The 72,089-nt window shown below is 42.6% G+C and overlaps 2 protein-coding genes across 3 annotated transcripts; one reads left to right on the top strand and one right to left on the bottom strand.

Annotated features, from left to right (window-relative positions):
• Positions 1-23,731: 23,731 nt before the first annotated feature.
• On the top strand, positions 23,732-29,221 carry LOC106565226 (keratin, type II cytoskeletal 8). Its single transcript, XM_014132105.2, has 9 exons — positions 23,732-24,316; positions 26,088-26,296; positions 26,432-26,492; positions 26,591-26,686; positions 26,841-27,005; positions 27,140-27,265; positions 27,464-27,684; positions 27,807-27,862; positions 28,025-29,221. The coding sequence occupies exons 1-9, from the start codon at positions 23,876-23,878 to the stop codon at positions 28,195-28,197; spliced, it is 1,548 nt and encodes a 515-aa protein (XP_013987580.1). The 5' UTR covers positions 23,732-23,875; the 3' UTR covers positions 28,198-29,221.
• A 237-nt stretch (positions 29,222-29,458) lies between these two features.
• si:dkey-195m11.11 (uncharacterized) lies at positions 29,459-46,319 on the bottom strand. 2 transcript variants are annotated; one of them, XM_014132106.2, is made up of 8 exons: positions 46,219-46,319; positions 44,774-44,824; positions 41,248-41,550; positions 37,287-37,607; positions 36,462-36,782; positions 35,914-36,038; positions 31,206-31,386; positions 29,459-30,997 (listed from the first exon to the last, which is right to left on the bottom strand). In XM_014132106.2, the coding sequence occupies exons 1-8, from the start codon at positions 46,271-46,273 to the stop codon at positions 30,816-30,818; spliced, it is 1,539 nt and encodes a 512-aa protein (XP_013987581.2). In that variant the 5' UTR covers positions 46,274-46,319; the 3' UTR covers positions 29,459-30,815. The 2 variants fall into 2 exon arrangements, with proteins under 2 accessions (XP_013987581.2, XP_045547391.1); XM_045691435.1 differs by lacking the exon at positions 46,219-46,319 and adding an exon at positions 45,572-45,684.
• Between the last annotated feature and the right edge of the window lie 25,770 nt (positions 46,320-72,089).

Raw genomic sequence — 72,089 nt, forward strand, 5'->3', positions numbered from 1 at the left:
GGTTTAAACACTGTTTCCCATGCGTGTCCAATGAACCATAAACAATTAATGAACATGCACCCGAGGAACAGTCATTAAGACACTAACAGCTTACAGACGGTAGGCAATTAAGGTGACAGTTATGAAAACTTAGGACACTAAAGAGGCCTTTCTACTGACTCTGAAAACACCAAAAGAAAGATGCCCAGGGTCCCTGCTCATCTGCGTGAATGTGCCTTAGGCATGGTGCAAGGAGGCATGAGGACTGCAGATGTGGCCAGGGCAATAAATTGCAATGTCCGTACTGTGAGACGCCTAAGACAGCGCTACAGGGAGACAGGACGGACAGTTGATTGTCCTCGTAGTGGCAGACCACGTGTAACAACACCTGCACAGGATCGGTACATCCGAACATCACTCCTGTGGGACAGGTACAGGATGGCAACAACAACTGCCCGAGTTACACCAGGAACGCACAATTCCTCCATCAGGGCTCAGACTGTCCGCAATAGGCTGAGAGAGGCTGGACTGAGGGCTTGTAGGCCTGTTGTAAGGCAGGTCCTCACCAGACATCACTGGCAACAACGTTGCCTACGGGCACAAACCCACCGTCGCTGGACCAGACAGGACTGGCAAAAAGTGCTCTTCACCGACGAGTCGCGGTTTCGTCTCACCAGGGGTGATGGCTGGATTCACGTTTATTGTCGAAGGAATGAGCGTTACACTGAGGCCTGTACTCTGGAGCGGGATCGATTTGGAGGTGGAGGGTCTGTCGTGGTCTGGGGCGGTGTGTCACAGCATCATCGGACTGAGCTTCCTGTCATTGCATGCAATCTCAACGCTGTGCGTTACAGGGAAGACATCCTCCTCCCTCATGTGGTACCCTTCCTACAGGCTCATCCTGACATGACCCTCCAGCATGACAATGCCACCAGCCATACTGCTCGTTCTGTGTGTGATTTCCTGCAAGACAGGAATGTCAGTGTTCTGCCATGGCCAGCAAAGAGCCCGGATCTCAATCCCATTGAGCATGTCTGGGATCTGTTGGATCGGAGGGTGAGGGCTAGGGCCATTCCCTCCAGAAATGTCCGGGAACTTGCAGGTGCCTTGGTGGAAGAGTGGGGTAACATCTCACAGCAAGAACTGGCAAATCTGGTGTAGTCCATGAGGAGGAGATGCACTGCAGTACTTAATGCAGCTGGTGGCCACACCAGATACTGACTGTTACTTTTATTCAATTTCTGTAGTCACATTCAGTTTATGTCTCAGTTGTTGAATCTTGTTATGTTCATACAAGTTTTTATGCATATTTGTCTCTGTTTCAGCACCAATTGGTAGAAAAATACTCTGATCTTGTAGATTATTTAGGGTTAGGAAAGTATTTATGAATCATAAAAAACTTGTTTGGAGATCCTTTACGCACAAAAGAAAGAAAATGGTGGTTTGAATCATTCTAGAAAATTGACACATTCAGTTCTTCAACCCATGGTAATGTTGGAAGATTAGTGTACATATAATTATAATAGGGAAAATAGTGTACAATAGTAGGCTATACCCTCATCTATTGCCTGCACTAACCTTGGAACTGTGTGATGACATGGCCAAGCATTGCGTTCAAACCGTTTTGAATGTTCTGCACTCCTCTCCATAACAATTTAATTAGCCTACATGTTTTTTTTTTATATGATCAACTGTTCCTAATAATCCTCAGAAACAACCACACGGCTGTGACGGTGTTTAAAGAGGAAGTAAATTAAGGTAAACAAAAAAATGGAATTAAATGGAATGATAATGGAGGCCACAGGTGTCAAACTCATTTCACGGAGGGCCGAGTTGCTGCAGGTTACTGCTCCTCTACACTACGACTCCTTGTGCATCCATTAGTATGGTGACTCTTGCTGCCACAAACTGTAATTTACTTGTCGACTGGCTTGTTATATGTGTGTGCTGTGAATTTCTTTAACATGCTGCGTACTGCGCCGTAAGTGCGGGTTCTCTGCTAATTACCCAGCAGGTTTTTTCTTGTTCTTTCCCTTGCAGAGAGCAAGAGTATCGTGGTGGGCTTTCCACTACGTTGAGACATTAACTTTGGAGTTCCTTAACAGAGTTACTCCATCATATGATGCTGTTTTTACTGCTTGGATATTAAACCGGCTAGGTAATATCGCAGTTGGCATAAAAGAAAAAGAGGAAAACAAATAAATCAAAACCATTTCCTGGTTGCTGTTTTTTTGTCTGCCTGCTTTTCCCACACGGGTCTTCCCTGTTTTTTTGCAGAGGTACTGGGTAATTTATCCCTCACCGGGTTCCTATTCCTCCAAGCGAGTCACGACATAAGCTCTTCCGGGGCGTCGGACCCTGCTCCATGGCCTTGTTGGCTTGGCTGAGCTTATGGCTTCCCTTTGACAGGTGTGATGGTGGCATCCCCCTTGGGGATCCGCATACCTCGTGTCTGCACTGCCTGGGTTTGAGTCATGCGGAGATGATGGTGGAGTGCCCTACTGGATGTCTGTTTTGTGTGGGTCGGCCAGGCTCGGGCTCAGGCTGGGGACGAGCTCCCTCCCTCAGGAGTGGTGCACCAGTGAGCTGTTAGTCCCTCTACTGGGCCCAGTACGCTTCCCAGGAAGCATGGCCGGCGCCACCGGAGGCAGAGTTGATCTGCTGCCAATTGGACCGCCGGGACCACCTTGAATGGAGGGTGCATGCCCTGCGTCAAGAGTTTGATAGCTTCGATGGCGACGAGAGCTGTTCCCTGTTGGCCAGTGATATGCTGTTCCAGGGGGACAATGCTGGCACTGTTCACCACCGTGAGTGGGGCTACCAGGCTGACAGGCCATCAGAAGCCGGCAACGGGGCTCCATCGCCTCCAGTGGCTCGAGAGGCTATGAGGAGCCTACTCACTCGAGTAGCCACTGCACTGGACATCAAACTGGTGGACAGTGATGACTCTCCAGTTGTCCCCATCTCTGCTGAGTTCTGCGAGGCCTTGCAGGAGAGCTGGGCCTCTGCCAGGGGGCGCTTCCGACTCACAGCAGAGACTGGACCATGGAGTTATGTTGCGGGCGCAGAGTCACTCGGCCTCCAGGAGTACCCGGCCATGGACACCATGATAGCTGCCATGGTCCTCCCGGACCGGGAGATTATAGGGTGGAACCCGCGACTGAAGCCGGGACCTCCCAGAGTCTTTGATGCAGACTTGAAAGCCACATATGGGTCCCTCTGCTCTCTTGGCCGCCTTACCAACGCGGCCATGCTGCCTCAGGCCAACGTGCAGACTCTGTTGCCCCGGCTGCAGGAGTGATGTGGCCTGTGCCAACGGAAGTGCCATGGCGCAGGTGGATACCTCCCGGCGCCATCTCTGGCTGGCCCAATCCCGTCTGCCAGCTGCTCTCCAGAGCACCTTTGCCACTCTCTGACGTTTGGCCCAGGGGTTGATGACATTCTGGAGCAGAACGATAAGGTTCGTAGGGACCGGGAGACCCTGACACAGTTCATACCACCTCCTCAGGCCCCGGGTCCAAGGCAGACAGACCATCGCCACCAACCTGCACCCGAACGATGGTGGGGTCCCTCTCCTGCCCCATCGCCTCGTGCTGAAGGACGACAGCGGGGAGGGGCACAGCGTGCGATGGAGCAACAACCTGTCAACCGTCACTGCCATAGAGCCTTCCCTGTAGCTCAGTTGGTAGAGCATGGTGTTTGCAACGCCAGGGTTGTGGGTTCGATTCCCACGGGGGGCCAGCACAGAAAAAACAAAATGTATGAAATGAAATGTATGCATTCACTACTGTAAGTCGCTCTGGATAAGAGCGTCTGCTAAATGACTAAAATGTAAATGTAAATAGAGACCCAGGCACTCGGGGTGCCAGAGGAGAGGCGGACCCCTGACACACCCTTCCCCGGCCGCTTCTCCCGGTCTCAAAGGGCAAAGTAGGAGGAGGGTGTGGTGTCCCCCTGGGTGTTGTCCACAATGTCCATTCCAATTCCGGTGCCAGCCCCCATCCTTCAGGGGCCTTTGTGTCACCACGGTGGCCGACCCCCTGAAGAAAACCCTGCGGCTGGAGATCACTCAAGACATTTACATTTTAGTCATTTAGCAGACGCTCTTATCCAGAGCGATTTACAGTAGTGAATGCATACATTTCATTTCATGCCTATTTTATTATTTTTTTGTACTGGCCCCCCGTGGGAATCGAACCCGTTGCACACACCATGCTGGCGTTGCAAACACCATGCTCTGCCAACTGAGCCACAGGGAAGACTACAGAACGGGAGACATCAGAACGGCTAGGTGGGTTCTACTCCACTTATTTTGTGGTCCCAAAAAGAGACGGAAAGTTTCGACCGATTCTGGACCTCTGCAACCTCAATGGGTACTTGAAGGTACTGAGGTTCCACATGCTGTCCCCAGCCCATGTGCTGCAGGCCATGTCCACGGGCCAGTGGTTTGTGACAGATGGCCTGAGGGATGTGTACTTCCATGTTCCTGTTCACCCAGCTCATTGGCAATATCTCCGATTTGCTTTCGAAGGGACTGCTTATGATTTCATGGTTCTTCCCTTCGGCCTCTCCTTGGCACCCCTCACTTTCACAAAGTGCATGGACGCACCTCTCATGTCCCGAGGATTGTTGATTCTCAATTACCTGGACGATTGGCTCATTTGTGCCTCGACCATGACCCAGGTCCTGTCAGACAGAGACATGCTCCTGACCCACACCGGCGGGCTGAGCATTACTGTAAACGACAAGAAGAGTCATCTGATGCCCACCCAGAGGGTGGCTTTCATTGGCATGGAACTGGACTCAGGCCTCATGAGAGCACGCCTGCCCACCAGAAGGGTTTAGGCAATTTTATCTTGCCTCTATTACTTTCGGCCGTCGTGGGTGGTATCCGCCCTGGCCTGCCAACGCCTGTTGGGCTTGCTGATGGCGGCCTCATTGCTGATTCCCCTGGGCCTGCTCCATCTCCGGCCTCTTCAAAGGTGGTTCAACTCCCACCGGCTGTACCCGAAGCGCCACCGTCACCGCCAGTGACCGCACAGTGCCTCAGGGCATTGTTGAGGTGGTGCTTTCGCTCCTTTCTCTCAGGTGGGGTGGAGATGCTGAGGATGTGCCGCCGAGAGCTGGTCAGCACAGACGCCTCCCAGATTAGCTGGGGGGGTGTGACCAAGGGCAGGTCGGCCAGCGGCTGTTGGCTACCTCCTTGGAGCGGCAGGCACATCAATCCACTAGAGCTCCGAGCTGTACTGCTGGCCCTGCGGTCTTTCCTTCCACATCTGAAGGAAGACATGTCCTGGTGAGAATGGACAACACCACAGTGGTGGCTTACATCACCCATCAGGGTGGACTGAGGTCCCACCACCTCCATCTTATGGCATGGGAGCTCCTCCTCTGGGCTCAGGGATGTCTAGCGTCGCTACACGCAGCGCACGTATCTAGCATCCTGAATGTGGCAGCGAATAGCCTCTTGAGGGAGGGCCCGCCACCTTGGGACTGGAGCCTACATCCCCAGGTGGTGCAGCACCTGTGGGACAAGTTCGGGAGGGCGCAGGTGGCCCTGTTTGCCTCTCTGGACAATGCACACTGCCCCTTGTGGTACTCCATGTCGGAGCCACTACGGTCTCTGGGCTCATGATTGGCCAGGGCTGGAGCTTTCCGCAGTCCCCCCGTTCCCCCTGATCCAGGCTGTGCTGGACAGGACCAGGATGGCGGAGCATCGTCTGCTGCTGGTGGCCCCATAGTGGCCCAGACGACCCTGGTTCAGCCTTCTCCTGTCCCTGTTGTCTGGGACACCTTGGCAACTGCCAAGGGCACTGGCTACAACTATACTGGCTCAATTAGCACTTATCCTAGAGATATCCCTTATTGGGACAGTGGTTATGGTGTTTGTCATTGATGCTGGTGGCCTCATTTTGAGACCCGCCAGGGGAGTCACCCTGGTCTCACATTCTTAGCAATATATGTTAATGTCATTATTTTGTCAACAGTTACAACACACCTATCTTATTAATGAAGCCCTTAACTATCCAGATGAAACCCTAATGCCTCCTCCCTAACCACTTACGTAGACAAAACAACTTGATAGGTGGGAAAGAGAGAGAGCTCTCCTTTTCAAAATGTTGCATTGATCAGTTTCAGAGAAACACTGCTTTCTAGGAAACAACTCAGATGAAAACGATGCATAATCTGGGTTCTAACGATATTATGAAGATAACGAAGATGTTATGATGCTATGAAGGCTCTGGTAAACGACAAGAACCTGGAAAGGGAGTACCTATACACACTTTGTCCAAATCTGAGTTGGTAAATAAATATTATGTAATCATCTCAATTCCTCAGATACTGTGTCCCCTTTGACATGTGATAAACAACCACTGTCACATATCTATGTACATGTCGTTTCATGTCTGTAGCCAGTTGTCCTGACTCCACTCCCCTCTGACTGAGAGATACAGCAAACAGGTTTTAAAAGCCCAGCATGCTTTCATGTAATCGAGGGGATCATCAATGCAATTGCAAAAGTATGGCAAAGGATCTAGTCTTCCTTATGTCCCTGTTATTTCTACTGTATGTACATTTAGTGCAGTGTCTACCAATCCTGGCCCTAGTAACCCAAAGGGGTGCACATTTTTGGTATATCCCTGCACTAACACACCTGATTCAACTAATCAAAGGCCTAATTATTTTATTTATTAGCATCCCCATTAGTCGGCGCCAATGGCAACAGCTAGTCTTACTGGGGTCCAACACATAACGGAAAAGACATTACAGACCAAAACAAATCTTTACATTTGATATACATTTAAAAACATTAACATGTCGTTTGTGTGTGCATCCATCAGTTACACATTCATGTCAGTACATACACACAACACGTAGGTCACATGGGAGAGAGGCGTTGTGCCGTGAGGTGTTGCTTTATTTGTTTTTTGAAACCAGGTTTGCTGTTAACTTGCGCTATATAATATGGAAGGGAGTTCCATTCAGTCATGGCTTTGTATATTACTGTACGTTTCCTTGAATTTGTTCTGGACCTGGGGACTGTGAAAAGACCCCTGGTGCCATGTCTGGTGGGGTAAGAGTGTGTGTCAGTGCTTTGTGTAAGTTGACTATGTAAACGGTTAGGAATTTCCAAAACATTCATGTTTCTTATAAAAACAGAAGTGACGCAGTCAGTCTTTCCTCAACTCTCAGCCAAGGGAGACTGGCATGCATAGTATTAATATTAGCCCTCTGATTACAATGAAGAGCAAGATGTGCCGCTCTGTTCTGGGCCAGCTGCAGCTGAACTAGGTCTTTCTTTGCAGCACCTTACAATATGACTGGACAATAATCAAGATAAGATAAAACTGGAGCCTGCAGGACTTTGTGGAGTGTGGTGTCAAAAAAGCAGAGCATCTCTTTATTACGGACAAACCCCTTCCCATCTTTACAACCACTGAATCTATACGTTTTGACCATGACAGTTTACAATCTAAGGTAACACCAAGTCTAGAACTTAGGGAATAATTTGTACCAAATACAATGCTCTTAGTTTTAGAGATGTTCAGGACCAGTTTTACTGGCCAACCATTCCAAAACAGACTGCAACTCATTGTAAGGTTTTCAGTGACTTCATTAACTGTGGTTGCTGATGTGTATATGATTGAATCATCAGCATACATGGACACACATTCTTTGTTTAATGACAGTGGCATGTCATTGGTAAAGATATAAAAGAGTAGAGGGCCTAGAGAGCTGCCCTGTGGTACACCACACATGTTTGCCATTGGAGAAGCTTCCATTAAATAAAACCCCCTGAGTTCTATTAGATAGATAGCTCTGAATCCACGATATGACAGAGGTTGTTATAGTCAATAATTTCGAAGGCTGCACTGAAATCTAACAGTATAGCTCCCAAAATCTTATTATCAATTTCAGTCATTTGTGTCAGTGCAGTACATGTTGAGTGCTCTTCTCTATAAGCATGCTGAAAGTCTGTTGTTAATTTGTTTACAGAGAAATAGCATTCTATTTGGTGAGGCACCATTTTTTCCAACAGTTTGCTAAGAGCTAACAGTTAGCTGATAGCTCTGCTGTTAGAAACAGTAATGGCTGCTTTATCAATCTTGGGTAGAAGAATGACTTTGGCTTCCCTCCAGGCCTGAGGACAAAAACTTTCCTCTAGCCTCAGATTTAAGATATGAGAGATAGTAGTGGCTATAGAGTCAGCTACCATCCTAAGTAGCTTTCCATCTAAGTTATCAGTGCCAGGAGGTTTGTAATTATTGATCGATAACAAAACATTTTCCACCTCTCCCACACCAACTTTACAAAATTCAAACTTACAATGCTTTTCTTTCATTATTTGTTTTTTATGCATGAGTACAATGGCTCACTGTTCGTTGTTGGCATTTCCTGCATAAGTTTGCCCACTTAGTCAATTAAATAATCGGCAACATCAAATGGTTTTGTGATGAATAAGCCATCTGATTCGATGAAAGATGGAGTTGAATTTGTCTTTCTTCCCATAATTTCATTTAAAGTACACAATTATTTTTCCATCATTCTTTATATCATTGATCTTGGCTTCATAATGCTGTTTCTTCTTATTTTTGTTGAGTTTAGTCACATATTTTCTCAATTTGCAGTAAGTCAGCCAGACTTATTAGCCACTCCTTTTGGCCCATCTTTTTCAGCCATACAGTTTTTAAATTCCTCATCAATCCATAAAGCCTTAACAGTTCTAATAGTCAGTTTCTTCACAGGTGCATGTTTATCAATAATTGGAAGAATCAATCTCATAAATTCCTCAAGTGCAGTGTCTGGATGTTCCTTATTAATCACATCAGACCAACACATATTTGTAACATCATCCATGTAAGAGTCACAGCTAAAAAAAATGTTGGATCTTTTATTTTATTTTATTTTAGGCCTAGCTTTTGGTACTTTGGCTTTCCTGGATATATCCACTATATTGTGACCACTGCATCCAATGGGTACAGATACAGCTTAGAACAAAGTTCTATTATTTTAGTAAAAACGTGATCAATACATATGGTGTTTGTAAACACCCTGGTAGGTTGATTAATAACCTGAATCAGATAACAGGCACTGGTTGCAGTGAGAAGCTTCCTCTTGAGTGGACAGCTTGACAAAAACCAGTCAAAATGCAGGTCCCCAAGAAAGTAGATGTCTCTGGTTACATCATATACACTATCAAGCATTTCACACATATTATTTAAATACTGACTGTTAGCACACCCCAAAAGAAAAGGCTTTAAATGTGAACCTGAAACCACAACACTTCCATAACACTTGACATAAGATATTCTCTAGGCATTACAGGGATATGGCTCTGAATATATACAGCAATCCCTGCCCATAAGCATTTGTATCTTCTGTAGATGTTATATCCTTGTATTGCTACTGCTGTATCATCAAATGATTTACTAAAACAAGGCACAGCAATGGCTACTATATGAATGTTATCTGATGTTAGCAAGTTGTATTCTTTATTTATTCTTTATCCTGGGTAGCTTATCAGCGATAGACATAATATGGAAAAGAGCAACCAAAGCAAGAGAAAAAAAATGCATCCAGCAGTCCATTTATCTGGGGTCCAGAACACATAGCCATACATATGCAAGTGTAAAAACACACTTCCAGAAGGCACTTAAATATGTGAGTCTCTGATCCACCTCTACGCAGACCACACCATTTTGTATACTTCTGGCCCTTCTTTGGACACTGTGTTAACAACCCTCCAGACGAGCTTCAATGCCATACAACTCTCCTTCCGTGGCCTCCAACTGCTCTTAAATACAAGTAAAACTAAATGCATGCTCTTCAACCGATCGCTGCCTGCACCTGCCCGCCCGTCCAGCATCACTACTCTGGACGGTTCTGACTTAGAATATGTGGACAACTACAAATACCTAGGTGTCTGGTTAGACTGTAAACTCTCCTTCCAGACTCACATCAAACATCTCCAATCCAAAGTTAAATCTAGAATTGGCTTCCTATTTCGCAACAAAGCATCCTTCATTCATGCTGCCAAACATACCCTTGTAAAACTGACCATCCTAACGATCCTCGACTTCGGTGATGTCATTTACAAAATAGCCTCCAATACCCTACTCATTAAATTGGATGCAGTCTATCCCAGTGCCATCCGTTTTGTCACCAAAGCCCCATATACTACCCACCACTGCGACCTGTATGCTCTCGTTGGCTGGCCCTCGCTTCATACTCGTCACCAAACCCACTGGCTCCAGGTCATCTACAAGACCCTGCTAGGTAAAGTCCCCCCTTATCTCAGCTCGCTGGTCACCATAGCAGCACCCACCTGTAGCACGCGCTCCAGCAGGTATATCTCTCTGGTCACCCCCAAAGCCAATTCCTCCTTCGGCCGCCTCTCCTTCCAGTTCTCTGCTGCCAATGACTGGAACGAACTACAAAAATCTCGGAAACTGGAAACACTTATCTCCCTCACTAGCCTTAAGCACCAGCTGTCAGAGCAGCTCACAGATTACTGCACCTGTACATAGCCCATCTATAATTTAGCCCAAACAACTATCTCTTCCCCTACTGTATTTATTTATTTATTTATTTTGCTCCTTTGCACCCCATTATTTCTATTTCTACTTTGCACTTTCTTCCACTGCAAATCTACCATTCCAGTGTTTTACTTGCTATATTGTATTTACTTCGCCACCATGGCCTTTTTTTTGCCTTTACCTCCCTTATTTCACCTCATTTGCTCACATTGTATATAGACTTATTTTTCTACTGTATTGTTGTCTGTATGTTTGTTTTACTCCATGTGTAACTCTGTGTTGTTGTATGTGTCGAACTGCTTTGCTTTATCTTGGCTAGGTCGCAATTGTAAATGAGAACTTGTTCTCAACTTGCCTACCTGGCTAAATAAAGGTTAAATATATATATTTTTTAAAACAATGTATACACCGCAACTAAACACCTTACCTGACGCTCTCACAGTGTCACATTAGGGGTGAGTCACACAATAACACCACAGTGATAAGGTGTGTGAGCACACAAAGCCATGCCTAATTTATTCCAACCACAAAGATACCAGACGTAGCATGGCATTGGAGGGCACTAATGTTCACATGCACATGCGCGCACACACATGCGCGCGCACACATACACACACACACACACACACACACACACACACACACACACACACAGTTGTTGTTTTTACATATTGTCACACCAAACCTTTCCATAGAACTGCACTTGCAATGGAATTTGCAATTGTTCTAGGTATTGTAGATTGCTTGCCAAAACCAATTTCAAGTTTCCACCTTCTGCTGCATATTGCCAAGTTTATACTCAGGATAGCCATAGATTGGAGTGTAGTTCAACAGCATTCCCTCTGTCTATCATAGCTTGTGCTATCATGGTGCTGAGTGAAACATTTGACTTGCAACTGGTGAAGTGCGAGGGTGTGTACCTTTACAGGTGGTGTCAGTATGACTCCCACAGTGCAGCCAGTTCACAAAACGCCCCCGCAGATACACACCCACAAACATAAGGGAAATGCCAAAGCAAGCACAGAGGGGTGTGTTGAAAGTACAAGGGTTCAAACACTCTTTGTTGGCTTTGTTGGCTTTGTTGGCTTTTAATACCCATTGTCAATGAACGGTGTGATTTATTTTCATTCAGATCAAGTACGTTGGGTGGAAGTTGACTTTATTGTACTATGTTGTTGGTTAAGTTGAGGTTTGCAGGCTGAGGACAACCCACTACTCACAATGGGTCTGGCACTACCCCAAGATGCAGCCATTGTAATTGTGAAATTCGTTTTTGCTAAATCAGTTTTGCTAAACAGGAAAGGAGTCTTATTCGGTACATTTGGTAATACATACGGGTATTGCAAATTGCAGTTGGTGTGGCCTTTTCCTGTAAATTAGAGGACTCTAAATCAATGTGTCAACCTTGCCTTCTGACGATGCTGCTGATTATTATAATTTTTCTGATCCAATTGCCAATTAGTTAGGGAGTTGTTTCAGCACAGGGCAAGAGTAAATGGAGCGTTTTGGGCCACTATGTATTTGTTCATCTTGGTCTTGGTTGACCCACAGGGTGTGTTCCAGTGAGGTACTAACACATTTGATTCCACTAATCAAACCCTTAATCAGTGATCATTATTGGATGTTGACAATGGTAAAAGTTACACTGAGAATGAAAAGCTGCTAGCTACAGCATATTTAGTAACTTGCCCTGGCTCTTGGAAAGAATGAGCGGTTTTGTTATTAGCTTGGCCCTCCCAGACTGTCTCAGGCCAACTTAAGTGAAAAACCTAATACATGTATGGCCTCACGCCTAAAGTAACATACTGTATTAACACCTCCAAAGTGGCAAATGTGTTCTACTCTATCTAATGAATTTTGACTGAAGGCAGTACAGTAGGAATGCCAAATACTACGGTACTTCCACAAGTACCTTAATGGTACAATTTCAAATGTACACTATATATACAAAAGTATGTGGATACCCCTTGCTGACAGGTATATACAATCGACCACACAGCCATGCAATCTCCATAGACAAACATTGCAAGTAGACTGGACCGTACTGAAGAACTCAGTGACTTTCAATGTGGCACCGTCATAGGATGCCAACTTTCCAACAAGTCAGTTCGTCAAATTTCTGCCCTACTAAAGCTGCCCCGGTCAACTGTAAGTGGTGTTACTGTGAAGTGGAAACATCTAGCAGTAACATCTGCTCAGCTGCGAAGTGATAGGCCACACAAGCTCACAGAACGGGACCACCGAGTGCTGAAGCGTGTAGCGCGTAAAAATCGGTACTTTTTGGGGGGGTTGTAACACTCACTACCGAGTTCCTAACTGCCTCTGGAAGCAACGTCAGCACAAGAACTGTTCGTCGCGAGCTTCGTGAAATGGGTTTCCATGGCTGAGTAGCCACACACAAGCCTAAGATCATCATGCGCAAAGCCAAGCGTCGGCTGGAGTGGTGTAAAGCTCACCACCATTGGACTCTGGAGCTCTTGAACAACTTTCCGTTACAAATATTTATGGAAAAAGCAACCAATTATTCTGTAAATTCCACCAGTTTAACCACTTCAGAACAAATACACTGCATGGACAGTTCATTATACAATATAGCCATTCATTTAGGCATTGACCAATTTAAGTAGTATTTAAAAGGCACAATAAGTGTACTTCACTATATTTTCTGGAGCCTAACTGAAGTAGAGGTAATGTCCCGTGTTGCTCAGTTGGTAGAGCATGGTGTTTGCAATGCCAGGGTTGTAGGCCCAAGTCACACAGGGAACCAGCATGAAAAAAGTAACAAATATACGCACTCACTACTGTAAGTCACTCTTAATAAGAGCCTATGCTAAATTATTAAAATGTGATGTTTGAACATGACTTAAAATGAATGCTATCATCCCAGGGCTGTGCAACATTTGGAGTATTCATAGGCCTGCTTGTGTGTAACTTCTTGTCTGCTCACTTCACAAACAATAATGTTACTGGTGAGAAGGGTTGGACTCCCGAGTGGCACAGTGGTCCAAGGCACTGCATCTCAGTGCTATAGTGCATCACTACAGAACCTGGTTCAATTCCAGGCTCTATCACAATCAGCTATGATAGGGTGGTGCAAAATTTGGACAGTGTTGTTAGGGTTTGGCCGGGGTATGCAGTCATTGTAAATAATCATTTGTTCTGAACTGACTTGCCTAGTCAAATAAAAGTAAGGTTGTGCAATATTGGTGTTGCTACACATGTCAATGTTAAAACATGCCCGACCAGACTGATAGGAATGTCCACACTCAGCATTGGGCATTAAAGATGCTCCCACCAAACTTAATTACAGGCAGGTACTGTCACGACTCCTCCCGAGGGTGACTCCTCTCCCTGTTCGGGTGGCGCTCGGTGGTCGTTGTCACCGGCCTACTAGCTGCCACCGATCCCTTTTTCCCTTTCTGTTTGTTTTGTCAAATTAGTTTCACCTGTTTTCATTTAGGCTTGTTAGTTGGGCTATTTAAGCCAGTAGGCCCGCCTGTTCTTTGTGCGGGCTTAATGATCCTTCCACTGTGTTCTGTGTGGTGGATAGTGTATTTTGGGCGTTTGTATTTTGGTGCGCCCGGCATTTTGGGCGAATTACTTTTGTGCGTAATAAAGCGCTACATTGAACTTTCTGTCTCCTGCGCCTGACTCTGCACCCACTATGCCCAGACCGTTACAGAAGCCCGCACCTTCAGCATGGAGTCAGCAGGAGCAGCCACCACCCCTCTTCCATCGATGGAGGAACATGTCCTCCATCACACCACCGTCCTCCATCGGATTGGGTCGGCGATGGACCAGATGATGGAGAGAATGGACCGATGGGAGAGGAGTGGTCTCCTCACTTCACCTCTGGCTCCCCCTACGAGTCCACCTACTCCTCCCCCTACACGCCTAACAGGTGTGCCTTGTTAAAAGTTAATTTCTGGAATTTCTTTCCTTCTTAATGCGTTTGAGCCAATCAGTTGTGTTGTGACAAGGTAGGGGTGGTATACAGAAGATAGCCCTATTTGATAAGAGACCATGCCCATATTATGGCAAGAACAGCTCAAATAAGCAAAGAGAAATGACAGTCCATCAATACTTTAAGACATGACGGTCAGCCAATCCGGAAAATTTCAATTTCACGTTTCTTCAAGTGCAGTGGCAAAAATCAAATTAAATCAACGTTTACTTGTCACATGCGCCGAATACAACAGGTGTAGACCATACAGTGAAATGTCTACTTACAGGCCCTAACCAATGGTGCAATGTTGAAGTAAAAAATAAATAAATCAGGCACTATGATGAAACTTGCTCTCATGAGGACTGCCACAGGAAAGGAAGACCCAGAGTTACCTCTGCTGCAGACGATAAGATCAATAGAGTTACAAGCCTCAGAAATTGCTGCCCAAATAAATGCTTTACAGAGTTCAAGTAAAAAGACACATCTCAACATCAACTGTTCAGAGGAGACTGTGTGAATCAGGCTGTCATGGTCGAATTGCTGCAAAGAAACCACTACTAAAGGACACCAATAAGAAGAGACTTGCTTGGGCCAAGAAACATGAGCAATGAACATTAGACCGGTGGAAATCTGTCCTTTGGTCTGATGAGTCCAAATTTGAGATTTTTGGTTTCAACCGCCATATCTTTGTGAGATGCAGAGTAGGTGAACAGATGATCTCCGCATGTGTGATTCCCACCGTGAAGCATGGAGGAGGAGGTTTGATGGTGTGGGGGTACTTTGCTGGTGAGACGGGCTGTGAATTATTTAGAATTTAAGGCACACTTAACTAGCATGGCTACCACAGCATTCTGCAGAAATTCGCCATCCCATCTGGTTTGCGCTTAGTGGGACTACCATTTGTTTTTCAACAGGACAATGAACCAAAACACACCTCCAGGCTGTGTAAGGGCTATTTGACCAAGAAATATGGTGCCGGAGAGGATGGCTGCAATTTTATGGGCCCCTAACCAACCGTGCTATTTTGTTTTGTAACTTATTTTGTACATAATGTTGCTGCTACCGTCTTTTATGACCGAAAAGAGCTACTGGACATCAGAACAGCGACTACCCCTCCTTGAACTGGACAAATAATTTTTATTTTACGAGTCGGACCAGAGGGATTTACTCCAGACACCCGAGAAGGCCCTCATTCCCGTCATTCACAGGAGAAAGAAATGCAGGTATGGCGGAAGGAGGTCGGGGTGCCTTGTGAGGATATTGTGGCGAGCGGCTAATCTTCCTTTACCATCGGTATTATTGGACAAACGAATAATCATTGGACAATAAAGTGGACAAACTACAAGCACGTATATCCTACCAACGGGACATATTTTATGTTTCACCAAGTCGTGGCTGAACAACGACATGAATAACATACAGCCGGCGCGTTATACACTGTATCGGCAGGATAGAACAGCAGCCTCTGGTAAGACAAGGGGTGGCGGTCTATGTATATTTGTAAACAACAGCTGGTGCTGAGGTTTTGCTCCCCTGAGGTAGACTATCTCATGACAAGCTGTAGACCACACTATCTACCAAGAGAGATTTCATCTATTATCTTCGTAGCCGTCTATTTACCACCACAAACCGATGCTGTCACTAAGACCACACTCAATGAGCTGTATACGGCCATAAGCAAACAGGAAAACGCTCATCCAGAGGTGGCGCTCCTAGTGGCCGGGGACTTTAATGCAGGGAAACTTGAATCTGTTACACCTAATTTCTACCAGCAAGTTAGATGTGCAACCAGAGGGAAAAAAACTCAAAGACCACCTTTACCTGTTCAAAGCTCTCCCTCGCCCTCCATTTGGCAAATCTGACCATTATTCTATCCTCCTTTATTCCAGCTTACAAGCAAAAACTAAAGCAGGAAGCACCAGTGACTCGGTCAATAAAAAAGTGGTCAGATGAAGCAGCTACAGGACTGTTTTGCTAGCACAGACTGGAATATGTTCCGGGATTCTTCTGATGGCATTGAGGAGTACACCACATCAGTCACTGGCTTCATCAATAAGTGCATCAATGACGCTGTTCCCACAGTGACAGTCCGTACATACCCTAACCAGAAGCCATGGATTACAGGAAACTTCCGCACTGAGCTAAAGGGCAGAGCTGCCGCATTCAAGGAGCAGGACTCTAACCCGGAAGCTTATAAGAAATCCCGCTATGCCCTCCAACCAACCATCAAACAGGCAAAGCAATACAGGACTAAGATTGAATCGTACTACTCCGACGCTCGTCGGATGTGGCAGGGCTTGCAATCTATTACAGACTACAAAGGGAAGCACAGCCGCGAGCTGACCAGTGACACGAGCATACCAGATGAGCTAAATAACTTCTATGCTCGCTTCGAAGCAAGTAACACTGAAGCATGCATGAGAGCATCAGCTGTTCCGGACGACTGTGATCACGCTCTCCGTAGCCGATGTGAGTAAGACCTTTAAACAGGTCAACATTCACAAGGCCGCAGGGCCAGACGGATTACCAGGACTTGAACTCCGGGCATGCGCTGACCAACTGGCAAGTGTCTTCACTGACATTTTCAACCTCTCCCTGTCTGAGTCTGTAATACCAACATTTTTCAAGCAGACCACCATAGTCCCTGTACCCAAGAACAGTAAAATAAACTGCCTAAATGACTACCGACCTGTAGCACTCACATCTGTAGCTATGAAGTGCTTTGAAAGGCTGGTCATGGCTCACATCAACACCATTATCCCAGAAACCCTAGACCCACTCCAATTTGCATACCTCTCAAACAGATCCACAGATGATGCAATATATATTGCACTCCACACTTCCCTTTCGCACCTGTACAAAAGGAACAACTTTTTGAGAATGCTATTCATTGACTACAGCTCAGCGTTCAACACCATAGTGCCCTCAAAGCTCACCACTAAGCTAAGGACCCTGGGACTAAACACCTCCCTCTGCAACTGGATCCTGGACTTCCTGACGGGCTGCCTTCAGGTGGTAAGGGTAGGTAACAACACATCTGCCACACTGATCCTCAACACGAGGGACCTCAGGGGTGCGTGATCAGTCCCCTTTCTGTACTTCCTGTTCACTCATGACTGCATGACCAGCATGACTCCAACACCATCATTAAGTTTGCTGATGACACAACAGTAGTAGGCCTGCTCACCGACAACAACGAGACAGCCTATAGGGAGGAGGTGAGAGACCTGGTTGTGTGGTGCCAGGACAACAACCTCACCCTCAATGTGATCAAGACAAAGGAGATGATTGTGGACTACAGGAATAGGAGGACTGAGCACGCCCCCATTCTCATCGACGAGGCTGTAGTGGAGCAGGTTGAGCACTTCAAGTTTCTTGGTGTCCACATCACCAACAAACTAACATGGTCCAAGTACACCAAGACAGTTGTGAAGAGGGCACGACAAAACCTATTCCCCCTCAGGAGACTGAAAAGGCTCTCAATGGGTCCTCAGATCCTCAGAAAGTTATATTGCTGCAACATTCAGAGCATCCTGACTAGTTGCATCACTGCCTGGTATGGATACTGTTTTACCTCCGACCACAAGGCACTACAGAGGGTAGTGCGTACGGCCCAGTACATCATTGGGGTTAAGCTTCCTGCCATCGAGGACCTCTTTACCAGGCGGTGTCAGCGGAAGGCCCTAAAAATTGTCCAAGACACCAGCCATCCTAGTCAGACTGTTCTCTCTGCTACCCCATTGCAAGCGGTACCAGAGCGCCAAGTCTAGGTCCAAGAGGCTTCTAAACAGCTTCTACCGCCTTAGACATAAGACTCCTGAACACCTTATCAAATGGCTACCCAAACTATCTGCATTGCCCCCCCCTTTTACCCTGCTGCTCTTCTCTGTTTATTATCTATGCATAGTCACTTTAAACAATTGTTTGAAAAATTACTTGTGTCATGCACAAAGTAGATGTCCTAACCGAATTGCCAAAACTATAGTTTGTTAATTAACAAAAAAATTTGTGGAGTGGTTGAAAAACGAGTTTTAATGACTCCAACCTAAGTGTATGTAAACTTCCGACTTCAACTGTATATCCATTTTTTAGCTGGATTGGAATGCTTGTATCCTGTATATTTGACTGTGATATGTGGTTGTCTCACCTAGCTATCTTAAGATGAATGCACTAACTGTAAGTCTCTCTGGATAAGAGCATCTGATAAATTACTAAAATGTCAAATGTAAGTATTTTACAAACAGATATCATATTACTATAATTATTCATTTTTTAAAACATATATTTGTATCTTGATGTCACAAATGTGTCATTTGACTGTGTAAAATCTAGCAGTATTACTTATTTCTCTGAGAGTGAGGGGGATATATAGCGTTTTTCAACAAAGCATGATTTTTTGTCTCTGAAATGAAACCATCAAGTGATAGATTTTAAACAAATACATTGTCTGCCATTGAACAACCCCATGCACCAATGCATTGTTGTTACATTGTCTAGATTGAAGGAACCTGCAAGCAAGCATTTCGTTGGACGCTACATACAATGCGTATTCCGTACATACGACTAATGGCTTTCATAAGTTCTTTAAACAATAAAAGCTCAAATGGATATATAGCGTCTTGGAATGAAACCCTTCATGCTCTATTTATTATCTATCCTGATTGCCTAGTCACTTTTACCCTGACCAACATGTCACTGGAGGTTGGTGGCACATTAATTGGGGAGAACAGGGTTGTGGTAATGACTGGAGCGGAATCAGTGGAATGGTATCAAATTTATCAAACACATGGTTTCCTGGTGTTTGATGCCATTTCATCCGCTCCATTCTGGTCATTATCAGCAACTTGTGGTGCATGTACATATTACCTCAATTACCTCAACTATCTCGTACCACTGCACATTGACTCAGTACCGATACTCCTTGTATGTAGTCTCGTTATTGTTATTTTATTGTGTTACTATTTCCTTTTACATTTTTTGCAAATTTTTCTTACTTTTTAACTCCGCATTGTTGGGAAAGGGCTCGTAAGTAAGCATTTCACAGTAAAGTCTACACTTGTTGTATTCGGCGCATGTGACAAACAATTTATTTATTTATTTGATTTGACATAGCTTTTAGTTTGCCATGTAGCATTAGCATTTAAACCAAGAGTGTCGCTGGAAATCAATCATTCAATACTGTCACACCAAAGAGCGACACCTGCAAAGGCAATAGTCATCGCAAAGATTGATAATGGAAACTAGGATTTGTAATTTCTTAATTAGTGCCAAAGAATGAGCAAGCTAGTGAGAAGTGCAGAGAAGAAGAAGAGGTCGGTTGAGGAGGATAACATTTCAAAACGAAGGAGGGTAGAGAAAAGGAGATTATTGTAAAAATGAATGGCTAAACGAGTGCTTTTCTCCCTTAAGGGACTCAATCACTCATTCACTCTCACTGTTCCAAAGGAAGGCTTATGTGTACTCGTGTTTTTGGCAAGCGTACCTGTTCTCATTCTATCTTCTTTTTGGCAGGCATCTTTTCTCTTTATTAAGCTCTCATGGTTTTCAAAATATGTATTGTTTTCTTGTTGCATTTTACTTCTGTTTGGGAAGGGAGAGCCAAGATTCACTAATGATAGGTCTATGTATCCAACACACCAAAGCAAAACTAAAGCAAGTCAGGACACGGACACTACTTTTCTTTTGTCTTCTTATTGGTGCATGATGGCCTAAGATGCTTTGTGCTCCACAATAATTCATACACAATTCACACATATCTATTATAGGCCTACATGCAGGCACACATACAGTATACCCATACAAACAGTAGACACACCCACCCATTGTAAAACACACACACAGACATTTACTCTTGTATATGGCTTTATTACAGTATAACACACTGCTCTTAGGCACAACACTTGAATTCCATTCTTAGATTTCCTGAAAGGCCAAGCCCATCTCTGACTTAACCTGCCGAAACTCACCCTCACACCCTCTCCTCTGTGTGTGTCATTGGGCTAGAAAATCCCAGACTCCAGAGCATAGCTCTGACTGACTGCAATCACAGGATCACCACAACAGACAGAAACCACACATAGGTCGATTTATGAGCATGACTTAATCTTTTTCTCTTCATTTTGTTCTTACCTCCCATATCTCTTACTCTCTTTCTTTCTTTCTTTCCATATCTTACTGTCTTTCTCTCTCTTTTCTACCTCCTTTTTGCTTCCTTTCTATACTTATTTTCTCTGTGTCACTCAGGCTTTAATTATTTCCCTTTTTCTATAAGCATTTCCCTTCCCTTACTGCATGTAGCCCTGGAGGTGAATACTTCTACCCACAGGGCTTGTCAGACCGTTACGATAGATATACAGTGTGATATACAGTACATCCATTACAACACTCCACCTTTGTTTTCTCTATACTATAGCTCTGATTCCTTCATACATTCTTTAGTATTGACCTAATTGAGAAATAAATTAGCATGAGTTTGTGTGTATGTGTGTGTAATGTACATTTCTGTTTTTACCATTGCATTGTTGAATACTTGTTTTGGATTGTCTTGAAGCGCATTCTAGAGCGTGCATTATTTAATTGATAATGCTGGAGAAACCAGTGTTTGGAGGATATGTTGGCGTGGTGTAGTTAGGGCGTTATATTTGCAAGGTCCAATTCAATGGCTATAGTTCATTCTTCCATGTTCTATGTTTGAGCTGCTTCTCAAATCAAATCAAATTTATTTATAAAGCCCTTCTTACAGTGGGGGAAAAAAGTATTTGATCCCCTGCTGATTTTGTACGTTTGCCCACTTACAAAGAAATGATCAGTCTATAATTTTAATAGTAGGTTTATTTGAACAGTGAGAGACAGAATAACAACAAAAAAATCCAGAAAAACACTGATTGCATTTTAATGAGGGAAATAAGTATTTGACCCCTCTGCAAAACATTACTTAGTACTTGGTGGCAAAACCCTTGTTGGCAATCACAGAGGTCAGACGTTTCTTGTAGTTGGCCACCAGGTTTGCACACATCTCAGGAGGGATTTTGTCCCACTCCTCTTTGCAGATCTTCTCCAAGTCATTAAGGTTTCGAGGCTGACGTTTGGCAACTCGAACCTTCAGCTCCCTCCACAGATTTTCTATGGGATTAAGGTCTGGAGACTGGCTAGGCCACTCCAGGACCTTAATGTGCTTCTTCTTGAGCCACTGCTTTGTTGCCTTGGCCGTGTGTTTTGGGTCATTGTCATGCTGGAATACCCATCCACGACCCATTTTCAATGCCCTGGCTGAGGGAAGGAGGTTCTCACCCAAGATTTGACGCTACATGGATGTTGAACACATTTCAACCGGTTAAATGAACGCATTGCTAGTGACAAATGTGTTAAATTATAGCCATGGTATGAAGGGGATAATCAACTAGGGCCTCTATGCGTTCTCTAGAAAATAATGCAACTCTTGTGGAAGGTCAATTCCACTCCGCTAGCACGTCATGAACACACCTTCCACGTCGTTCATTATTTTCCATGAAATGCATAGCCCCTCGTTGACTATCCCTTACGGAATGCATGAATGCTTTTTGTATGGTGAAGTTGTATGAGATATGTGCTGTATCGTTGTGATTCATTCATGCATACACTAGTTTGAATATTTCTATAAACCTATGTCATGCTATCAGAGAGGCATGAATACATATGTGTTTAGGTGTGTGAAAGAGAGATTTATAACTCGAAATGGAGCGAGTCAGCGAGAGAAAGTGGAGGAGAGATTGATAGACAGATAAAGTGCGAGACCGCATACGACCGTGTTGGGACAGGTTGATGAGTCAGAGCTCACTCACACACTCGCTCACTGTCAGTAAATGATGTGACTTTTACTATAAGAGGTCCTACAGACCGTAAAGAGTCAGGAACGTAGCATACATCACTGGCCCTGTTGTACTGTTTCTATCATATGTTTTCAATGCACTTGAAATAAAGTTTGGTTTGATTTGAATATGTCTTGATTTCAAATTCAATGAATCAATCAATCAACCTAAGGAACGAGTCAGGAGTCGCACAACACACTTTCTATGAGATATTACTCATGCATCAACATCTGTTGCCAAGAAGAGTAATGCACATGTCTGGTCAACATTGCTATGAGACAAAGTTTGCAGACAGTTTCTCACACACATTCACGAAAATTCAAGAGACAGAGCTAAAATTCCCCTCACTGAGGTGGTGTACAACGTTACTGTATGTTGAAAAGAAAGTGTACAGTTTCCAATTGCCAAAGGAGTACAGTATACTGGAAATTATATCACTGGCATCAACTTGTCTGTCATTAAAATCATCCACTGGGTGTAGTGCCAACTATAGTTGGCATAATTGAAGCGAGTAAGTGATTATACTACTGAAAGCGGTTGTAATATACGTAATTCATTCATGTGCAAGGCTGTACTCCCCGGAGTGTGAACTTGGCTACGCTGTAGACATGTAGAAACTTTAATATATGCATATGCCCTAAGCAAATCCTTCTGTGCCAGCCTTTACAAGCCTATTTTACTCCCCCTAAGGCTCTACATCAGTAGACTCATACTATAACAGTTTATGTCAGAGACTAGGGCAGTTTTGTATAGTGACTGAAAATAACAAGAACATACACATAGGCTTTACATGTGGTTTGGGCCAATAAAATGAGCTACTCTGCTGCAGGTCCGATGTGTGTCTGTGTGTGTGTATGCATATGGGTGTGTGTTGTGTCTATACAGTAGGCTTGCCTTTTCCGATAGGCTATGTTTATTTAAGTTTTGTAAACACATAAACCTTGTCCGCCATACATAGTGAAGACGTACTGTAGTGACACAACAGTAGATTATCTCCAAGTAACCACATTTTAGTGCATTTCTCCCCATTCACTTTCTCGTAGCTCTGTGACTACTCTCGTAGCTCTGTAGGATAGTGCACTTTTCTTCTCTTGAAGAGACCTCTCGTAAAATGCAATTAATCCCAAAGGTTAAAAGACTCACCCTCCTTGTCTACTCACATTCCCCCCCCCCCCTCCCCTCCCCCACAACTCTCTCTCTCAACCCTTTGGCCAGAAGCAGGGTGTGTCAGGGCTGATCTCCTCTCAATCCTTTTCTACCAGTCTGACAGGACAGGCCACTCCTGCCAGCCACAGCCTCAAGGGAACCAAGGGAGAGGAAGGAGGAGGGAAAGAGAGAGAAGTGCAGGTAAAAGTGGGTGTGTTCCAGGTGAATGCTCCTCCCCTTGGCTCTGGAGTAGGATAAAACCGGTGTGGTGCCAGACAGATCGTCACTTGAGGGACTTGACTCTCCTTTTGAAGCCTCCTTGCCCTCTGTCCTACTTTTGTCGCTCACTACCCCTCTCTCTCTTTTTCGAGAATTCCAGGCTTGTAAAGAAGAGTCAACACTCCTCTAAAGTTTCAACGATGAGCTTCAGCAGGACAAGCTACACCAGTGGCGGCGGCGGCATGGGCGGCAGCATGGGCGGTGGCGGCGGCACCAGCATTCGCAGGAGCTTCACCAGCCAGTCTATGATTGCCCCCGGATCCACCCGGATGAGCAGCGGATCCGTCCGTCGTTCTGGCGCCGGATTCGGTGGTGGCATGGGCATGGGCGGGGGCAGCGGCGGCGGCTTCAGCTACAGCAGCAGCAGCAGTGCAGGTGGCTACGGTGGCGGTCTCGGTGCTGGATTCGGTGGCGGTATGGGTGGCGGATACATTAGCGCCCCCATCACATCTGTCACAACCAACCAGAGCCTGCTGGCCCCCCTGAACCTGGAGATCGACCCCAACATCCAGGTGGTCCGCACCCACGAGAAGGAGCAGATCAAGACCCTCAACAACCGCTTTGCTTCCTTCATCGATAAGGTCAGTTCCTGTTAACCCTATACGACTCCACCTCGCCTGCACTTCAAACACTGAGCATTCACATCGATATCGATTGCATGCTATTTTACTGTATATTCTGTAATGAGCAAGATAAGTACCAGTACACATTTCCATTGACTTTCTCATGCACTGAATTTATTCTTAAAGGAAGTGAGCTTAAAGCCTGTATTACATCAGAATGATATTATGCTGCTTTGCTTGTGTAGAGCTATACTATTTGCAGGCTTCCATGTCAAACTGTCAAATAGTTATTTGATATTGACTACAGGGACACTGTGCAATGATCAGAATCAATGGATTAAACCAGAAAGGCAACACATACAAGCATTTGCTCTCACCTCACATATTAACATCCTAATAAATATAACAGGATTTCCTGGCTGTATATAGCTAAGAAAAGCCGATTCTCAATATGCAGGAATGTTTCTTTTTCTGTTGACTAAGCCCTTATGTCACAACTCCCCTTATGAGCTCAATAATCGTACACTCTGGTTCAAAGAAAGAGAGAGATAAGCAGCTATGAATCTTGTCTTTAATGCTGAATCCGTCAATGAATTTCGACCTTTGGGATTCTCTTATAAACTGTCCAAAAGCTGTTTCTGACTGCCCCTGTGTTTAACTTTTACAAAAGTGATGAAAGGTCTCCACCCAGGAGTTGATAGCCCGTCCTGTGACTGTAGCGGTCTCTTTGGCTGCTATCTAAACAAGGGTGGAGATCCGTCTCTTACCCCATGACTCACCCGATCTCATACCTGTGGGGTGTGGTCGTGTGGACCTTTCTACAGAGTGCCCACAGTCCAAAGTCTATACCTGTCGCCGTTGTCATGGGAGATGAGTATGTCGAGTGCAGTTGCAGTACAATAAATCAACTTTCACTTTTGTCTTTTCCAATGAAATATGAACTCCATGTTTACACCAGTCTCTAGGTATTTTCACCTGCACACCCCCTATATGCCTTACTTGAGGTAGAGAATAAAATACACCCCCTTAATTGGCAGAGAGTCAACTCTCACAAGCAAGGCAAAGAACAATGTAAACACCCCTGTAAAGACTTCAAAGCTGCTTTTGTCTTCTGTGGTTTATCTGCCACACCTAGTTTTTTTATGGCTGGAATGAATGCGTGGCCTTCACAGTGAAACAGAGCGAAAAGGAGATGACTCATAACTATGAGAGATAGGTAAAACATTTAAAGCCATACACACACAGTGAGCCTGTCCTAGGCAGAGAAAGTTTGGATATGCTTTGGCATGCCGATAAACTCTCTTTTACTTGCCTATCTTTTGTTTTGAGAGTGAACAATGAGAACTACACATCTCAGGGCAGATTATCGATGGGATCAGGTTTCATCTTGCCTAGCAGGATGTAGGCTTCTCAGCCTGGGTGTATACATGTAGATTACCATATGTCATCATCAGTTAAATTAACAATGTCTTGGACAGGGACTGGCTGTTCAAGCCCAACCCTGCTATTTACACAGCTATGCAGGTACTGGTGTGGCTTTTATTGCAAGTCTGCTACAAGGTTATGTTTTTGCCACACCATTGGAGCCCAATTCGGTCTACTCCCGTTTAAAAATCGACAGAACCGATTCATTATTTTCATCACCAAGTCTACTCAGGCTGACAATTGAATTTGAATTTAGAGGCTATAAAGCCTTATTCATGGGCCATCCATCACCATCCTCATTCATTAATAAACACGCATACATTTATTCATTCACTCACTGACCATTTCCCTTTTGTCCCTGCAGGTGCGTTTCCTGGAGCAGCAGAACAAGATGCTGGAGACCAAGTGGAGCCTCCTGCAGGACCAGACCACCACCCGCTCCAACATCGACGCCATGTTTGAGGCCTACATCTCCAACCTGCGCAGACAGCTCGACGGTCTGGGCAACGAGAAGATGAAGCTGGAAGGGGAGCTGAAGAACATGCAGGGCCTGGTTGAGGACTTCAAGAACAAGTAGGTGTCGATATGTCGGATGTGCTTCAAAAGTAGCCGAATTAGTATAGGCAATAACTTATGTTTACCCTCAGTGTAAGAAGCCACCCAGAGTGATGACTTTGCATGAAATATTGCCCTTTGCTTTGTCACCAGGTATGAAGATGAAATCAACAAACGCGCCTCAGTGGAGAACGAGTTTGTCCTGCTGAAGAAGGTGTGCACGATATAACATGATGTCTCGTCATAACTCATATCAGAGTTAGAACCAATATCAATTCCATTCCATTAACTCCTCTCTCTCTCTCTCTCTAGGATGTTGATGGTGCCTACATGAACAAGGTGGAGCTGGAGGCCAAGGTTGACGCTCTTCAGGATGAGATCAACTTCCTCAGGGCCGTCTACGAGGCGGTACGAACCATTCATTAACTTTTTCACATTTACCATGCAACACATAAGCCTTCCATATCTGAATCTTGGAGAGCTTGAACACGACATGATAGTCAGTGAATCAGATGTGGGCTGAAATCTAAAAGCTTCTCTCCATCCTCCCTTGGATCTTCAGGAGCTGCGTGAGCTGCAGGGCCAGATCAAGGACACCTCTGTCGTGGTGGAGATGGACAACAGCCGTAACCTGGACATGGATTCCATTGTCGCTGAAGTGCGCGCCCAGTACGAGGACATCGCCAACCGCAGCAGAGCTGAGGCCGAGACCTGGTACAAGCAGAAGGTAAGCAGAGTTTGAACATGAACAGAGTTTACCAGGACAATTTTGGCCAAAATAAGCAAAATTGCTGTGAGCGCTTCCGCGATCTTCACCTCCCTCATTTGAATTTTCTTACATTTCTTCCTCACTTTTCTCAGTATGAGGAGATGCAGAGCTCTGCTGGACAGTATGGTGAGGACCTCCGCTCAACCAAGGCTGAGATCGCTGAGCTAAACCGCATGATTTCTCGTCTCCAGAATGAGATTGAGTCCGTCAAGGGACAGGTGGGAGTGCCATCTAATTTCAGAACCTCTTTTATGAGAATTGCCAATAAATAGCTGATGTCCAAGCAAGATGGTTCATTACACTAGCGTATTACCATTAGCCGCTAATCCATGCTTCTACAGTGGATACAGGCTAATGCTAATGAGCATTGCTAAGAGCCGAGGTTAATGCTAATGCACCATTCTCTTTTACCACAGCGGGCCAACCTTGAGGCTCAGATCGCTGAGGCAGAGGAGCGCGGTGAGATGGCGGTGAAGGACGCCAAGCTCCGCATCAAGGACTTGGAGGATGCCCTCCAGAGAGCCAAGCAGGACATGGCCCGCCAGGTGCGTGAGTACCAAGAGCTGATGAACGTCAAGCTGGCCCTGGACATTGAAATTGCCACCTACAGGAAGCTGCTGGAAGGAGAGGAAAGCAGGTGAGATAAAGCTGGATAGTTGAGACATTAGCCTCTTAGCTTAGCATGTTATGAATGACAGTTAGCATATTTGATCAACATTCCATCCAAACTTCAATAACATTGGACTTATCTATTTACAGAATATCCTCCGGTGGTGCGTCTGCAACAATCCATGTGCAGCAGACCTCTGGCGGCAGTAAGTACCACTTGATTTCATTTCTAATTGTGTCACCTTGTTCAGAACATTTTACGTTATGCTGAGGAGTACACATGGATTTTGCCATGCATCATTGAAACCGAAATATCCTCTAGCATTACAGCAGATTAAACTGATCCCACTCTATCTCTCTGTACCCAGACTACTCCAGCGGAAGCTCAGGTGGATTCGGCTATGGCGGCGGCAGCGGAAGCTACGGCGGAGGCGGCTTTGGCGGCGGTAGCGGCTTTGGCGGCGGCAGCAGCTTTGGCAGCGGCGGAGGTGCCACCATCACCAAGTCCGTGACATCCACCAGCTCCAGCAGACGTTTCTAGAGACCTTCAACTCTGTACCAATCCACGGCGGTACGCAGTACTCTTAGACACAGCAATATCCCTGTTGAGTTAAAAGTGATGGGGGAACGTCTAGCGAACCTGATGATTTGCAATGAGATTGATGACATGTATTTACGTTTCTTTTTCAATCCCTCCCAGGACTGAGAAATAAGAATAGGGAAATTGAATTATACTGCCTTGACAGTGATTCACTGGAAAACAATGAATGTATCAATGTGTTCATCCAGGATCAATAGCTGTTCTCCCCTCATTCACATGTACTCTTCATCATAATTAACAGATAACCCAGAATGTACCAGGTCCTTACAAAGCCTACGTTCCTATCTTTCTGCACTGACGAATAGGAATAGAAAAAAAAAGACAAAAAAAAAGAGAAAACTCTTGAGGGAAAAGTTTAAACCAGCTATAAAGAAAGCTTGCTCGGGATCCTCCTTGTATCTTTGTCAGCTTGTATGTTGCATCTAAATGCATCAGTGGTTGTTGGGCATATTGTTCTAGTGTGGGCATACTGTTCTAGTGTCACACTCATAGGCGGCAGTGCCATGGACATAATCAATCAACTATGGACACTTGCTGATTTGGCAGCTGAACGGAGAAAACACTCCCACCCTTGTGGGAATACCCTCATATTTCTTTAAGGTGATTTATGAATGATATGAAAGCGATTACATCATGTGTTCTCGTAAACAAAAATAGGCCTTGTTACTAACACATGACCTGTCTCTTTCATAGTGTACTGAAGTAGCCATACAGAAGCGCCTGTAGTCAATCTTCACTCGCAAAACTCTAAAGAAAATACATTGTTGTCAGAGGTTTACATTTTAGAGAGGTTTCCTGTAAATAGTTTTCTTCTGTGCTTGGTATTTGCTTTTTATGACCATTGGAAAGAAACGATGTCGCGATTAGATTTATTTGTAAAAGTTTTCTCAACAACCTACATAATTTGTGACAATTGACCTTTTAACACCAAAAATAACTAATTAAATGAATCTGAGATCTATAATCACTGCCTGTTGTCTCTTTTACATTTAAAAAACAAATTGTTGCCTTTTTTCTGAATTGTCTGTGCTTCACATGCATCTCTGGCACCATCTAGCACCTCCTTTGATCAAATGAAACTACAATGTTGAGCATTTTGGATTTTCAGAGTATTAAACCCCATTAAACTGATAAATGATTATTCATATGAATAAAATACTAATCATTTGCTGAATACAACAAGCACTCAAAACCCAGTTAGTTATCGGTCATTGTCTTATTTATTTCACCTTTATTTAACCAGGTAGGCAAGTTGAGAACAAGTCCTCATTTACAATTGCGACCTGGCCAAGATAAATCAAAGCAGTTCGACACACAACAACACAGAGTTACACATGGAGTAAAACAAACATACAGTCAATAATACAGTAAAAAAAAATGAAGGGACACATCAAACACATAATTAAAGACAACATCCAAAGATTAGACCCACTGTTTGATTTCACATTCATTTCATATACAACAATTGAGTTTGATTGAACTATTTATGACTTCCTGTCCTCCTCAAGACAGTCTTATTAGATTGCAATAAAGAAGCATAATCACAGACATACTGTAATATTGATTCCTCATGTTACTAGAACAAAAAAAGACCATGATTTTCAGATTTTCACAACATTTAATCCATAGATGGATCTTTGAAGGAAAGATTGTTGACATATATTTGACACAAAACATAATTGGGGAAATAATTAATTGAAGTTAGAATATTCTATGACATTTTGGCCTAACCCAGGCCTCCTTTAAGACTCCATGTTCCATCTGTAGGTGCTATAAAGCAATTGTTGGTGTGAAGCTTCTCCCCTTGCTCTGTAATATGAGTAGTATTTGATTTCAATAACACATTTCTAACATAAATGTATAAATATTGAAAAATATAAACGTGCATATTGAAAATATAACATTTTTGATTGAGCTAATTATTCTATTTATTGTTGAACATAATATACTCTACAGACATATCAACGTTCCAGATTGGGATCTCTGCTACTTTTAAAGTTATGATCCAATTTGTAAGCATCACCAACACAGTGAATGTGAAAACTGATAAAAAATGGTCACCCTCTGTGTTGGTGCATTGCAGGATGTCCAAGGAGGGCTGTGATTGGTTAAATTGCCTACCAAGCCAATTACTCTGTATAAAATGGGCCATAGCATTAAGACTAGCAGAGAACCCACTTTGGGACATTAATACATTCGTGGAGTAATTTTAGTCATGGTCTTTTTTTGTTTTAGTTTCGTGAGGAATCACCTATAGGGCAAATTACAAATGTCACCCTACTCCCCACTGGGCACAGACGTAAATTACTTGTTTATTCCACGTTGGTTCAACATCATTTCATTGAAATGATATGGAAACAACATTGATTGAACCAGTGTGCTTTATTGTGCACAACTTCTTCACCAGAGCCACATGACTGGTAGAAAGTAGGGCACAATATAGGGTTTAGGGTGACGTTTCAGACAGGTCCATACATTTTATTTAATTGTAAATACACAAAAAGTTTACTGCATAGGGATTGTATGGAGATTTTCAGGGGTTGGCTTCCTGCATGTTTCTAGACACTCTCCATTCCTGGTGAGGCCTCTGGGTCAGCTGTGGACACCCCTTGAGAAGTGACAGCATTTGCTGTCTCCCCCTTCTGGACACGATAGACACACATATACACTAATATGGCTGCTCCAGATACGGCTGTGAGGAGAGCCGTGATGATGAGTCCAACATTTGGTTTGTACCATTCTGTTGAAAGTGAACAGAGAACACAAGAGTTACTGTAAAATGTAAGCATTGGGTATGGAGTGTAAGATAATTCAGGCAGTCATTATGCAAGCAGATTGCACTGTACCAATCGGTTACAGTACGGAGTAGGGGAGAGGTAGACATACTGTGAATACCTATACAAGAGATGGAGTTGCTTTTAGTTAAGCGAGAAAACATAGGTACTCACTGCTCACGAAGATCCTCACTGAGGAAACAGTCTGTTCAGACCCTCTAATTCTACAGGCATACTCTCCTGATAAGACAGGGGCATGAAGCATGGTCCTCATCTTTTCTCCTGTGGCGATTTGCACATTGTCGATTATGTTAATGTACGAATCTATGGAGACCCTCGTCAAGTCCATGAAAAGCTGAGTAAAATGACGTGAAGAAACATCACAAATTGAGTTGTTGTTGACATTATACAGTACTCGCATACCACCAGTATTCTGCCCTAGAAAGGCAAAATGCAGTAACTACACTTTTGGGCAAAATGTAGTTAAGACTGAAATCAGGCTTTATAGTATATGTTTTATCGTGTGACAAAGTGTCCTGGTTCAATTACGTTCAGTTTCAGAGAACATGGAGTGTGAAATGTGCAGTAACTGCAAAATCCAAGTAAAAACCAAGGCAAACAGTAGTAACAGAAGTTACTGCACTTTGGCTTTGTTCCATTATGTTTTGACTGCATTTACCAACTCTGCCATACACAGGCAAAGTGCAGTAACTGTGCAAACAGTGAAGCTGAGAGAAATGGCTATAACGTTTATTTGCTGTCCAGCCAATATGGTGTAGATAAGTAATAATGCACTGATGTATTATCTTATTATAAAGGGATTTTTATGCATATGAATCATGACAACTGATTTGACTTATGACCCCTAAGTCAAATAAATGACCATACAAAGTCAAACAGAAAAACAACAAGAAATTTGGATACACACATTTAGATTGTAGATATTGCACAAAGTCCAAAATATGTTTGAGGTATAATTACTCTGCATGATGAAAATAGTCCGTACCTTTTGACAAAAAAATGGTTGAGGCTTACTACAATTCAACATTCAAAACATGAAAAGATCACTACATAAAACCATTAAATACAGTTGGAATGTACACTGAACAAACATATACATGCAACATGTAAAGTGTTGGTCCCATGTTTCATGAGCTGAAATAAAATATCCCCGAAATGTGCATAAATGTGTTACCATCCCTGTTAGTGAACATGTTTTTTTTTGCCAAGATACTCCATCCACCTGACAGGTGTGGCCCATCAAGAAGTTGATTAAACATGATCATTAAATAGGTGCACCTCATGCTGGGACAATAAAATGCCACTCTCTGATGTGCAGTCACACAACGCCACAGATGTATTCAAGTTGACGGAGCGTGCAATTGGCATGCTAACTGCAGGAATTTCCACCAGAGCTGTTGTCAGAGAATGTAATGTTCTCTACCATAAGCCTCCTTATGTCATTTTAGAGAATTTGGCAGTACGTCCAACCGGCCTCACAACCGCAGACCACATGTATGGAGTTGTGTGGGTGAGCTGTTTGCTGATGTCAAAGTTGTGAACAGAGTGCCCCATGGTTGCGGTGGGGTTATGGTATAAGCTGGCATAAGCTATGGACAACAAACACAATTGCAGTTTATCGATAGCAATTTGAATGCACAGAGATACCGTGATGAGATCCTGAGGCCTATTTCCGCCATCACCTCATGTTTCAGCATGATAATGCACCTCCCCAAGTCGCAAGGATCTGTACACAATTCCTGGAAGCTGAAAATGTCCCAGATAATTCATGGCCTGCATACTCGCCAGACTTGTCACCCATTGAGCATGTACGGAATGGTCTGGATCGACTTGTACGACAGCATGTTCCAGTTCCCGCCAATGTCCAGAAAATGTTGCACAACCATTTAAGATGAGTGGGACAACATTCCACAGGCCATAATCAACAGCCTGATCAACTCTATGAGAAGGAGATGTGTCGCGCAGCTTGAGATAAATGGTGGTCACAACCAGATACTGACTGGTTACTGGTCACACCAGATACACCAGATACTGACGCCACTGCCTATTTCTCAAGGTATTTGTGACCAACATATGAATATCTGCATTCCCAGTCATGTGAAATCCATACATCAGGGCCTAATGAATTCATTTCAATTGACCAATTTCTTTATATGAACGGTAACTCAGTAAAATCGTTGAAATTGTTGCATGTTGTGTTTATATTTTTGTTCAGTAAAGTTAGACCTCTCAAATGGTTTCCATCAAACAGAAAAACACAGTTAGATTGTAGATACTGCACTTTGCCTTTGCATTACCCATATAGTTGTTTATCGGTGGGTCCTCTGCGGGACGTTGAGCTAACATAGGCTAATGCGATTAGCTTGAGGTTGTAAGTAACAAGAACATTTCATAGGACATAGACATATCTGATATTGGCAGAAAGCTTACATTCTTGCTAATCTAACTGCACTGTCCAATTTACAGTAGCTATTACAGTAAAATAATATGTTTTATTTTATTTTATCTTTTTCTTTATCTTTTACCTCTTAACGCACGCCAAGGACAGGGGGTGCTACAGCGAATTTTGAAAAAAATACGTGCCCATTTTAAACGGCCTCCTACTCAAACTCAGAAGCTAGGATATGCATATAATTAGTAGATGTGGATAGAAAACACCCTAAAGTTTCTAAAACTGTTTGAATGGTGTCTGTGAGTATAACAGAACTCATATGGCAGTCAAAACCCCGAGACAGATCCTATCAGGAAGTGGAAATCTGATTTGCGGACTCACCTTCAGCACTTTGCCTACAAAACAAACCGTGAGTTAGGATTCATTGAGCACTTCCTAAGGCTTCCACTGGATGTCCCCAGTCTTTACAAAGTGGTTTGAGTCTTCTCCGGTACAAACTGACCGAAAGAGAGGCTGTGGATCTTGGTCACAGGGGGAGGGCCATTACCATTATGATGCGGTTGCCCCTGGCTACCCTCCCCTTTCGAAACGTTTAGAAAGACAATGCAATCGTCCCCCTTGAATATTATTGAAGCTCTGGTTGAAAAAGGCCCTAAAGATTTATGTTATACAACGTTTGACATGTTTGAACGAACTTAAATATATATTTTTTGCACATTCGTGAGGACAAGTCCCGCGCGCTTCCTACATTATGAGTAGCCTTCGGAACGCGCTAACAAGAAGAAGCTATTGGGACATAAATTATTAACTTTTTCGAACAAAACTACATTTGTTGTGGACCTGGGATTCCTGGAAGTGCCTTCTGATGAAGATAATCAAAGGTAAGGGAATATTTACAATAGTATGTATACAAGAGTAGATTTGATATTAGATTGTTCCAAGATGGCGCTAACCTGTCGCCTAGCCTATTTTTCTGAGCATTAGCATCCCCTTTTATTGCAAAGTGTGATTTCCCAGTAAAGTTATTTTTAAATCTGGCAATGCGGGTGCATTCACGAGATGCTAATCTATAATTCTTTGAATGACAATATTACATTTTAAAAATGTTTTCGAATAGTAATTTAGTAAATTGTAGCGCTGATTCACCGGATGCATTTGAGGGAAAATAGTTTCTCAACGTCACGCGCCGATGTAAAAGGCTGTTTTTATATATAAATATGAACTGTATCGAACAAAAGAATGCATGTATTGTGTAACATGATGTCCTAGGAGTGTCATCTGATGAAGATTGTCAAAGGTTAGTGCTGCATTTAGCTGTGTTTTGGTTATTTGTGACGCATGTGGTTGGTCGGAAAATGGCTATGTGGCTAGTTTGACGATGTACTCCTCTAACATAATCTAATGTTTTGCTTTTGCTGTAAAGCCTTTTTGAAATCGGACAACGTGGTTCGATTCAGGAGAGGTGTATCTATAAAACGGTATAAAATAGTCCTATGTTTGAAAAAAAAATATATAACATTTTGTTATGGTTCGGTTATGAATATGGCGATATGATTTTTCGCTGGATGTTGATCCCGCATGCGGGATGAGCGCTTTAAGAGGTTTTAACTAGTCAAGTCAGTTAAGAACAAATTCTTATTTTCAATGACAGTGGGTTAACTGCCTTGTTCAGGGGCAGAATGACAGATTTTTACCTTGTCAGCTCAGGGATTCAATCTTGCAACCTTTTGGTTACTAGTCCAACGCTCTAACCACTAGGCTACCTGTCGCAATACCATGCTATTGTTTGAGGAGGGTGCACAATTTTGAACATGAAAAGTTATTAATAAACCAATTAGGCAGATTTGGGCAGTCTTGATACAATTTTTTTTAACAGAGATGCAATGGTTCATTGGATCAGTCTAAAACTTTGCGCATACAATGATGTCATCTAGTGGCCAAAATCTAAATTGCAGCTGGGCTGGAATAATACATGATGGCCTTTCTCTTGCATTTCAAAGATGATGGTACAAAAAAAGTTAGTTTTTTTCTTTGTATCATCTTTTACCAGATCTATTGTGTTATAGTCTCCTACATTCCGTTCACATTTCCACAAACTTCAAAGTATTTCCTTTAAAATGGTTCCAAGAATATGCATATCCTTGCTTCAGGGCCTGAGTTACAGGCAGTTAGATTTGGGTATGTCATTTTAGGCAAAAATTGAAAAAAGGGTGTGATCCTGAAGAAGTTTTAAGGTCATAAATTGGCAGAGTGCAGTAACAGCATTTTAGGGTTCATAGGTCAGATCAGTGGGCATGGTTGATGTGCATAAGAATTACTTCAATAATAAGATGATACATCACTGCATTATCACTTATCTACCTACAACATATTTGGCTGGCTTGCAAAAAAAAACTTTAAAGCCATTTTTCTCAGTTTCACTGTTAGCGTAGTTACTAGGCTTAGTATTATAAGGAGCTACAGTATTACCTTTTCCGTACCAAACCAAGGGGCATTGAACATGCAGGACAATTCCAACGAGTGCTCATCACTGATGTCGACTCTCGATACCTCTCTGTAGCCTGTGACTGAGATCTTAGTAGTTGGCAAAGCATCTACAGGCAGAGGGAGAGGATTAGAAAAATAATACAGACAAAAAAAAAGAATCCATACAAAATATCAAAATTAACAAATCTTCAAAATACAAGTATCTGGTCAAAAAAGTATCACAAAACATTAGGTAATGCCTTTACAGAGTGTTTCCCAAACCTGGGGACACAAAGGGGTGAATTTATTTTTCAAAACCAACAATAAAACACCTGATTCAACTTATCAAAAGATTGATGAGCAGTTTTTAAGTTTAATCCGCTAAATTAGTGGTGGGCTATAAACAAACATGTGCAGACCTTTGGGTCCCCAGGACCAGGATTGGGGAAAACCCTGCACTGACGGCAATTTAACAACCAACAACCTGTTAAAGAGTTGTACAGAATTAACACCAACCAACATAACTTAATGAAGAATGCACTCTCTCCCACCTGAGCAAACTATTTTCAGCCCCTTCCTTGAGTTACAAAGGGGCTGCACCGCATCAATCTGACACTCCCTGAGTCGTCCCTCGCTTCCTCTGCACAATATGGAACCGATGGAGAAGTCAACCTTATGGTTGTAGTCTTGCTTCGTCGAGACGGAAGATAGTGTCCCACAGCCCAGCTCTCGACAAACCACGCTACCCATTGCTGGGTTCCAGCTTTCTATCTGTTGGCACACAGGGCCCCAGCTGCCTCTGACCTGCACCTCCAGTTGTCCCAGACACTTGGAGCCCTGATACTGGGGCACAAGACGGATAGGGGCCTCCTCTGTGAGAAGCGGGGTGGAGGGTCAGAGGACATATTACATATTCAACAGTTGACTTTTTAGTTAGTAATTTGAATCTGGTCATATACAGTATAACAAATAAAGAAGGAAAGTCACACAGTCATATACTGAATGCTCACATAAAATTGACTGGGTAAACCGACGTTTCAGCAGGCAGTGCCTTCTGGAAGAGGGCACTGAGAGCCGAAATGTTTGTTTACCCAGTAAATTGTTGTGAGCATACAGTATATGACTGTGTGACTTTCCTTCGTTATTAAATTGCTGGGAGAATATACAGGTGTTGACTTTCTTTCGTATTTTTTTATAAAGTTTACTCTCCCTTAGTTAGCACCTCTAGAAACAGTTTTTGGTTGTGCGTCAGCTCATGCTTTTTACTGGACGCTGGTCAGTGCCTTCAGACTGCCAACACATTACATTACAGGACAACACAGCATTATTGCTGTAGGCCTATTGACTATTAACTCTTCCTGAGCTCATACACCGACCTGCAATAGCTGGGTGGGGACTGGAGGGAGGAGAGAGGTAAATATGCTGGTTGAAGTCCACAATCTCCAGTCTGCAGACAAACTCGAATGTTTCTGTGCTGTCCACTAGCCACCTGCTCAGTGTAATGGAATCGTGGTTGTCAAGAAGGGCCGCTGACCCCTTAAACTTAAAGATCTCGTTTCCCACAGTAACAGGCAGCTGTCTGTAGTAAAGGGCCAGGGTTCTGTTGGGGAAGCGGGTGGTAGTTTGGCAGCTGATGGTGTAGTTTCCTCCGATGGGTATGAAGGCGGGCACCACCAAAATTGGCCCTGGAAGAGAGGCTATTCGAGTGTCGAAGACAGATGGAAAGATATAAGAGTCAGAGAGATAAGACAGTAAATGTCATAAATGTATTGATGGACAGTTCTCTTTAAGTCTTTATCTCTTGGCTATTTGTTCCTTTGTAGATTTCAGTAATCATAATGACTTAGCGATCGATTCAAGCCTTATTGTGACAACTCGTGATGGCCACTTGATTGACAGCTGATCTCTCGTTAAACCATCAATACAAGGTAAAATCACCCGCACAGCTGATCTCAATTGCAACCCATTATCAGCCACCAATTTAACGCCCCATAAAGGCGCTTGCAGATGGGCAGCGGTAAATGGCAATTGAACCGTAAGAAAATCTGCCTAACGTGTGTAGAGACCAGCGGTCTCACGGATGCGAGCACCATGAACTGCGCCGCTTGCAAAACTACTTGCGTTTGGCTGCCTGCCTTCCTACCCCCATTAAGTCTATGAGACCTTCACAAGTTACCGCGGCCCGCCTGTAAGCGCCTTTATCAGGGATCAAGGTAAGACCCAAGTGCAGACTGTGTGAAGTAACAATGTTTATTGTAACCACAGGGGCAGGCAAACGACAGGTCAAGGCAGGCGGAGGTCAGTAATCTAGAGCAGAGGCCAAGGTACAAGACGGCAGGCAGGTTCAGGGTCAGGTCAGGCAGAGGTCAGTAATCCAGAAAGGTACAGAACGGCAGGAAGGCTCAGAGGCAGGCAGTGGTCAGGCGGGCGGGAACAGGGTCAGGACTGGCAAAGGTCAAAAACCAGGAGGACAAGAAAAGCGTGACTAGGGACAACCAGACAAAATGCTGGTAGGCTTGAACAAACAAGATGAACTGGCAACAGACAGACAGACAGAAAACACAGGTATTATTACACAGGGGAAGATGGGCGACACCTGGAGGGGGGTGGAGACAAGCATAAAGACAGGTGAAACAGATCAGGGCGTGACAGCCTTAACATGGATGTCTTGTTATCTTGCATCAGAGACACTGGATATAATGTCGAGAAGCTTGTCTCTGTCCTAACAATAGGGTTTGTTGTCCACAGAGTGGAACGGCGGGCTGTCAAGCCCTCGCCTATACCTCTCTTTGGATTGGTGGATACTTCTCGTTATTTTAATAATTTTTTGAATATTTAATAGATGTTGACGTCAACCGCCTGTATTCAATGGAGAGTGAGATAATATGCTAGCCTCATGAATATGCATAGACCGCCTCGAACTCCGATATAAAGTGCTTTTTCTCAAAGTTCCCGGGATGTCACGTGCATCACACTCACCGACCAGTTTATTACGCACACCACCCCGTTCACGATAATGGATCTCTCCTATAGAAAGTGAGTCACGTGGCCGTGGCTTGCTATATAAAGCAGGCTGCATCTCGGCATCTCGGAACACACAACCCGTCGATCTTTGACGTTGATGGGCTATTGCAGCAGACGACCACACCGAGTTCCACTCCTATCAGCTATAAAAAAGAAGGGGCTCCAGTGGGCACACGATCACCAACACTGGACAATTGAGGAGTGGAAAAAGTTCTGTTTACTTGAGTGGCCTGCGCAGTCCCCAGACCTCAACCCAATAGAGCCTCTTTGAGATGAGACAGAATGGGATGTTTGTAGCATGAATGTATTGCCGTCCAATCTGCAGCAACTGCGTGATGCCATTATGTTAGCATGGAACAACATCCCTGTGGAACATTTCCCAACACCTTGTAGGATGCCCCAAAAAATTCAGGCTGTTCTGGAGGCAAAGGGGGGTCCGATCCAGTACTGAATGTTTGTTCCTAATAAACTGACCAGTGAGTGTATATCATTACACTCGTAACATTACGAAACTTCTACTAGATCAAATAAGCCTCACATATCAAAATAGCAATTCATTTTCGTCTTGACTAAATTCGACATTCTCTCATTGTCCCCCATACAAAAACTCCTCACTAGCTTAATAATGAATGATCTGCTTAACATGTACAGCTTTTGGGCAGCGTAAACTCTCTCGCTTCACCTCTTCCTCTGTCTTTTAGTCCTGATTGCAACCAACATTTTTCAAGACAATTTTGCCCTCTGCTAGGTATTATCATCGTACCATTTTAATCTTGATATTTGAGCGGACTTAGGGCGACGCATCTACTACAATCATTCCATAGGCCTACAACTGAATGCCAATGAGCCGTATCCTACACATTTTATGTATTGAAGAAATCATAGTGTAGGATTAAATCTTACATTTCAATTTATGTAATCCATTAATTATTTTACTTGTCCTAATAAAAGACAGTTATTTCTTATCAAGAGGGGAAAAGGAAATATTCCTGAACTATAGGCTACACATTTGAAACAAAATTGTGTTAGTGTTGTATTTTGAATTAAATGATATTGTAGGCTACATTTCCAGTCACATCAACAACAAAAAATTCAGTTGTAAAATGTCATATTCTTCCGTTTATCTCTTTTATATCTCGATTTTGTTGTTCCTGATCGGATGTTACTTGATTGAATACAGGCAATGACCATTTCTGCTGTCTTGTATCAAGCTTGACACCGTAATGTCATCAGATCAGCTGGCCTGCTAGTTTTATTCCACTCTTTTTTCATTGCAAACAAGTCATTTTTTGCCTGGCTACCCAGACTCCTTTCTCCAGCCAAATGCTACGCCACGCACACAGCATTAGTTTCTTCTCCGCGATGATTCTGGATCTGAGTACACCCCGACTCTTCCCCGAATGCAAACACATTCAGGGCCGTCTGATTGGTCCAGAGACCGATGGGTTGGGCCAAAGCCAGAACACACGTGGGTAAAGCGGCAGTTTGAAAATTCGTCATTGTCTTAGATTGGTTAGAGATGATTTTACACTGCTGCTACTAGCTGTTTATTGTCTATGTATACTCACTTTACTCCTACCTGCAAATTACCTCGCCTAACCTGTACCCTCTGTATATAGCCTCGTTTTTGTTATTTTATTGTGTTACTTTTTATTACATTTTTCCTTTAGTTTATTTAGTAAATATTTTCTTAACTCTATTTCTTGAACTGCATTTTTGGAAATGGGCTTGTAAGTAAGCATTTCACAGTAATGTTGTTATGTTCTTTTCGGCACATGACAAATGCAATTTGATTTGAGATTATCTAATCGCTGATGACATAATAATTATCTGTAAGGCCTGTAAGGTTTTACTGATTCCATTTTACCCCCTTTTTCTCCCCAATTTCGATCTTGTCTCATCGCTGCAACTCCCCAATGGGCTCGGGAGGCGAAGGTCGAGTCATGCGTCCTCCGAAACATGACACCCCAAACCGCGCTTCTTAATACCAGCCCGCTTAACACGGAAGCCATCTGCACTAATGTGTTGGAGGAAACACCATTCAACTGACGACTGTGAGGCGAGCAAACAAATAATGCACAACTAATCCTGAAACTAAAATACTGTAGCAACCTTAGTTCAACACCTAGCGTTTGTCTCTTGGGGAGACTAAAAGAGGCATAGTTCAGCCATAATCTGAGAGGAAGTTGTGTCTCTCTTTACTGGAAGTTTATTTCAATTTTTTTAAGTGAAGAGAGGCATCCGTTAAACATTACATTTGTATGCCCTCATGACGATCTGTAATGAGAGAGTTAGACATTATGACACACTTACAGATGGTCAGGTTGGCTGGATTGCTTGTTCTCGACACGTCTCCAGTATTGCTGGCATTGTACCAGCATACGTAGATCCCCTCATTGGCTGCAATGGCTTTCGTGGTGAACCTGACATCATCTCTGTTTTGTATAGTGAGGGAATGTATTGCAGAGAGGGATTGGTTGTCCCAGCCAAAAAAGACAGTTATTGGCAATCTAACATTTGTCGGAAGTGTGCAGATCAGCTCCACGTCTGAGAAAAGTTGGATGTTGCGGCCAAAACGGGGGCGGTAGAAAGAGAGCGAGGGGGCTGGAAGACGGCCTGTGGAAGAGTGAGAAAAGTGTGAAATCACTACAAAGGTACAGCAACACACACACCACAGGAGGCTGCTGATGGGTGGCTCATAATAATGGCCAGAATGCAGTGAATGCAATGGTATCAAACACATGGAAACCATGTGTTTGACGTGTTCGATTCCATTTATTCTGTTCCAGCCATTACTAAGATCCCATCCTCCCCAATTAAAGTCCTAACAACTGCCTATCACACACACACACACACACACACACACACACACACACACACACACACACACACACACACACACCTTGTTTTTCAATACATCGTATTGCCTATGGGTTACCCAGTGCCATGCAAATGTACTCGGTTGCACAATTTTCACATTTCATAGTGTTAGATGGATCCAGCCTTGCAAAACCTTTATGCAACCAGGAAAACACCCCTTTACACTGATGCTTGCTACATAGGTGACCACACTACAGATCTCCAGTTAATCACAACACTTGACTTGTGAAGAGGATGTTGCTTTACAGAAGGATATTCTGATACAATGCAAAGTATACAACATTCTTAAGGGAAACTGTTACAAGCTGTTTTCCTGTGTTATAGTTATAGCCAGGGGTGTAATCATTACTCCGAACAGTTGCAAAACGTTACATTTTCCAACTGAAACTAGCGTTTCTATTGGAAAGGTTCAGCAAACAGGAAGGGACCTACCTGAATCTGAGTAATGACTACACCCCAGTTGTTTATTAATATATACACTGCTCAAAAAAATAAAGGGAACACTTAAACAACACAATGTAACTCCAAGTCAATCACACTTCTGTGAAATCAAACTGTCCACTTAGGAAGCAACACTGATTGACAATAGATTTCACATGCTGTTGTGCAAATGGAATAGACAACAGGTGGAAATGATAGGCAATCAGCAAGACACCCCCAATAAAGGACTGGTTCTGCAGGTGGTGACCACAGACCACTTCTCAGTTCCTATGCTTCCTGGCTGATGTTTTGGTCACTTTTGAATGCTGGCGGTGCTTTCACTCTAGTGGTAGCATGAGACGGAGTCTACAACCCACACAAGTGGCTCAGGTAGTGCAGCTCATCCAGGATGGCACATCATTGCGAGCTGTGGCAAGAAGGTTTGCTGTGTCTGTCAGCGTAGTGTCCAGAGCATGGAGGCGCTACCAGGAGACAGGCCAGTACATCAGGAGACGTGGAGGAGGCCGTAGGAGGGCAACAACCCAGCAGCAGGACCGCTACCTCCGCCTTTGTGCAAGGAGCCCTGCAAAATGACCTCCAGCATGTGTCTGCTCAAACGGTCAGAAACAGACTCCATGAGGGTGGTATGAGGGCTCGACGTCCACAGGTGGGGGTTGTGCTTACAGCCCAACACCGTGCAGGATGTTTGGCATTTGCCAGAGAACACCAAGATTGGCAAATTCGCCACTGGCGCCCTGTGCTCTTCACAGATGAAAGCAGGTTCACACTGAGCACATAACAGACGTGACAGAGTCTGGAGACGCCGTGGAGAACGTTCTGCTGCCTGCAACATCCTCCAGCATGACCGGTTTGGCGGTGGGTCAGTCATGGTGTGGGGTGGCATTTCTTTGGGGGGCCGCACAGCCCTCCATGTGCTCGCCAGAGGTAGCCTGACTGCCATTAGGTACCGAGATGAGATCCTCAGACCCCTTGTGAGACCATATGCTGGTGCGGTTGGCCCTGGGTTCCTCCTAATGCAAGACAATGCTAGACCTCATGTGGCTGGAGTGTGTCAGCAGTTCCTGCAAGAGGAAGGCATTGATGCTATGGACTGGCCCGCCCGTTCCCCAGACCTGAATCCAATTGAGCACATCTGGGACATCATGTCTCGCTCCATCCACCAATGCCACGTTGCACCACAGACTGTCCAGGAGTTGGCGGATGCTTTAGTCCAGGTCTGGGAGGAGATCCCTCAGGAGACCATCCGCCACCTCATCAGGAGCATGCCCAGGCGTTGTAGGGAGGTCATACAGGCACGTGGAGGCCACACACACTACTGAGCCTCATTTTGACTTGTTTTAAGGACATTACATCAAAGTTGGATCAGCCTGTAGTGTGGTTTTCCACTTTAATTTTGAGTGTGACTCCAAATCCAGACCTCCATGGGTTGATAAATTGGATTTCCATTGATTATTTTTGTGTGATTTTGTTGTCAGTACATTCAACTATGTAAAGAAAAAAGTATTTAATAAGATTATTTCATTCATTCAGATCTAGGATGTGTTATTTTAGTGTTCCCTTTATTGTTTTGAGCAGTGTATATATATATATATTTTTTTTATTTATTTTTTTTCTTCGGTATTTCCATCATTATCCACTAGGTTTGCTGCAAATACAAAATCCTAGGAAATGTTATTTAATTGACACAAGCTGTCTACAATCAATTTTATTTATAATATTATTATCATTGCATTGTTGGAAAGGTTAAAAGTTAAACATTTCACTGTACTGCTTTACACTTGCGCTTATGGTGAATAAAGTTGTGTGAACTTAATTGGGTGTGTCTCCCATAGACACCAATAGATGGGATTCGGTGAAAATTATGCACGCGCGTCGATAGAGCTGGAAGCCGTGCATTGTTATGATTCTGAATGGTCAGATAGCTAGCAACATTGACAAGAAGCTGCCATGTGGGGAATCGTAGGTGTCTCGTTTCATCTAGTTTTGTCTTGTTCATGATACCATGAATTGTTTTGACTTATTTCATGTCAATGCTAATATGGCTATAATTCACTAGCTAGCTAACCAACAACTGTAACAATATATATGAGAGACAACAAGTGCTCATTGTGCAATAGTTTCCCCCATAGTTGCACACCCGTCGGTTTTGTTGCTATACAACCAACCAGTCTATGCAATAACAGTTGGGTCTGGTCTACTTAGTATATTGACTTTTATTCAACCAGAAACAAAACAGAAAAAAAGCTGAGTGGGGTGTCTCGCTTCTTCTTCCGTCTCTGATTAAGATTCGTAGAACTTCGCCTCCCCTGGCTTAAGGGGCAGACCTCTGCTAGGCAAAGCGAACATCTGTGCTCGCATACTCCCTAAAGAGCTTCATGTTCTTTAGTGATACTCTACTAACTATACATTTAACCCTTAATACATAATGTGCCTTATTCATTTACTTATAACTGTGTATGGAGAGAAACAACCAGTTTAACAAACACATTTGGAAATATGCAAGAGAGAGCATGCTTACCCTGAGTCCAAACCACCCTGGCTGATTGCCCAAGCCACAAGATGGTGAGCACTAGGTGAGAAGGAGAAGAAAGGGACATTTTGGTGTTGTGTAACTGCTCCAACTTCCCTCCCCACAACTTACTGATAGTGAATATTCTTTAAACCATACACTGACTGTAACATATATTCTGACTACACCGATCTGTTGAGTATAAAAACGAATGATAAAAAAAAAGTATTTGGACAGTGACACATTTGTTGTTGTTTTGGCTCTGCACTCAAGCACTTTGGATTTGAAACAATACAAAGTGCAGACTGTCAGCTTTAATTTGATGGTATTTTCATTCATATCGAGTGAACCATTATCGAAATTACCGCACTTTTTGTGCAAAGCCCCCCCCCCCCCCCACCCCCATTTTAGGGAACCAAAACTATTTGGACAATTCACTTAAATATGTGTATTAAAGTAGTCAAACGTTTACTACTTGGTCCCCCTATTCCTAGCGCACAATGACTACATCAAGCTAGTGACTCTACAAACTTACAGCGGCACAAAGATCATACCCCCAAGACATTACCAATAACAAGGAATGATAGCATTGTTGGGGGGATTAATTCAGGATTATCTGTAATCATGGTAGCAGCCACGTTATTGTAGAGGTGTTCAGAAACATATTCTATTCTTATTTCCAATAAAAGTTATTACAAAATTACACAATACAATATTTACCATTAATTTCTGTTGGGCACAAAATAATCACAAACACAGCCAAAACAAGTTTGTAGAAATCTTAGGAAGTCTCAAGGTTTTGCTCACCTGAGGTAGCGTATCTCATGTTAAACTGTAGACCACACTATTTACCAAGAGTTTTCATCTATATTCTTCGTAGCTGTCTATTTACCACCACAAACCAAATACTTTGGTTCCCTAAAATGAGGGGGTATGTACAAAAAGACCTGTAATTTCGAAACGGTTCACCAGATATGGATGAAAATACCCTCAAATTAAAGCGGTCAGTCTGCACAGAGCCAGAACAACAACACTTGTCACTGTCCAAGTACTTTTAGACCTCACTGTATATAAAACAGGTCATTATTTAAAGATATTAAAAATAAAAATGCTTTGAAAATGAAGTGCCGACAAAGAATAATGGTGTGCCAACAAAGTTATTTTGTGCTGTTTATGTTCATGCTGTAAGACAGTACATGTACAATGTATGTATACTTATATACTATAGGAGAAATAAGTATCTGTAAATATGAATGCACTGAAAGCTGTCATTTTTATATTGAATCAAACCATTTACAAATGAATAAAAGTTTACAAAATTATAAATGTTAACATTTGAATTTGTCAAGTCCTCAGCATTGTGGTTAATTGTTAAAAAAAATAAATGTCCATCCATATAAATGTCCATATTGAACAAATACTCTTTAGATGTATTGCCATATATAAAAATGTACCTGTTACGCTGAGCATCGCCATAGTGAATGAAACTGACGAGAATAATTGGTCCATAAATTCCAGAAATAGATTTCGGCAATGGCAAATGGGGAAGATCTTAACTTCCCACACAAAATGTCAGTACTTTACATAATACCAGAAACGTAGTTATTCACAGAGTTCGAGCTGTTGGAGGAATCGAATACTAGATTAATTCAGCACATATTGAATTTTGATGCCAGTGTAACGTCTTTACAATTGTTTATCCAGTCATTGATCATTGTAACTAGAATGGTTTCGGATTTTGTTATCTTAGTTTGACTTTCTTGTCAAGAAATATTCACGTCTGATGATGGGATTTAACAAAATGTTGGCACAATTATATATTTTGAAAAACGATTTTTTTTATGGATATGATGATTTTTACAAATTGATAATTCAATTTACAACACAATAACCCCTGGATAAGGCTTCTTCACTCTGTTAGAGAGAGGAGGCAATGTGGATTATCCCATTGCTCATTGTTTTCCGCAAGAGGGCAGTGTTCTGCTTTTCTTTGAGAGCTTCATCCTCTGCGTTGATAGGATATCACAACAACTCACATTTGGACTAAAATAGCACAACTTGCATCTGGCCTACGAAGTACTTGTGCAACACTAAGTAAGGAATCAAAAAAGCAATACACTGAACTGTCTGTAGAAAACAATACCCTCATTGCAATTTGTAACACAGTTGAGATGTAGACTGTAAAATTCTTTGTTTTTGTAATGCAACATTAGTGTGGATTAAAGTAGCCACAACTGTGGTCCTATAAATCTTCTCATCCTAGCCAGGAGTGAAAATATAAAACAGATATAGCAATATGTGGCTCGTTATACAGTACCAGTCAAAAGTTCGGACACACCTACTCATTCAAGGGTTTTTCTTTATTTTTTTACTATTTTCTACATTGTAGAATAATAGTGAAGACATCAAAACTATGAAATAACACATATGGAATCATGTATTAAACAAATAAAAATATATCTTATATTTGAGATTCTTCAAAGTAGCCACCCTTTGCCTTGATGACAGCTTTGCACACTCTTTGCATTCTCTCAACCAGCTTAATGAGGTAGTCACCTGGAATGCATTTCAACTAACAGGTTTGTCTTGTTAAAAATTAATTCCTGGAATTTCTTTCCTTCTTAATGCATTTGAGCCAATCAGTTGTGTTGTGTCAAGGTAGGGGTGGTATACAGAAGATAGCCTTATTTGGTAAAAGACCAAGTCTTCACCTGGAATGCTTTTCCAACAATCTTGAAGGAGTTCCATTGAGAGAATGCTCAGGAACATATATCCATGTGCGATCTCTTCATAGGTTTTTAGGAGCATATACCCACGTGGGTGATTGAAAGATAAACTTAGGTCCATACTCTGGTAGGTTGCAGTAATGCTGTAAAGTTGGTTGCCAACCACCATATGAAGTCCAAATAAGAAAAATAAGCCTTAAGGAAGGAGAATAGATGACGAGAAACAAATTTGGTTTTCAGTTTTATCTGTGGGTTAATTGTCGGAGTTGAGGACCTTTTGCATTTCAGGAAAAATAACAACCCAATGTTTACATACCAGGACAAATTAGCTAGTAACAGCAAGCTAGCGAGTTAAATTGCCATAAATGTTTAATCCTTTTTGATCTGTCCCCAAATTAATATAATTGGTTCAGAGTTTGTTTTGATATTTCAACCTGTGCGTCCTGATCGCTTCTGGTGTGGGTGAACAAAATCAACGTGCGCACGTCCGGTTTGGTCAACATGTAAGGAATTGTTGAGACCAAGATAGATGAGGTTTCTCTGAGGAAATTCAAAGGCATATTTCACAGATTTAGGTCTCTTTTTTTAAACAATAAAGGGCTGTGTGTATGAAAGTTGAATTTGGTTAGTTAAGTGATTTGGTTAGTTAAGTTAGTTTGATATAGTGTCTTTCTCAAACCCAAGAACACAAGCCAGAGTGGACCACATTCCATAAAAACACAATATGCAGTTGAATATCACAAACTATTAAAGACAACAAAGAAAGCCAAAACAGAAAAGACATGATTATTCTGATGGAACCACAAGACAACAAATGGTCACAGGGAGAAGATACTATTCATAGAGTAGGCCTACCTGCCTTACATACATTCGAGGGAACTATCCCACTGGGCACAAACTGGTTGAATCAATGTTGTTTCAATGTAATTTGTCAACGTATTGTGATGTGGAATCAACATGGAAAATACTTTGGATTTGAAAAAAGTCATCAACCAGTACTGTTTTCATCTAATTTCAACCAGCGTTGTAAACATTGCAATTAGGGTAAAACTTCAACTTAAATACATTGACTTAACCTGACTAACAGGTTGTTACATCAATTGAATTTCAACGTAATCATCAGAACTTTGTATACGTTGAAATTGTATTGAAAATTTCACATAGAAACGTAAAAAATCTTTATCATCCTATATTCACTATATATTGGGTGGTTGAAATAAATGTTATATTTGATTAGACATATTTTATTTGACCTTGTTTCAATGTCGATAGTAAAATGGTATGTTTGAATAAACATCATTGTTTCAACATCAACGATTCCTGCCTGAACAGTGACTCCTACTGGTATATGAGGGGAGAACAAGTCAGTGAGAACAAGTCTACCATCCAGATGCCTATCTCTATGTACCCCGCTTGGCATTGGAAACAAGCTGTGTCCTTTTCAGCTAACATATCATGTTGACACAATTACACATTGATCAGCTTCCATACTCATTTGAGTAAACTACCTAAATAACAGAGCATTTGCTGACCAGCTGGCAAGTGTCTTCACAGAAATGTTCAATCTATCCCAGTCTTTAATCCCAACATGTTTCAAGCTGACCACCATTGTCCCTGTTCCCAAAAGCTCCAAGGTAACCTGCCTAAATGGCTATCACCCTGTTGCACTCACATCTGTAATTATAAAGTGCTTTGAAAGGCTGGTCATGACACACATCAACACCCTAGACCCAGTCCAATTCGCATAACCACCCCAACAGATCCACAGATAACGCAATCTCAACTGCACTTCACACTGCCCTCTCCCACCTGGACAAGAGGGGAAATACAGTAACTATGTGAGAATGCTGTTCATAGACAACAGCTCGGTGTTCAACACCATAGTCCCCTCCAAGCTCATCATCAAGTTAGGAACCCTGGGACTGAACTACTCCCATGGCAACTGGAGCCTGACGGGCCGGCCCCAGGAGGAGAGGGTAGGCAACAACACTTCCGCCAAGCTGACCCTCAACACGGGGGTCCCTCAGAGGCGTGTGCTTAGTCCCCTCTTGTACTCCCTGGTCACCCATGACTGCATGGCCACGCACGACTCCAACACCATCATCAAGTTTGCTGAGGACACGATGGTGGTTGGCCTTGAGAGCTTCAAGTTCCTTGGCGTCCACATCACTAAAGACCTAACATGTTCCACACATATCCGCACAGTCGTGAAGAGGGCACGGCAGTGACTCTTCCCCCTCGGGAGGCTGACAAGATTCTTAAGAAGTTCTACTGCTGCACCATCGAGAGCATCTTGACTGGCTGCATCACCGCTTTGTATGGCAAATGCACTACCCTTGACTGACAAGCACTACAGAGGGTGGTGCGGACAGCCTAGTACATCACTGGAGCCAAGTTCCCTGCCATCCAAGACCTCTATATTAGGCGGTGTCAGAGGAAGGCCTGAAAAATTGCCAAAGACTCCATCCACCCAAGCCATAGGCTGTTCAGTCTGCTACCGTCCGGCAAACGGTACCGTAGCATTGGCTCTCGGACCAGCAGGCTCCGAGAGAGCTTCTACCCCCAAGCTATAAGACTGTTAAATAGCCAGACTGCTAAATAGTAAATTAATGGTACCCGAACTATCTGCACTGACTTTATCTTGCACTGACCGTACGCATGCTCACTAGACTAATATATATATATATATATATATATATATATATACACACTACATTGACACTCACACACAAAAGCCACACACATACATTACATACGCACACACACATGCATACCGACACAACACAAACACACATACACACGCACACACACACACTTTTACACTCATCAATTGCTGCTGCTCAGTTTTTTGTTTCACTCTTATTATCTATCCGGATGCCTAGTCACTTTACACTACCTTCATGTACCTTGAACCTTTGCACTGGTACTCCCTGTATATACAGTAGCGCCTTTCTTGTGTATTTTATTCCTCATGTTACTATTTTATTTGTATTTTTCAACTCTGCGTTGTTGGGAAGGGCTTGTAAGCAAGCATTTCACAGAAGAGTCTACACCAGTTGTACTCAACGCATGTGAAAAATACAATTTCATACAACGAAATAGTTGAAAGTAACTTCTCTAACATTTCTTACACATGCTGTATGTGAAAGTACATTTGGAGTGAGGTTGGGTTTATATAATCTACATTGACATCTGATTTGCCCAACAAAAGACACCACTATTTCAACTTGTTGCTAGGTATACTATCCTTCATAGTTGATTAGATCTTTGCAAGTTTTAAGTAGTTATGGACTGTACGTAATTTATAAAAAAGAAAAGAAAATCGGACCTCTCTGAAATGAAAATGGATGGCCCTCCATTCAGTAAAACTTATTTTTACCTCCCTCAACGCTTAAAAAAAAAGTGACCCCCCCCCCCATACCCAACATAATTATTAAAACAAAGTGGATAGCAAAGAACATGCCTACCGTTTACACTCACTTCTAGGACAGACCGGAGCCTTTTAGAAATTGCAATTTTAGAAACGGTTCTTTGTTTTGTAAGCAATACATAGCAAAGTAGCCAGAAGGTCGTGGATTCGCAGACCACTGTGGACAAGGGTAGGGCTGAAAAGATATCCATTGTAATAAAAGTCGTGCATGTACAGTGCATTCGGAAAGTATTTAGACTTTTTGCACATTTTGTTATGTTACAGCCTTATTCAAAAATTGATTAAATCGTTTTTTTCCTCATCAATCTACACGCAATACTCCATAATGACAAAGCAAAAACGGGTTTTTAGAAATGTTTGTGAATGTTTTAAGTAAAAAACAGAAATATATCATTTACATAAGTATTCAGACCCTTTACTCAGTATGCTGAAGCACCTTCTTGGGTATGACGCTACAAGCTTGACACATTTGGGGAGTTTCTCCCAATCTTCTCTGCAGATCCTCTCAAGCTCTGTCAGGTTGGATGGAGAGCATCGCTGCACATGTATTTTCAGGTCTCTCCAGAGATGTTCGATCGGGTTTAACTCTGGACTCTGGCTGGGCCACTCAAGGACATTCAGAAACTTGTCCCGAAGCCACTCCTGAGTTGTCATGGCTGTGTGCTTATTGTGCTATTGGTAGGTGAACCTTCACTCCAGTGAGGACCTGAGCGCTATGGAGCAGGTTTTCATCAAGGATCTCTCTGTACTTTACTCCATTCATCTTGCCCTTGATCCTGACTAGTCACCCAGTCCCTGCCGTTGAAAAACATCTCCAAAGCATGATGCTGCCACCACCATGCTTCACCTTAGGGCTGGTGCCAGATTTCCTTCAGACGTGACAAATGGAATTCAGGCTAAAGAGTTCAATCTTGGTTTCATCAGACCAGAGAACCTTGTTTTTCATGGTCAGTCCTTTAGGTACCTTTTGGCAAACTCCAAGTGGGCTGTCATGTGCTTTTTACTGAGGAGTGGCTCCTGTCTGGCCACTCTAATATAAAGGCCTGATTGGTGGAGTGCTGCAGAGATGGTTGTCACAGTGGAAGCCACTGTGTTCTTGGGGACCTTCAATGCTGCAGAATTTTTTTGCTACCCTTCTTCAGATCTGTGCCTCGACACAATCCTGTCTCGGAGCTCTACGGACAATTCCTTCAACCTAATGGCTTGGTTTTTGCTCTGACATGCACTGTCAACTGTGGGACCTTATATAGACAGGTGTGTTTCTTTCCAAATCATGTCCAATCAATTAAATTTACCAGAGTTGGACTCCAATGAAGTTGTAGAAACATTTTAAGGATGATCAATGGAAACAGGATGCACCTGAGCTCAATTTCGAATCTCATAGCAAAGGGTCTGAACAGTTATGTATATAAGGTATTTCTATAGTTTTTTTAATAAATGTACCCAAAAAATTACAACCTGTTTTCCCTTTGTCATTATGGGGTATTGTGTGTAGATTAATGAGGAAAACATTTAATTTAATACATTTTAGAATAAGGCTGAAACATAACAAAATGTGGAAAAAGGGAAGAGGTCAGAGTTCGCTGTATCTATCATCTTATTTGCGGTCTGAGAAAATATAGCCTTTTATAAACACATTTCATGCAATTCTACATAATTTTATGACTGGAGACAAGCAGAATATTTTTAATACCACAAGGAATGAGCTATACAGGCTATTGTTAAAAAAGAGGATAGTCTAGGTTTGGAACAGTGCTAAAGATATCTATCAACTGTAAACAGTGTTTCATTCTATAGCTAGAGGAAGCCTGATATCTCCAGGAGTGATAAGTATAATTTGTGTCTTTAACTGTTGTCTAGTACTGTCTTCTTGCTAGCTAGAGCCATCTACTTTAAGTGCATCTGGTCGTTGCAGTGGTGGCACCGGCTCTGACGCTCGTCGGATGTGTCAGGGCTTGCAAACTTTTACAGACTACAGAGGGAAGCACAGCCGAGAGCTGCCTAGTGACACGAGCCTACAAGACGAGCTAAACTGCATCTATGCTCGCGTCGAGGCAAAAGGCACTGAAACATGCATGAGAGCACCAGCTGTTTTGTCTCCGCAGCCGATGTGAGTAAGACCTTTAAACATTCACAAGGCCACAGGGCCAGACGGATTACCAGGACGTGTAATGCGAGCATGCGCTGACCAACTGGCAAGTGACTTCACTGACATTTTCAACCTCTCCCTGTCCGAGTCTGTAATACCAACATGTTTTAAGCAGACAATCATAGTGCCTGTGCCCAAGAACACTAAGGTAACCTGCCTAAATGACTATCAACCCGTAGCACTCACATCTGTAGCCATGAAGTGCTTTGAAAGGCTGGTCATAGCTCACATCAACACCATTATCCCATAAACCTTAGACCCACTCCTATTTGCATACCGCCCCAACAGATCCACAGATAATGCAATCTCTCTTGCACTCCACTCTGCCCTTTCACACCTGGACAAAAGGAACACCTTTGTGAGAATGCTATTTATTGACTACAGCTCAGCGTTCAACACCATAGTTCCCTCAAAGCTCATCAATAAGGACCCTGGGACTAAACACCTCCCTCTGCAACTGGATCCTGGACTTCCCGACGGGCCGCCCCCAGGTGGTAAGGGTAGGTAACAACACAGCCGCCACGCTGATCCTGAGCACAGGGGCCCCTCAGGTTGCTTGCTCAGTCCCCTCCAGTACTCCCTGTTCACTCATGACTGCACAGCCAGGCACGACTCCAACACCATCATTAAGTTTGCAGATGACACAACAGTGGTAGGGCTGATCACCGACAACAATGAGACAGCCTGTAGGGAGGAGGTCCGAGACCTGGTTGTGTGGTGCCAGGACAACAACCTCTCCCTCAACATGATCAAGACAAAGGAGATGATCGTGGACTACAGGAAAAAGAGGACTGAGCACGCCCCCATTCTCATCGACGGGGCTGCAGTGGAGCAGGTTGAGAGCTTCAAGTTCCTTGGTGTCCACATCACCAACCAACTAACATGGTCCAAGCACACCAAGACAGCCGTAAAGAGGGCAGGACAAAACCTATTCCCCCTCAGGAGACTGAAAATATTTGGCAAGGGTCCTCAGATCCTCAAAAGGTTCAACAGCTGCACCATCGATAGCATCCTGACTGGTTGCATCACTGCCTGGTATGGCAACTGCTTGGCCTCCGACCGTAAGGCACTACAGAGGGTAGTCCGAACGGCCCAGTACATCACTGGGGCTAAGCTTCCTGCCATCCAGGACCTCTATACCAGGCGGTGTCAGAGGAAAGCCCTAAGAATTGTCAACGACTCCAGCCATCCTAGTCATAGATTGTTCTCTCTGCTACTGCACCGCAAACGGTACCGGAGCGCCAAGTCTAGGTCCAAGAGGCTTCTAAACAGCTTTTACCCCCAAGCCATAAGACTCCTGAACACCTTATCAAATGGCTACCCAGACTATTTGCATTGCCCCTCCCCCCTTTTACACCACTGCTACTCTCTGTTATCATTTATGCATAGTCACTTTAATGACTCTACCTACATGAACAGATTACCTCAACTAACCGGTTCTCTCGCACATTGACTCTCGCACATTGTACCGGTACCCCCCTGTATATAGTCTCACTATTGTTATTTTACTGCTGCTCTATAATTACTTGTTACTTTTATTTCTTATCTGTATTTTTTAAAACTGCATGGTTGGTTAGGGGCTCGTAAGTAAGCATTTCTCTGTAAGGTCTACACCTGTTGTATTCGGCATATGTGACTAATAAAATTTGATTTGACTGACAAGATATGACGGCTTATTACACAGAGATGGGAAAGGGGGTGGGGAAAATAGAGAAAAAGGGACATTTATTTTGGATACATTCTAGGACTGTCTTCACATTAATCATATACATTGTACACAGACCACCTCCTATTTTGGAATAAGACGTAATGAATGTATGTGTTGAATGCCATCGTTCGTCATATATCTCTGTCAAAAAGCTCTGACGAAGGCCGTTAGGCCGATACGTAAAGCTTATTAAATATCAGTGATACTATCAAGAACAGTGTGCGGTTTCCTTTTTTCCTTCATCCTGTTTCAACTGTTGCCATGCACCTGCAACAAGATTGCTCAGATGTGCGAGTGCCTTTTGAATCTCATATATCTCTGTCGAAACCAAACCTTGAAAGGGGGTTTTGTTGGCCTTTCCGCAGCCCGCTTGTACATGCTCTGATTGTCCACCAGATGTTACAATGTCTTTCTTCTTAGTTGTTCAGTCTCCAATGAACTTTGTTCAGAACTTGTTCTTAGCTCATGTGGATAGAGTTTGAACCCCTTTTACACGGACAGGTGCAGCCTGTTCATGTTCGAGTATAGTCTGGTGAGTTTATCTTCTTCACCTCGTGTTGTTTCAACCATTTCCCACGTGTAGCTAACGCTCCACATTTCCTGGTCTGGTAGGTGAGGTTATTTTCTCATCTAGTGTTGAGGTTGAGAGTTTCAGAGTTTCTAACCATTTCAACATGTGGACCATGGTCTCATGTCTTCTGGTATGATATGTTAATTCTTACCCAGTCCTTTTAAGCACTCTGGTCGAAAAGAGAGGTTCCATCACGCTGACAAGCTCTCTGATTTCAATGGGGGCGTGGCTACTTAATGGACAACGTATCATCAAAACTATGATCTCGTTAGTCTATCTTAACAAAAATATTCTCTTCATCCTTGATATTTCCTACACAACGTAAAGGATGTAAACCTGACATACAGTGTGAAAGCTCTTCAAGTTACAATATTTTTGGTAATTTTTATACCATTTTGTTAATGACATCACAAAATAGACATTAATGTTCCATAGACTATCTCTCATCATCCCCCACATCCGGATGTTTGGAAATATTGTCCCAGTGTTCACTTTTGGACGTTAGAGTTTTTGGGTGGCAAAATGTCTCTGTAACAAAGGCACATTCCGATCACCACTCCTGAAGACCAAAAAGAGTTCCCTGCTGCATACAATTTACGATTGTCTTGAGGTGTCATAAAACCCCCACATCAATCCCTATTCCTTTCTGTGGGTGAGAGGGGTCTGGTGGACATTGATCCACTGTAACGTGATCTTTGGATCCTCAGAGTCATGGCAGCTTATATGCACTTAACATTTTCAAATTTATTTTATTCCATGCTATTGTTACAAAATAGATTTGTGTTGACTTTAATTAGGGCGTGGGAATATAAGAGCATCTGCTGGGCTATATTAACAAACGAGGATTGCATAGCTCACCACATGATCCTCAAACCAAAGACTGGCCAAACTCGTGATTCTAAAAGTGTGACAAAATCTATGGATAGTAGACTACAATTTTGTCTGTCAAACAGGTAGGGCTACCTCTTATTTCTTGAAAAGGAAGAAATAGGCTCCAACACAAACTCTCTTGTTGTTAGTAGCCTAATGTCACGGTGTCGTAGGGTTTAGACCAAGACGCTGCGGGAAAATGTATACTCATCTTCTTTTATTAAAGGATAAAGAAGGAAAACCAAAATAAACAGGTATACAAAAAAACACGACGACAAAGAACAGGCCGGTAAGACACAAAGCTATACACAGCAACAATCTCCCACAAAATCCCATGATAAACATACTCCTAAATATAGGACCTTCAATCAGAGGCAACGATAGACAGCTGCCTCCAATTGAAGGCCCCAATCCCCATTACCAAAACATAGAAATACAAACACCTAGACATAACATAGAAATAAACTAACATAGAACGATAACCCAAAAACCCCGCAATACATAAATCAAATACCCCTCTACAAACACAACCACCCCGAACCATATAAACCAAATACCCCCTCTACATGAACACATACACAAACACACCCTGAACCACATAAAACAAATACCCCCTGCCACGTCCTGACCAAACTATAAGAACAAATAACCCCTTTACTGGTCAGGACGTGACACCTAAAGTCAAATTAAAATCAAGGCCTCGAATTACCTTACTTTCAGCACCTATGCGCTGTCCATCTCCGCGGCAGATGCTTCATAGTAATGTAAATTACTCAAATATGGCTAATTGTGAGGTCAATACCTCTGACAAAAAGCTTCATTATGGGCAACGAAACATTGTTTTTCATTCAAATCAATTAAAGCAGTAGCAAGCTTACCTCCGGTCCTCCTCATCTTCAGTCTCCCTCTCAAACTGAATAGGATATCAGCAGGCCTAGTCCGCGTGCACAGATATTGCATTTCTTGGACAAATAAAACATTTTTTTCGGAAGAAGCCTTTGACTCGCCTCCTGAAGTGCCACCATACAACAGCAGTCATTGGTTAGGCAGCACAAAGGGTTAACATCAACAAGAGCAGGGCAGGCCCGGGGCTCATGATTGGGAACACCTATCCATTGCAATGTTTAGTGCAGTGTAGCCTTTCTTTAAATACACCATCCCAGCAGCGCAAAAACTCTGGAAGGAAGTACATTTTCTTAGAAAAATAACTTATACGAGCATGCTCTTCGTATAGCCTAGGCCTATAGTGTAGGCTATGGATTATTTTATTGAGACTACACTAGGCCTACTTGATATTGTACGGCCAGCAGAGAATCAGGGATGAAGGGCATCATAGGGCACACATGGAGACACTATAATAAGCAACTCATTCTCAAACCCTGAGCAATATGACATTTCATCTATTTCAAATTACATTACCCTCCCCTGGACTAAATTAAATATACTAAACCCTCCCCCTGACTGAAATTGAAAATGCATGACTTTCCCCCCTTTTCCTCCGGGTAACAATTGTGTACATTTTGACCACTCCCTTACAATTAGGCCTATAATTAGGATGCCAAATTCATGATGCAACATTCTGAAGCTTGACTTACCCTTCATGGTCAGTGCTAAGGTTAATCATTGACACAAACCTGTCTTCCTCGTATGTGTTGAACTTAGTAGGAAATCAGCTAAATGTATAGACATGAACAAAATTATGATTTATGTTTTCCTTCAACTTTCTGAAGAGGCAACGGTGCAGGAATGCCCCTGTGCGTGTGTTTAGTTGTCTACCACTTTGTGTATCCATTAGCAATGACGCTAATGACATCCTCTTCTGGCAGATGGAAAGGCTTTCCCAAAAACCTTCTAAATGAAATGTTACCGACAAAGTAGTCTATGCTTACCTGGCAGAATGATATCATGATTATTTGCAACAATCCATTGCTGTTTTGTTTAGCAAACTCTGCAATCACTCATGCTAAAGAAACGGTGCTAACTTAGAAAATCTCTTACTGGTGCGTGCATTCTTAAATTAAAAGGTATCTACACCCAAAAATGAAAATGTCTTAGATTTTTCCCAGACCTCAAAAGTGGTCTTCTGATATGGTTTAAGCATTGTTGTGGACTTAGAACATCCAATGTCGTTGTTTTTATTTTAATAAAGTGTGATTTTGAAAGTGAAACCTGGGGGGAAAAAAGGGGGAAATCTGAAACCTGGAAAAACAAAACAGAATTTAGGAAAAACTCAATGGAATTAGGCAAAAAATAAAAGATTTTTTAGGGCCCTACTGATGTTATATATTGAGAAGGATTAAAATAGGGTTTTCATAGCCTAATAAACATATTTTGTATATTTTACTTGCATTCTCTCTTATTCTGGTCAACTTCTAATCTACATTGTTATACTGTAAAGGCATTCAAAAACATGAAACAATGGATCAAACTATGTAGGCCTATGCACTTCAAGGCCAGCTTGTTCGGGAAATGAAGAGAGAAGACAGACGGTGTGATTACCTGGCCACTGCCCTTTGCAGTCCTTTTAACAGGTTGTGTGATTTAATCACCGATACCATTGAGTGACTTTGCTCTTGTGCCATAAAATGTGTGGTTAGGACGCAATCTAAAAACGAGAAGAGAAAGCTTGCCTATGAAGTCATTAACATTCACAGTGATGTACTCTCACTGTGGAAATTATGGGGCCCTGTCATTGCTCACTGCCTTCCTCCCGCCTGCCCTTCTTAAAATACAATTCCTGATCCTCATTTTTACAGGCCTGGTATAATGTGGTATTAAAATGCAAAGGCTTTTATTGAGTCAACTTATTTCAGATGTCTGTTTAATTTAATTAAATGTCAAGTGAAATGACAATTAGGTCTGGCACAATTACCGTGTAATCGTGTACCGGTTATGGATGAAGAGTTTTTTTTTTTGTGGAACTAAAGACGGGATGGCCAGGCATTTTCATGTAGTTGAGTCTGTTGCTGCGGTAACATAGACTCTAACAATGTCATGAAACTTTGTTGCTCCTTGCTGAAACAAGCAAGGTGCTGTATCAAATGAGTCTTCGGCTGCCTGGCCAATACCCCTTTCCCTGCAGCACACATTGAAATAGAATGAATAGAACCGGCTTGGAACCTCTAACTCTGGCAATTTGACTGGTAAACTTATGGGTACACTTGCAATGGCTGCCTGGTATTGTGACACAATAATTTCCATGGTAATGTCGAACATTCATTCAAATGATGTTAACTGATGTGGCTCATACAATGGGATGTATTTTTTGTAATGTCATTTGTGGAATAAACAAACCACAACACATATTGATGGGTAAACTTCCTGCTTTTACTTCTTGCTTTGCTTTTCATCTCCTACAACCAATTCCTTGAGCAGCAGCACTTAAGAGCAATTTTTTGTAAAACTATTTTATATGTGGAAAGCTTAGTTATTTTAGTGCATTGATGTGTTTTGCACATCTAGAGGAATTGGAAGATATTTTTCTTTTGTGGAAATAGTTTGAGATTTTGAGAGATTTATCGATTTGGTTCATGCAAGGCTCATCTGCTGAATCATCAGGCAACACAATGAAGGAATGGAAGTGGACTAAAAACCCAACAAGGACAATAAGAAGGGTGCATTTGTAAATTCACTTCGGCTATCTACTCCAATTTCAGAGCACTCTCATTTGAGTGTGCCATAGTGAAGAATAACTAAAGAATTTATGAACGTACAACACCTGTTGAATAAGGACTGGTGTCAGTAAACATCAGGAATTTTTTTTAATTAAATTGTTGCCAGCAGCACAGATAATAACCAACACTCTAGACAACAGCCTAACCAGCTCTGCTAGGTCAGAGTGAAGTGTTCTCTCATTTGTGTCTGGAAGTAGCAAGCCAACTTTAGCCAGTTAGCTTGGGTGTTTGACTGCCATTGTGAGGTCAGAATGCTCAGATCAACCCTACTCATCGGCCAGAGGGTCCAGTGTGTGCACTAATTCTCAGCTAAGATGTTTCTTACCTTTGGAATGTATTCTAATTGTACATCAGTTGAGTTTTAGACCAGGTTATAGCACTATATTTGCTGCATCCCTAGTTCTAAATTATGTGTTGAACTGTATTGGGAAAAAGGCAACATTGTGTTGCTCTCTTCATTGACCTGTCAAAGGCTTTCAATACTGTTGACCAGGTCATCTGATGCAGCACTACATCACAATACTTCTTGGTCAAATAGCCCTTACACAGCCTTGAGGTGTGTTGGGTCATTGTCCTGTTGAAAAACAAACGATAGTCCCACAAAGCGCAAACCAGATGGAATGGGGTATCGCTGCAGAATGCTGTGGTAGCCATGCTGGTTAAATGTGCCTTGAATCCTAAATAAATCACAGAAAGTGTCACCAGCAAAGCACCCCCACACCATCAAACCTCCTCCTCCATGCTTCACGGTGGGAACCACACATGCGGAGATCAGCCGTTCACCTACTCTGCGTCTCACAAAGACACGGCGGTTGGAACCAAAAATCTCAAATTTGGACTCATCAGACCAAAGGACATATTTCCACCGGGCCAATGTCTATTGTTTGTGTTTCTTGGCCCAAGCAAGTCTTTTCTTATTATTGGTGTCCTTTTAGCAGTGGTTTCTTTGCAGCAATTCGACCATGAAGGCCTGATTCATGTCTCCTTTGAACAGTTGATGTTGAGACGTGTCTGTTACTTGAACTCTGACGGATTTATTTGGGCTGCAATTTCAGAGGCTGGTAACTCTAATTGTGGCGGTCCTCATGAGAGCCAGTTTCATCATAGCGCATGATGGATTTTGCGTCTGCACTTGAAGAAACTTTCAAGTTTTTCTTCAAGTCTAAATTTTCTGGATTGACTGACCTTCATGCCTTAAAGTAATGATGGATTTGGTCTTATACCAAATAGGACTATCTTCTGTATACCATTCCTACCTTGTCACAACACAACTGATTGGCTAAAACACATTAAGAAGGAAAGAAATTCCACAAATTAACTTTAAACAAGGCACACCTGTTAATTGAAATGCATTCCAGGGGACTACATCATGAAGCTGGTTGAGAGAATTCCAAGAGTGTGCAAAGCAGACATCAATGCAAAGGGTGGTTACTTTGAAGAATCTCAAATATAAAATATATTTTGATTTGTCTAACACTTTTTTGGTTACTGCATGTTTCCATATGTGTTATTTCATAGTTTTGATGTCATCACTATTATTCTACAATGTAGAAAATAGTAAAAAGAAAAAGAAACCCTTGACTGAGTAGGTGTGTCCAAATGTTTGACTGGTACTGTATATCTACTGATAGTGTTAAATCAGGTTTCCTGGATATTACAAAAGGTGTCCCGCAGGTGTCAATTCTGGGTCCTGTACTTTTTACTGTTTACATTAACAATATTGACTCACCTGTAAAGAAATGAACCTGCATTTGTATGTTGATGTTGTGTATGTCACGCCCTGATCTGTTTCACCTGTCCTTGTGCTTGTCTCCACCCTACTCCAGGTGTCACCTGTCTTCCCCATTATCCCCTGGGTACTTATACCTGTGTTCTCTTTGTCTGTTGCCAATTCGTCTTGTTTGTCAAGTCAACCAGCATTTTGTCTCAGCTCCTGCTTTTCCCCAGTCTTTTTTTTCTCGCTCTCCTGGTTTTGATCTTTGCCTGTTCTGACTCTGAGCCTGCCTGCCTGATCACTCTGATCACTATGTACTTTGGTTCCTAATTCCTTTGGTCTCTACTGAATGAGGTGAATCAGCTTTTAGTTTTCTTGCAACTTATTTGTGGACCAATCTTCAAATTGTAATTACATGTCATGTTCTGGTGCCTCTAGGGCAATTCAGAAAGCTGATTGAGGACCTTATTACTGATGAATGTGTTTTTTTTTTTATGACCGTGTTTTTCTTTCTGCTTTCATTTTGTATTTATATTTTCATGTGTATTTTCTGTAATTTATGTAACTCAGGGCTCATCTGTAAGATATCTTGGTCTCAGTATGACTCCCTGATAAAAGGAAGGTTAAATAAAATGGCCGCCAAGATCGCGTTAAATAAATTAAAAAAATCCCCGTTTATGAATAACATTATGTACTGGGCTGTCTGGCACCTTGCCAACATTACAGGCACATTTAGTCTTTGCCACTCCCTGGTGAGTGAACAATGAAACCGAGTAGGTCTCGTCAACAACACTTCACACTCACGAAGCAGCATTCTAACCAATGGCTCTACTAAAACCATGGTATAAGAGAGACACTACTTCAAGTCTTAGGCAGGGTGATATTACCACAAGATGCTCGCGCTGGCGTTCGGTTTACCAGCCAGAGATACTAAATCTAGTACTCACAGCACTCTGACCTTCTACGCAGCAACCTCAGAGGACGGGCAGAGTCCAATTGTGTGATTCATGTCACAAAAGGATGACTCCACAACAATGGTCTGGATGTATCAGAGTATCTATACTGAACAAAATTATAAACACAACAGGTAGTGTTGGTCCCATGTTTCATGAGCTGAAATAAAAGATCCCAGAAATGTTCCATACGCACAAAAAGCTTATTTCTCTCAAATGTTGTGTAGACATTTGTTTACATTCCTGTTGGTGAGCATTTCTAATTTGCAAACATAATCCATCCACCTGATTAAACAGCATGACCAATACACAGGTGGACCTTGTTCAGGGGACAATAAATGGCCACTCTAAAATGTGCAGTTTTGTCACACAACACCATGCCACAGATGTCTCAAGTTTTGAGAGAGCTGTTGCCAGAGAATTTAATGTTCATGTCTCTACCATAATCCGCCTCCAACATCGTTTTAGAGAATTTTGCAGTATGTCCAACCGGCCTCACAACCACAGACCATGTGTAACCAAGCCAGCTCAGAACCTCCACATCCGGCTTCTTCACCTACTGGATTGTCTGAAGTGTTGGGGTATTTCTGTCTGTAATAAAAACATTTTGTGGGGACAAACTCTTTCTGATTGGCTGGGCCTGGCTCCCCAGTGGGTGGGCCTGGCTCCCCAGTGGATGTGAAATCCATAAATTAGGGCCTAATGAATTTATTTCAATTGACTGATTTCCTTCTATGAACTGTAACTCAGTAAAATCTTTGCAATTGTTGCATGTTTCATTTATATTTTTGTTCAGTATATTTTTTGTCGGCATAATTACAAAAATAGGAAATAACAAGCTTTCAGTTCAATGTGTCTCAATTTCCTTCGCAAAAGTTACCATACTTGCATAGTTCTAGAAACCTTGAACAACAGGCTTTCAGTTCAAGGTATCTGCATGTGTCAGTTAGTAAAGCAGGCTAACCCTCCCTGCCTGACCAGTGAGAATTATTATGCTTACTCGTTTTAACCAATGACAATAACGGCATTGCTAAGATGCTAACATGCTAAGTTGCACAGCTAGCAAATGCTAAAACCAACATTGAGAGCTAGCAGCTCGTTCTCAATACAAAATGTGAACATTCCATTTTAGAAAGATAACATTCTTAACGAACAGAATTTCGACTCAAAGTTTCAATTAAGTTCACAGGAAACATATTTCAGTACTTTTTACTAGACAGCGATATTTACACACTTTCAATTAACAAATTTTAAGAGCAGAAAGTCACCTACCCCTACCAATGCGAGTAGAAGGACAGAAAAAGTAGCCTACAACTGGTGAGGCAACAGGTTCATGGAGATGGAGTGAACCATTCCATAGTTTTTAACTTATTTTCTAAATTGTCTTTTATTTTCTTATACAAACTCTGTTAAACTCCGATTACAGATACATATTTACATTGAATTAATAAATAATCAACACAATCTCACACATTTTGTGTGGCTTAATTCGTGTGAAAAGACACATTTTTGTGCGAATATTTTGGGGGGGCAAACTTCAGAACAATATTTTGAAAGTTATTAGAGCAATACATGATGGGCAGTGGTGTTCTAAGATGCCCTTATTTTGTGCCACACATTTACTTATATAATTTTTAAAAACATGTTAACAACCCAATATTGTTAATCAACCAGGTTGTCACTGAAATAATTATAATATAATAGTAGCCTTATGTAGTTTATAAAAAATAAAAAAAATCCAATACTGTTTTCTATGCTTGTTTTCAATTAATACTTTGGGATACTGGTGCACTTGTTGTCAGAAAGGCCCTTTTTTGTGAAGGCAACAGTAGACCTAAACGATTTCCTTCATAAAGCATTTCATATTTCGTTGAGCCTACACTACTGTTCAAAAGTGTGGGGTCACTTAGAAATGTCCCTGTTTTGAAAATAAATCTACATTTTTTGTCCATTAAAATATCAAATTGATCAGAAATATAGTGTAGGCATTGTTAATGTTGTGAATGAAAACGGCAGATTTGTTTTATGGAATATCTACATAGACGTGCAGAGGTCCATCGTCAGCAACCGTCACTCCTGTGTTCCAATGGCATGTTGTGTTAGCTAATCCAAGTTTATCATTTTAAAAGGCTAATTGATCATCAAAAAATCTTTTTGCAATTATGTTAGCACAGCTGAAAACTGTTGTCCTGATTAAAGAAGCAATAAAACTGGCCTTCTTTAGACTAGTTGAGTATCTGAAGTGTCAGCATTTGTGGGTTCGATTACAGGCTCCAAATGGCCAGAAACAAAGAACTTTCTTCTGAAACTCGTCAGCCTATCCTTTTTCTGAGAAATGAAGGCTATTCCATGAGTGAAATTGCCAAGGAACTGAAGATCTCGTACAACGCTGTGTACTACTCCCTTCACAGAACAGAGCAAACTGGCTCTAACCAGAGTAGAAAGAGGAGTGGGAGGCCCCGGTGCACAACTGAGCAAGAGGACAAGTAGATTAGTGTGTCTAGTTTGAGAAACAAACGCCTCACAAGTCCTCAACTGGCAGCTTCATTAAATAGCCCGCAAAACACCAGTCTCAACTTCAACAGAGAAGAGACGACTCCGGGATGCTGGCCTTCTAGGCAGAGTTGCAAAGAAAAAGCCATATCTCAGACTGGCCAATAAAAAGAAAAGATTAAGATGGGCAAAAGAACACAGACACTGGACAGAGGAACTCTGCCTAGAAGGCCAGCTTTCCGAAGTTTTCCCCCCAGAAATGTACTTTGCTATGAATGAAGTTGTACAAAAATGTGGGACTTTTCCAACGATTTAACCTGTTTGGGATAGGGGGCAGTATTTTCACGGCCGGATAAAAAACGTACCCGATTTAATCTGGTTACTACTCCTGCACAGAAACTAGAATATGCATATAATTAGTGGATTTGGATAGAAAACACTCTAAAGTTTCTAAAACTGTTTGAATGGTGTCTGTGAGTATAACAGAACTCATATGGCAGGCCAAAACCTGAGAAGATTCTATACAGGAAGTGCCCTGTCTGACAATTTGTTCTCCTTCTAGGGCATCTCTATCAGAAATACAGCATCTCTGCTGTAACGTGACATTTTCTAAGGCTTTCATTGGCTCTCAGAAGGCGCCAGAAAGTGGAATGAGAGCTCTCCAGTCTCTGGGTGAAAAACAGCAGGAGTTTTTGTGAGTGGTCCTGCTGAGAACAATGACACTGGAGCGCGCGTGCACGAGACGACTCCATGTTTTTCTTTCAGTGTTTGAACGAATACAACGTCGCCCGGTTGGAATAATATCGCTATTTTACGAGAAAAATAGCATAAAAATGTATTTTAAACAGCGTTTGACATGCTTCGAAGTACGGTAATGGAATATTTTGAAATCTTTTGTCACGAAATGCGCCGGCGCGTCACCCTTCGGATAGTGACTTGAACGCACAAACAAAACGGAGCTATTTGGATATAACTATGGATTATTTCGAACCAAAACAATGCATGTATTGTATAACATAATGTCCTAGGAGTGTCATCTGATGAAGATCATCAAAGGTTAGTGCTGAATTTAGCTGTGGTTTTGGTTTTTGTGACATATATGCTTGCTTGGAAAATGGCTGTGTGATTATTTTTGGGAGGGTACTCTCCTGACATAATCTAATGTTTTGCTTTCGTTGTAAAGCCTTTTTGAAATCGGACAATGTGGTTAGATAAAGAAGAGTCTTGTCTTTAAAATGGTGTAAAATAGTCATATGTTAGCGGAACGTCTGTCCCTAACAGGTTTTTAAGTCAGAATTCTTTTGTATTTTCACATTATTTAAGCCACACAAAAACACACAAAATCTGCTAAAATACTTTTTGTACATATCTGCACGAATTGAGTGTGAGATTGTGCTGAAATAATACACATATATATATAGTCATGGTAAAATAATAACGCAATACCACAGCAGATAATTAATTCGGAACCAAAATCCATTCAAAATACCTAATTGGCCTAGTTCACTCTGCTGATTAATAATTTTTTTATTATTTTTACCTTTACATAACTTGACAAGAAAGTTAAGAACAAATTCTTATTTAAAATGACTACCTACCCTGGCCAAACCCTTCCTTAACCCGGGCAACGCTGGGCCATGTGCACCGCCCTATGGGACGCTAGTTGTGATACAGCCCGGGATCGAACCAAGGTCTGTAGTGACACCTCTAGCACTGTGATGCAGTGCATTAGACCGCTGCGCCACTCGGGAGCCCTTCCACTGAATCAAGTGGAAGTATTCATACCCCTGGTATTTCAAAATCAAATCTCTCTTATTCATAACCTAGGGAAACATTACTTTGCTGTAAGTGTTAACAAAATGGCTGCCCACCAATATTCATTATCTTTCTATGAGGATTAGGCTATTATAAAGATTATTGCCTTGTACGCCTTGTATACAAATGTTCACCTTCATATTTAGGTAATTCTCTGTTCACAAATACAATCACAGTAAATATGCACTAGTGGTCTTGAACAGAAGCCAGTTACATAATTCTCAAACGTTCACAAAACCTTTTTGAATTTTTCTCCAACTATATTGTTCCAAAATAATATCAAGCTCCAAAGGTAGCTTTGTAGTTCAATAAAAATATAAAAGGTACATCTATTTGCATTTGTTTTTTATTTACTCACTTATAGGAGAAGCCTATTGGGACAATGGTCAGTGAACTTAAATTAACACAATAAAACTTTAAATTGAAGTCCTCTCCCTAACCTGCTTTAGCCTATGGTCTGAAAGTCTGAAGTTAGGCATTTTCTATAGAGCTTGTGTCTCCCATAAATGTTCTCTGTACTTACCCATTAGAGACTGTGTCCTGTGGTCTCACTGTGACTTGGAAGGCCACCACTAGAAATTGACTTTTTATTACACTCATACATCACAGGCCCATAGTTTAGAGTCAAGACAACAAAGGCGATTTCCCCCTTTGCTTTCCTCCAATGGTGAAAGCGGGAAAATAACAATTGATGGAAAGATGGCCATTGCCAAAAGTGCCGCTGCTGTTTTAGGCCAGTCCTATTTATGCTAGATGTTGGCTACGGTAGAAAATGTAAACAAGAGTCTTCCTTCATCTGAAGGTACACTTGGACAATACTGTTTTGCATTTAGATTATTTCATGATAACATATTTGTTTGTGATAATATGTAACTTTCAAAATTAAACACCACAAATTATTTTGAAAACCTGTTTGTACCCTAAAGCTCCATCTCACTATCCTACCATCTAAGCTAATCAAAGGAAAATGTGTGTGGGGGAATTACTAGCACAATCTTCATTGTGTCTCATAGGGAGGTTACTGTGGGCCTTGCTGCTTTAAATTACAGGCTTCAGAGTGCCATGGCAACCGAGCACTTTGCGGCCAGGCATCAGTCCATGTTGAACTAACATAATGTTCTTGGTTCTATTTCTACCTGGATTCATGGAATTTGGTATACCTTTGTGCGTTCTCTCATCCATCTTTGTAATTGTATTGCAATGTATTGCTATTTCGTTCTCAAGCAGGTCCCACGTGGGGTCTTTGTTTAATTTTTACTAAAGTCTTTGAAATGAACTATTAGTTGTTCTGGCGAGTCCTTGGTAGCTTTTAATAAAATAGCATTGAACATGTAGAGAAAAGAATGTCTTGTTTTGCTATAGGGCACCCCAATTAAATCAAATCAATGTTTATTGGTCACGTACACAGTTTTGCACATGTTATCGTATGTGCAGGGAAATACTTGTTTATAGCTCCAATGCAGCAATATCTAGCAATACATTAACAATGCACATATATTCCAAAAGTAAAAAAAAGAAAAAAAAGAAAAAGAAATGAAGACATCAGATTGAGCAATATCAGAACAAGCAATGTCAGAGCCCAGAATATAAATATATACTGCTCAAAAAAATAAAGGGAACACTTAAACAACACATCCTAGATCTGAATGAAAGAAATAATCTTATTAAATACTTTTTTCTTTACATAGTTGAATGTGCTGACAACAAAATCACACAAACATAATCAATGGAAATCCAATTTATCAACCCATGGTCTGGATTTGGAGTCACACTCAAAATTAAAGTGGAAAACCACACTACAGGCTGATCCAACTTTGATGTAATGTCCTTAAAACAAGTCAAAATGAGGCTCAGTAGTGTGTGTGGCGTCCACGTGCCTGTATGATCTCCCTACAACGCCTGGGCATGCTCCTGATGAGGTGGCGGATGGTCTCCTGAGGGATCTCCTCCCAGACCTGGACTAAAGCATCTGCCAACTCCTGGACAGTCTGTGGTGCAACGTGGCATTGGTGGATGGAGCGAGACATGATGTCCCAGATGTGCTCAATTGGATTCAGGTCTGGGGAATGGGCGGGCCAGTCCATAGCATCAATGCCTTCCTCTTGCAGGAACTGCTGACACACTCCAGCCACATGACGTCTAGCATTGTCTTGCATTAGGAGGAACCCAGGGCCAACTGCACCAGCATATGGTCTCACAAGGGGTCTGAGGATCTCATCTCGGTACCTAATGGCAGTCAGGCTACCTCTGGCGAGCACATGGAGGGCTGTGCTGCCCCCCAAAGAAATGCCACCCCACACCATGACTGACCCACTGCCAAACCGGTCATGCTGGAGGATGTTGCAGGCAGCAGAACGTTCTCCACGGTGTCTCCAGACTCTGTCACGTCTGTTATGTGCTCAGTGTGAACCTGCTTTCATCTGTGAAGAGCACAGGGCGCCAGTGGCGAATTTGCCAATCTTGGTGTTCTCTGGCAAATGCCAAACGTCCTGCACGGTGTTGGGCTATAAGCACAACCCCCACCTGTGGACGTCGGGCCCTCATACCACCCTCATGGAGTCTGTTTCTGACCGTTTGAGCAGACACATGCACATTTGTGGCCTGCTGGAGGTCATTTTGCAGGGCTCTGGCAGTGCTTCTCCTGCTCCTCCTTGCACAAAGGTGGAGGTAGCGGTCCTGCTGCTGGGTTGTTGCCCTCCTACGGCTTCCTCCACGTCTCCTGGTGTACTGGCCTGTCTCCTGGTAGAGCCTCCATGCTCTGGACACTACGCTGACAGACACAGCAAACCTTTTTGCCACAGCTCGCATTGATGTGCCATCCTGGATGAGCTGCACTATCTGAGCCACTTGTGTGGGTTGTAGACTCCGTCTCATGCTACCACTAGAGTGAAAGCACCGCCAGCATTCAAAAGTGACCAAAACATCAGCCAGGAAGCATAGGAACTGAGAAGTGGTCTGTGGTCCCCACCTGCAGAACCACTCCTTTATTGGGGGTGTCTTGCTAATTGCCTATAATTTCCACCTGTTGTCTATTCCATTTGCACAACAACATGTGAAATGTATTGTCAATCAGTGTTGCTTCCTAAGTGGACAGTTTGATTTCACAGAAGTGTGATTGACTTGGAGTTACATTGTGTTGTTTAAGTGTTCCCTTTATTTTTTTGAGCAGTGTATATGGACAGTATATGAATAGAAAAGATGAGTACAGCAGTAGGATGATCCGTGACTAGAATACAGTATATAGAGTGCTGTCGGAAAGTAATCAGACCCCTTGACTTTTTCCACATTTTGTCACATTACAGCCTTATTCTAAAATTGATGAGGATCTGTATTTATTTATTCAATCTACAAACAATACTCCATAAAGATATAAACAGGATTTTATACATTGTTGCAAATGTATTAAAAATAAAAAAAACGGACCTTATTTACATAAATATTCAGACCCTTTGCTATGAGACTTGAAATTGAGCTCAGCTACATCTTGCTTCCATTGATCATCCTTGATGTTTCTACAACTTGATTGGAATCCACCTGTGGTAAATTCAATTAATTGGACATGATTTTGAAAGGCTTTGCACATGTCTATATAAGGTCCCACAGTTGACAGTGCATGTCAGAGCAAAAACCATGCCATGAGGCTAAGGAATTGTCCGTAGAGCTCTGAGACAGGATTGTGTCGAGGCACAGATCTGGAGAAGGGTATCAAAAAATGTCTGCAGCATTGAAGGTCCCAAAAACACAGTGGTCTCCATCAATCTAAAACGGAAGAAGTTTGGAACCACCAAGACTTCCTAGAACTTCCTAGAGCCTGGCCAAACTGAGCAATCGGGGAAGAAGGGCCATGGTCAATCTGACAGAGCTCCAGAGTTTCTCTGTGGAGATGGAAGAACCTTCCAGAAGGACAACCATCTCTGCAGCACTCCACCAATCAGGCCATGAGAAACAAGATTCTCTGATCTTATGAAACTAAGATTGAACTTTTTGACCTGAATGCGAAGCATCACATCTGGAGGAAACCTGGCACCATTCCTACGGGGAAGCATGGTGGTGGCAGCCTCATGCTGTGGGGATGTTTTTCAGCGGAAGGGACTGAGAGACTACTCAGGATCGAGGGAAAGATGAACGGAGCAAAGTACAGAGAGATCTTTGATGAAAATCTGCTCCAGAGTGCTCCGGACCTTAGACTGGGGTGAAGGTTCACCTTCCAACAGGACACCGCCCCTAAGCACACAGACAAGAAAACGCAGGAGAGGCTTTGGGACAAGTTTCTGAAAGTCCTTGAGTGGCCCAGCCAGAGCCCGTACTTGAACCCGATCTAACATCTCTGGAGAGACCTGAAAATAGCTGTGCAGCAACGCTCCTCATCCAATCTGACAGCGCTTGAGAGGATCTGCAGAGAATGGGAGAAACTCCCCAAATACAGGTGTGCCAAGCTTGTAGTGTCATACCCAAGAAGACTTGAGGCTGTAATCACTGCCAAAGGTGCTTCAACAGAGTACTGAGTTAAGGGTCTGAATACTTATGTAAATGTCATATTTTTTATGTTTTTGCTTTGTTATTATGGGGTATTGTGTGTAGATTGATGAGGAGGGAAAAAACTATTTAATCCATTTTAGAATAAGGCTGTAATGTAACAAAATGTGGGTCTGAATACTTTCCGAATGCACTGTACATATGAAGTGAGTAAAACAATATGTAAACATTGTTAAAGTGACCAGTGTTCAATGACTATGTACATAGGGCAGCAGTGTCTAAAGTGCAGGGTAGAGTACCAGGTGGTAGCCGGCTAGTGACTGTGTCTAAAGTTCAAGGCAGGGTACTATGCGGAGGCTGGCTAGGGATGATTGTTTAACGTTCTGATGGCCTGGAGATAGAAGCTGTTTATCAGTCTTTCAGTCCCAGCTTTGAGGCACCTGTACTCTCTTTGCCTTCTACATGGTAGTGGGGTGAACAGGCCGTGGCTTGGATGGCTGAGGTCCTTTATGATCTTGGCCTTCCTGTGATACCGGGTGCTGTAGATGTCCTGGAGGTTAGGCAGTGTGCCACCGATGATGCGTTGGGCTGACCGCACCACCCTCTGGAGGGCCCTACGGTTACGGGTGGTGCTGTTGCCATCCGTACCAGGTGGTGATACAGCCCGACAGAATGCTCTCGATGGTGCATCTGTAGAAGTTTGTGATGGTCTTAGAGCCAAGCTAAATTTCTTTAGCTTCCAGATG

This window comes from Salmo salar, chromosome ssa12, assembly GCF_905237065.1.
Source record: "Salmo salar chromosome ssa12, Ssal_v3.1, whole genome shotgun sequence".
Classification (NCBI taxonomy): domain Eukaryota; kingdom Metazoa; phylum Chordata; class Actinopteri; order Salmoniformes; family Salmonidae; genus Salmo; species Salmo salar.

Coding starts and splice junctions, on each gene's coding strand:
- LOC106565226 (XM_014132105.2), top strand. CDS start 23,876: ATGAGCTTCAGCAGGACAAGCTACACCAGTGGCGGCGGCGGCATGGGC. Junction 24,317..26,087: donor TTGCTTCCTTCATCGATAAG/GTCAGTTCCTGT, acceptor TTGTCCCTGCAG/GTGCGTTTCCTGGAGCAGCA. Junction 27,863..28,024: donor GCAGCAGACCTCTGGCGGCA/GTAAGTACCACT, acceptor CTCTGTACCCAG/ACTACTCCAGCGGAAGCTCA.
- si:dkey-195m11.11 (XM_014132106.2), bottom strand. CDS start 46,273: ATGGACCAATTATTCTCGTCAGTTTCATTCACTATGGCGATGCTCAGC. Junction 37,608..41,247: donor TCCAGCCAACCTGACCATCT/GTAAGTGTGTCA, acceptor ACACTCGAATAG/CCTCTCTTCCAGGGCCAATT. Junction 30,998..31,205: donor AGTGAGGATCTTCGTGAGCA/GTGAGTACCTAT, acceptor CACTTTCAACAG/AATGGTACAAACCAAATGTT.